General features: G+C 42.6%; 3 protein-coding genes across 10 annotated transcripts; 1 reads left to right on the top strand and 2 right to left on the bottom strand.

The window, feature by feature from the left end:
* Nucleotides 1-534: 534 nt before the first annotated feature.
* Nucleotides 535-28,163, bottom strand: MPHOSPH9 (M-phase phosphoprotein 9). Of its 2 annotated transcripts, none has more exons than XM_086474040.1 (23): nucleotides 28,036-28,163; nucleotides 26,968-27,133; nucleotides 25,634-25,723; nucleotides 22,189-22,709; nucleotides 20,751-20,874; nucleotides 18,398-18,488; nucleotides 16,970-17,076; nucleotides 16,434-16,559; nucleotides 15,179-15,615; nucleotides 14,083-14,241; nucleotides 12,873-12,960; nucleotides 11,852-12,067; nucleotides 10,995-11,042; nucleotides 10,560-10,624; nucleotides 8,663-8,764; nucleotides 6,887-7,024; nucleotides 5,996-6,171; nucleotides 5,051-5,215; nucleotides 4,599-4,719; nucleotides 3,686-3,789; nucleotides 2,649-2,860; nucleotides 2,035-2,103; nucleotides 535-841 (listed from the first exon to the last, which is right to left on the bottom strand). In XM_086474040.1, the coding sequence occupies exons 1-23, from the start codon at nucleotides 28,140-28,142 to the stop codon at nucleotides 740-742; spliced, it is 3,534 nt and encodes a 1,177-aa protein (XP_086330166.1). In that variant the 5' UTR covers nucleotides 28,143-28,163; the 3' UTR covers nucleotides 535-739. The 2 variants fall into 2 exon arrangements, with proteins under 2 accessions (XP_086330166.1, XP_086330165.1); XM_086474039.1 differs by having other exon boundaries at nucleotides 26,983-27,133.
* A 2,995-nt stretch (nucleotides 28,164-31,158) lies between these two features.
* MTRFR (mitochondrial translation release factor in rescue) lies at nucleotides 31,159-36,035 on the top strand. Of its 6 annotated transcripts, none has more exons than XR_015183918.1 (4): nucleotides 31,159-31,193; nucleotides 33,537-33,847; nucleotides 34,562-35,296; nucleotides 35,767-36,035. XR_015183918.1 is itself a non-coding variant. In XM_086473945.1 (4 exons), the coding sequence occupies exons 2-3, from the start codon at nucleotides 33,572-33,574 to the stop codon at nucleotides 34,772-34,774; spliced, it is 489 nt and encodes a 162-aa protein (XP_086330071.1). In that variant the 5' UTR covers nucleotides 31,159-31,193; nucleotides 33,537-33,571; the 3' UTR covers nucleotides 34,775-34,807; nucleotides 35,767-36,035. The 6 variants fall into 6 exon arrangements, 4 of the variants coding, with proteins under 4 accessions (XP_086330071.1, XP_086330070.1, XP_086330069.1 ...); XR_015183917.1 differs by having other exon boundaries at nucleotides 35,754-36,035; XM_086473945.1 differs by having other exon boundaries at nucleotides 34,562-34,807.
* Nucleotides 36,036-36,081: 46 nt separating this feature from the next.
* On the bottom strand, nucleotides 36,082-50,906 carry CDK2AP1 (cyclin dependent kinase 2 associated protein 1). 2 transcript variants are annotated; one of them, XM_086473941.1, is made up of 4 exons: nucleotides 50,699-50,906; nucleotides 40,677-40,783; nucleotides 39,702-39,828; nucleotides 36,082-36,911 (listed from the first exon to the last, which is right to left on the bottom strand). In XM_086473941.1, exons 1-4 carry the CDS (start codon nucleotides 50,904-50,906, stop codon nucleotides 36,844-36,846), a joined length of 510 nt encoding a protein of 169 aa, XP_086330067.1. In that variant the 3' UTR covers nucleotides 36,082-36,843. The 2 variants fall into 2 exon arrangements, with proteins under 2 accessions (XP_086330067.1, XP_086330068.1); XM_086473942.1 differs by lacking the exon at nucleotides 50,699-50,906 and adding an exon at nucleotides 48,228-48,306.
* Nucleotides 50,907-54,862: the final 3,956 nt, after the last annotated feature.

Genomic DNA, 54,862 nt, shown 5'->3' with positions numbered 1-54,862 from the left:
TTCGGTTACAGGGTTACAGTCCTGGAGTCGAGTTGCTCACTGGGAGGCAGGATGGCTGCTGTCAGTCTCCTGAATCCTGGCAGTGGCGGTATCAAACCACTACTCACTGCGACTGTTGGGAGACACCAAATGATTTAGAGCGATGATTTCCTGACACGGGCAGTGGCAACCAAACTAGCCATACACACACCCCAATCCGCAGCCGGCCACGCTGAAAGTAGTGCTCACAGCTTTATCACAACGAAAGATACCCATGTTACAAGGTTTAAATTAAAAGGATTTACCACAGAACAGTAGTTATCTTTAACACAGGTCATTCATGTTGCTTTTTGTATTAAAGTTCAAAATTTCCTATTGGCTAATATTTACATCATACCATAAATATTTATAAAACGGTGAGGAAAACGAAGTGCAAAAGGATAACATCATCATTTTCTGAAAACAAGCTGCCTTTTAGTTTCTTATTCTTATAATAAATTGAATATCACTATTTAAAAATAACATTTCTAAAAATATTACAATACAGGATAAACATCGATTTCTCAAGTGTAACAAAAATATGTTTAAAATATAGGTGGCTGTTTGAAGTACAAAATATTGCTGTTTGTAAAGGGTAACATGGTTGTAAAACTACTATTGAGGGTTTATAAAAATACAAAACAATTTGCATTTACTGAGTGCATAATTCCGTCTTAGTGCAAAAAAAAAAAAAAGCATATTTGCATTCAAGAGAGAATTGTCAAAGATTCGCAGAGGTACGTAAAACGTGGAATCTTTTCAGAGTCATGCGTATTGACCCCAAATCTCTATTAATCCTTTCCAAGCGATCCTCCAGGGCTTCCTGAAAGAAACAGTTAAAGAAAAGAAAGGGGAAAAAAAAAAAATTTAGTCATTTAGTAACATACAACGAAATCCAATGAGCCTTCCAAAATGGAGGAACTGCTATCCTGACGCATTACTAGCATTCTGCTAGCACCCAGAAACTAGAGCCAGACCTACAAACTGCAGTATTTTTATGTATGTGTGTGTATCGGGGGGTTGCTGACTTTCATTTAAAAATTATTTCAGGCATTTTGTTTTTTTCTGTGTGATTTATGAAACTCCACAAGATAAACTCGATGAGAATTAAGACAGGCTGATCATTTGGGAGGCACGTTTAGGGAACAGCTGACCACTGGAAAGCGAGTGGCCGTACTGATTTACTGGAATGCACTTTTACCTTCAAACTGATAAATTGGAGCAAGCCCTGGGATTACAATTCAGGAAACGCTGAAGCTGTGGGCTTCGCAGAGACCTCTAAAACGCAACTTTGAGACACGTGTGTTTATTAAAAGAGTCAGAAGGCGGCACTCTCCTCTATTCCACCTACACTATTTTCACCTTCTTATTTTCTTCTTTATGCTTTCCAGTAGACAAAAACCAACCAACCAAAACTAAACTTGGCACTTTCTTCTACAGCACAACATCCTCTCTAAAGCTTCAGGGACCTATTTCATAGTCACTGTGTTTTCTTGATGTACTGCCTTTATCTACTCTCAGTGTTATCGCAGGAACAGGCTATTCTTACATTTTTCCAATTACATACACTACACAGTATGTACATATATGTACACACACCCCCCCACACACACACCACTTTTTCTTTATATGCATATACATACACACACTCGCACAAAAGAAAAGTTGTCTGTGGCAGCAGGGGATGGAAATCAAATGTTTGCAGGGGTAATTATTCTTTTCTGAAGCACTTGCATACAAATTGTCCAGACTTACACCTTTTGCATGGCAAGTCAGAGTGTGTTTACAATTAACTTGCAGTAACTTCCTGATTATCTTCTAATGCAGTGAAGTCTAGAGAACAGACACTTTCACACAGATTCAAAATTCAGCCATATTCAGGAACAGTTCTCAGTGGTACAGAAAGATTCCCACAGTCCTCGCACTTACTCTACAGCGGAGCCGTCACCTACACTGCACATTCTCAAATTGCAGAAGAGCAACTGAAAGAACAGTCATATGTAGAAGCTTTTTCACCTGATTTAATCTTGCTTGCAAGGTCATTCTTCCACCAGAACAAGGTATTCGACTCAATGCAGCCTCAATCTAGTAACAGAAAACACTTCAGCTGTAAATTACAGTTTCAAGAGCCGACATAAGCCTCCCTAACTCAGCTTACAGAAAGAGAGGTGAGCTGTATAGATTACAGATACACATCCAGTCTTGTTCTTAAACACTAACTGGGGTTACCACAATGCTGTGCCATACAAAAGCAATACAAAAAGTTAACATACATGAGCAGACCCTCTCAGGGATGACACTGAAGACAGCAATCCTGCTCGCCAGAATAACCTTCCTCGTTCGAAAGGCTGATTTAAAGCACTGTCCATGAAGGAAGAAAGTAAATTCACTCCACCCCTTCCATTCACACTGCGTTTATGTCAAAGCGACTCTCCTTTGATGAAGTTAGAGGCAGAAAACAACTGGAGCGCGGGCAGTGGAGCAGGGCATGACAACGGCACATTCCTAGGGTAACGCTAGAAGTGGCGCATGAATTTCAGCCACACATTGCCGAGGTACACGGCTACATCCCTCACCTCTCATGCAACAATTATGTTTTGTCGCAACTTTAAAATAAAAATAATCTTTGCCTGTTGCTTTTCTTGAGTCAGCTCGTCAAAAAGTCTCTCTGTTTCAGCCAGAGTCTGGATCCTTGCTGTGTATTTGAAGTCTCCCTCGCAAGGTGACAGCACTGGCTCATGTTTTTGTGCTACGCTCCTCTCGTCCCAAGCTGTCGCTTTCTTCATTCCGGTACTGACGGATTCAGCACGAGCGCTGTGTCTGACCCCTGAACGCTGCCTTCCTATCAACAAAACAGGGGTTGTTTTATTTGGTTTGTAATTGTCTGTGAAATTATTACAGAAAAAGAACCTCGTAACAAGAAAAGCAGTGTGACGTTGGGAGCATACAAGCTGAGGATAACGATGGGCAAAGCCTTATTAGTTTGCCTTAAGCAAACTTTCCAGAAGAATGCAAAACATTTGTATGGGTCATCTTTCAAGTGATCTTTATAATACAGCATATTTTTTGGTTAACAAACAGATTACTGTGTTGTGCCAATTAGGAATTACTTCTACTGGTAGAACATTTCTAAGTATCACTAAGCAGACTAGTTGTCATGAAAACACTAGTCTAAATAAATGCATTAATAAAAACAAAAGCAGAACATTGTGACAAGAATTACAAAAGTGAGAAGAGATTTGGTTCAATCAATCATTTAAAAAAATCGGAAGTAACTGGCTTTATTATAGTTACTCTTTGCTGTCCATAATGCAGTGTTTAGCAATAGAATTTTATTAGCGTGACAAGAGTACGTACATCTTAGAGACCCTACCAAGTTATGCACTGTATAACCGAGTTAAGCACAGGAAAACCTATCGCCCTTCTTTCTCAATTTAATTATTTTTGTTGTTCCATTCTGTTTGTGCACACACACATATACATAAAAATAAAATACTGTATGAATGGTATTTCTCTGTCTATAGGAATAGGACAAGATCTAGAGGATTTTTTTTAAAGTTGGACTTCACAGAGTAAAGCATCAGCTTTCTATTTTCATAGCTGCTACCAATGTGGAAGAAATGGTAAAAAAAATAAAGAACGGTTTTCCCCCACTTTGACAGATTACCTTCTACATCATCTAGTGAGAGAAACTGGAGCCTTTTTCTTGGATTATTGTGCTGTAAAGTAGATGTAGGACCAGTTTCCAGGTCATCTAGAAGTATATCAAATCTACAGAGCAGGAAGCATACAACAGTTACTTGCTAGAAATCACGTATCAAGCAATACAGTATTTTCTACTTTTTCACCTTTTGGTTAAATAAACACATTTTTTATAAAAAAATTTCTATCCCACAGGCATTGCAAGTCTTCTGACTACTGCTGATAGTACCGTACCCCAATATACTCCTCTTCACACACACCGAAATACCTCTTTCACGTGACTTTCTTTCAGAAGCAGGCCTAGCTGTTGCTCCTGAACATACTGAGCTCCCATGCTGTCATCCTCAAGAACCATCAAAGGCGTGTTGGACGTTTCTTCTCCCTCATACACCTGTCCTACACTTCAATCTCGCAGCTAAGTAAGTTCTCGACTCTACAAGCCTTGCCAAGCAAAGATCTCTATAGGAGCCATTGTACCTAGTACAGTTCGCAGAAAATTAAGTTTCTGTATTTTCTAATGTGCTTCAGGTGCCATGACAGGTAGGGAGATACTACTTTCAACTTTTATTTACATCTCCTGATAAGCGGCATGTAGATCTGGACGTACTGAACAATTCTTCTGTAACTTCTTTGTCACTGATCAATCTTGTGTCAATAGCAAACCCAACACGTCATCTCAGTGAATGCTGAAGACGGGAAATTGTTCTAAATTTTTCTTTCCAGATTTTAGAAAGTAAGACTTAGCTTTATATTCAGAAATCTTCACATGACTCATTTTCTAGAACTTTAAGCAAACAAGAAACAGCAGCATTAAGCCTGCATAAACACACTGCTGCTGTAATAATGATCAGACACAACTGCATTCACAAGACTCGTACCTTGTCACTGTGTTTTCATTTTTACTAAGCAAATGGCTAAATCCAGGAGAGAGGTTTTCTTTTGGAGATCGTTTTGGGCTGTATGTCACAGACACCGGTGCCAACATTATCTCTCTTCTCGCTGCAAAAGACAAAGTATATTTAACTACCTAAAACTTCTCCCAGCGCAGTACTTCCCACTCCCATGATCTGAAAAGATCATGAAAAACATCTTAAAAGAAAGCTTTTCAAAGCTGTCAACGTGTCTAAGTTAGATTAAAAGTGCATCACAAGATAGAAAAGTGAAAATAAACTTGGAACTCTCATGTTTTCTATGATTATAGACAAGCTTTATTTTCAGACTGTTAGAACAACGCAGAAATCCTATCTTTATCTTTCTTTCTTCCAGAGCAGCCTTTCATTATTTGCTTCTACTTTGAGAAACACAAACCAAATTTCAGAAAAGTGCCTACTTGGAGTATTTGGTTTCCTGTTTGAAGGAGGAAGGGACGATGACCTCTGGCCAGAAGGGGAGCTGTACCGTTTCGGTCTGTGTTGGTCTCTACCTTTCTCTGGGGATCGGTTAGCAACGAAAGAAGTTTCAACAAACCCAACAGTTTGACGTCGATTTGATGTTTCTAATTAAAAGGGAAAAGGTACTATATTAATCCACCTTTTTCAATATAAGAACTCACAAATATTCTCCTACTTAGCTTTTACTGTACAAAGACTGCACTTAGTCTGCCTCACGCCAACATATTTGCGCTGTTTTGCTCAAGTCTCGCTTCCTGCTCGTCATATTCCTGAAACAGTTTAACTGATGAAAAGGATGGTTTGCAGCATGTGTGAAAGAAATGATGCTGAACAACACCGATTTAATAAAGAGACAGTGGAAAGCAGGACAAAAGCATCTTTTGGGAAAGAGGGCTGGAGCACCTGCCTGAACCAAGAACATAAGCATTTAAGAAAGACTCAATGGCTTCTAGTTACAAGGCTTCCTAAATCAATCTTGTTAGAACAGCTCAGTGCAGAGCTACAGTACCCATGCCGGCTTTCTTAGCAACGTTCTGATACACCACCCTGAGAACAAAACTAAAATGGACGTACAGCCAGCCAGAGCTCTGTTAGGCCTCCATTAACTGTTTATAAATACTGAGATATTCTTAGAAAAAGGACGTTAACTACTCTCTAGCTTGAGATCTAACAGCAACTTTGCATTCCCTCTATTTTAAACAAGTCACTTAGCTATATCATTTTGAATTTTCTTAGGAAAACTCTAGAAGTTTGCATGCTAAAACTGTTTTTATCCCATCACTCGAGCCTGATGGACTTCAATGCTGAGAAGAACAAAACCAAAAGACATGCAAACAAAGAAAAGCCAGTAAAGACAAGTTCAGGAATATAAAAATAAAAGTTACTGGCTGATGTGTCTTCTTTTTCTGTCTGTGTACCCCAATCTTTAAATGCTTTTCCTTCTTCAAGTTCTTTAAAGGCTTTTATAATCGGTGCTTCTGACATCTCACATTCTTTCTTTTCTATTGTGTTTGTTGAAGAGTCTTCTTGTGAGGAGTCTTTTTCAGGAGGAGAGTGGTGCCTTAAAGAATGTGAGGCGGTGGGGGGAAAAAAAAGGATCAAGTTTTTTTTACTTTCTTTTATATATCCAAATAATAGCTGAATAAACAAAAACCTGGAGAAATTTAGTTGAAAATTTACCATCAAAACAAAAATTTTAAGGGTGCCTTTTCATTTCAGCCAAGAACCTCAAGAGGATTGGGTTATAACACATTCAAAAATCTGAAGCTGAACAGCACGAGTTAAATTTGGTGACTTGACATGTTCTTAGAACTAAACACGTCCTGACCAGAGGCTTTAGAGGCTTCTGAGGAAGGCGGCAAACCAGTGAGGAATTACACCCTGAACCACATCCGGAGCTTCACACTAGAGGAAAGCTGCAGCCAACTGCTACAGCTCACGTCCAACAGCACAGAGCAGTGTCCAGACTCAGAGCAGAACTGGACACAAACACGGAGAACGTAGAGACAGCGGCGCAAGATGCAACTGAAGCTTTCTGATATTTCAAGGAAGGTACTGAAGGCTGCTGCTGCTTGCTGCATAGCAGGTTAGTGAAAAAGAAAGCTGTTTTGTTTTTAAAGGATTGTACAGCATCTGCCAACACTGAGATATTTTATTAGAACTTTATCTAACAAGTACAAAAATCTAAAAATATGAATCTAGTCAATTCTGGATAAAACTATTTTTAGAAGTGTTCCACTTCACATCATAGTGGAGACTGAAGGAAACCAACTCACCTAGAAGGAATATAGGTTGCTTCTAATCTGTTATCTTTGGGGCCTTCCTGGACTTCCAAAGGCTGGCCAGTGAAGATCGAATACTCCGCTCCTGGTATCAACCACTTTCGCCGGCTGACATCAGGAGTTGACAACTTGCTGTGGGAGCAAAAAACTTCATAGTTATGAAAGGCTTTGGAATTTTTATTTTTTTTTTTTAATTTAAGAAAATCCAGCTATTTATTCTAGTTAGACAGAAACAATAACAAATATACAATAAACTTGTAAATATTGGGGGAAAATCACTGCTTTTTAAAACATGTTTATAAAGTAAAAATAAAATATTTATATATATGTTGAGGTTTTGGTCTAAATTACACCATCTGTTCAGAATGCAGAACTCTACAAAGATCACAAAAATCACAGAATGTCAGAGGTTGGAAGGGACTTCGAAAGATCATCTAGTCCAACCCCCCTGCCAGAGCAGGACCACCTGCTTACAAGATCTTCTTGTAAATTAATGCTGCTTACTCAGACAGAGGTTTGGGTAACAAGTAATTAAACAAAACCACTTCAGTGCAGATTACTCCAACAATTCAGAGCATCTGGCCCCAGCTTTCCTTTTGACATCACTTGTTAGAAAAATAAAGAATAAAGAACAAAAACCCAAACAAGAAAAGTCACTGTTGATGAACTGAAAGTGATAAATATTGACTAATAAGCATCAATGAGTATATTATTATCTTGAAATACTAGAAGAAAAATGTGATTTTTATACACAGGAAAGTAGATGATAATTAGGAAAAAAGGGTTCTTGTTTACTCAAGCCAGGAACCATAACCACCATTCTGTAAATCTATCCTGCTGTGCAGTCAATTGGAATGAGGCTTTCTTTGAGCCTCTGAGATCAGTTAGGGACAGATTAACTTCCAAATCCATATTGGCTCTTACATCCTCCTCCCTGATGAACATGGTCTGCCATGTTCAGGCCTTCCTTTTTTCTGTTCATTGTTGAGGGATGTTGTTCAGGAATATTAAAATAGCTCTAAACAGAAATCTATCCCTGGAATATATCAATACAAAACTTACTTGCATCTTCACAATCATCAAAAATCAGACCCCCCAAAATACTGCTGTTCAATATATACAAATGAACATCCATGAAACACACTGCACTATCATTTTGTGCTTCACAGCATCAGTGCTGAACGGGGGAGAGACACTGAAGAAGCCATAACTAAGTAATAAAAAAAGAGAGGGCCATAAAGCTTTTCAGGACTTATTAAAAAAAAAAACCCAAACCCACCAAAAAGCCCAAAAGAACACAGGCCAACTTTAATTTCCTTAACATAAATTCATAAATTCACAATTCAAACTAGAGTATGCATTCTAAGGGAACTTTCATTCTCCCCTCAGGATACCTGTACCAACTATATTTAGAAACACAAAAAGTAGTCATTCAAGTCCATGATAAAGATACAAAGAAAACCTCCAACGTCTAATTGGACCATTAGAGTTTATTCCCAAGATCTTTGTTGAGCATGGGAATCCCTATCCAGCTGAGCTATCAAATACTCATTTGGGAGGACTAGAGACAGTCTGCCAAGTCAGACATACATTATCCAAAATATTCGTTTTTAGTGATTTCTTGGCATGTGAAGTCTCTGGATTACGTCACATGTTTCATACAGTTTGTCCTATGGACTGAGATCACCTTGATCCGTTTTTAGCCAAAACATGTTAAAAAGTATTTTAAAACACATGACCTGTTTTCACACTGTTGGAACATTCACTCACTTGGCACAAGAGGTTCTTAAATGACTTTCGGTAGCATTGCGGAGTTTCAGCATATTTTCATGTTCTACCTGCTTGAGCTGAGCTTCAAGTTTTGAAATTGTCCTAATGTGGAATTAACAAAGATACATTATAAGATGATTGAAATGACATAAGAGATACATCCTATTTCTTAGAGTTTACTCATTTTTATTCAGATATCCTGGGTGAAGCAGAAAAACAAGAGCAACTACTACATTTTTATCTACCTATCTAATTACATATATAAACATATATTTGAATTCTAAGTTAAATAAGTTAGGTAACCTAGCCAGAAAGACGGGATCAGGAGATAAAACTGTGGATCACAGCATTCACCTCAGAGTGGCTGGGGAAAACAAAACAAGAACATTTTTGCTCCTTGAAATGATGTACTTCCACAAAGGTCTCCCTGACTCTGGATTTAATGAGTGGCTGCTCCTCCGGCGTGTCACTCTGGTAACTCCACCACGCTGCTGCTCAGGCTCTTCACATGATGCTCCTCTCTCCCACATACTGCAGTCCACATCTTCAGTGAACTAGCCCTTGGCCATGCAATACTGTCTCAGGCATTCCCCATTTGGGGAACAGAAATGTAGGTTTTGGAGCAGGATATAAAAATCCTGTTTTCTACTACAGTTGCCCCAGCCTGGAATGGTCCCTAGCTAGCAGCCTGGAGAATCGGGTAGAGAAAAACAGAAGCACCAATAGAAATACTTGACTGAACTGTCCTTCACACTACCTTTATTTCCTCAACAGTCCCAATAAAAATTGAAGGCAGAGTGGGTTTGGCTTCCTTCTACTCCTTTCTTAAATTCTTCCTATTCATTCTTTCTATTCTTGCTCTTGAAAAACCAGGTGATCTGAGCAGCAAAGAAAAGCACTGTGACATGTCCCAAGTATCTCATTTGCTGGTTTTCTGGTTTTGGCTGGAGACCATGCACAGGTTAATGCTTGGTGGCAATGACATTTGGAATGAATTTTGAGGTGAAATGTGTAGCCACATTTCTAGAAGAATCATCAAGAACCACGCATTAAAAGATTTTTTTCTTTTTTTTTTTTTTTTTTAACAGTCTGGGTTTCAGCTGCTCATCTAAAACTGTAAAAGGAAATTATGACAGCACGTACCCACAAAAGAATCTCAAAGGGAGACGAATTACATCACTTCATTACAGTTCTACAGTGTCTGCCTTAGAGCCCTCTCAGACGTTCTCTTCTCCCACCCCTCTAGACCTTCCCACCCAAATGTGCTGTTTAACACCCCTGGCAAGGAGGGGGCTGAGAAATCCCAAACTAGAGGATATGTTTGTAACTAAACTCCTTGATGGTGACATACATCTTGCCTAGGGCCTACCCAGAAAGCAGGATGGATTTCTGTTCTCCCAACCAAAAAACAGATCCAGAGAGCATGAAGGACATCCACAGGAGATACTATTCCTGCTCTACACATGGCACACCTTTCTGTCTTTTATTCATGCCTAGGAGCCATAACCTTGAACAGCAAACTCCTGTCAGCATCCTCACTCCTGAAAAGCAGGACAGAGCCTGGTTAGCCAAAGATGGGGGCTCCTGAGAGGACAGCTGCAGCAGTAAAAGCTTCACCAGCTGACTGGCAGGGCTTGCTGAGTGACAACCGCAATTAATTGCTTCCTTTCTGACATCCCACTGCAAGACACTGTGACTGAGGAAGCAGAACACACACATATACTAGAATAACAACATTTTTACAGTGTGTACAAAGTAACATAAAGCAACATAAAATGCTTCATAAGATGTAATTAAACTTGCAAGATCTACAGCCTTCATGATCTAGGAGTGAATGTTTAGGCCATAGCCTGTATTTCATATTGTCAAAACAGTAATAAGACAGTTTCACATTTACCTTTTCAAATCAGAAATCTGTGTGTTTGCATCAAGCAATTTGTTTTCAGTTGCATTTAATGTATCCTACAAGTATACAAGGAAAAAAGTAAAAAGCCTAGAAGCTACAGAAGCATATTAAAAGAAAAACAAGTAACTCTACATCAGTCTTGAAAACAATACATTAAATATACCTTCCTATTCGAAAGGAAGGTCCATTAAGTTTCCTTGGCTTTAACTCTGCAGTATTTTTGCTGTCTATGACTGGAAAACACCTTCCAAACTCCCTCCTTTTCTCCCCAGGGCTCTGAAGATGTAGTAAGAAGCTAGCAGTTTAAATAAATGTGGACCTTTCCATTTGATCTTTTTCAAAATACTTCAGTTAATTCAGTTCATTCTCACATTATCTCATATTTTGCATGTTGGGTTTTTTTTTAATTAACTAGCATGTACTTACCTTTACTCTCTCATGTTCTTTTCCAAGGGACTCGTATTCTCCTAAAAGCTAAAACAAAAGAGCACACAAACCCACACTGAGACCCTCTGCAATTAACAGTTTTGCTGACTGCTGTGAAATCATCTAAATTGCCTGTCTAACATGTACAGAAGCACTACAGAGGATACAGAGGGTACTTTAATAGTATTTGTTAAGTTCTAGCATCTTCTAATTGAACAAGAAGTTGTAGACAGGTCAAGGGGAGACAGCTACTTACACAACATTTCTAATTTTCAAATTATTTATCTCTAAAGTAACTGAAGGAGCTGAATGAACCAGTAAAATTCCTCACTGACTTTAAAGCCGACTTCGTATTTTGAAATGTTAATTGTAAAAAAGGAGCTAAAGCATGAAGAAGCTTTGCCAGCTAATATCAATTTTGCCAATCCATTTAAACATTCCATCAAGCTATTACTGCAGGATCAGAGGAACAATTCCTTTGATTCAGTCTCAAAATCATACCCAATTAACAGTTTTAGCAAGTTGTGATCACTTCTGAAAAATTCAATCCATTCCCACTAAGCTTAAGGGAGGAAAAAATAACTCTCTAAAATAATTTCCCCTAAAAAAATATTAACTAATAGCACAGAGTAGTAAAATACCCGAGGCAGACTGTGACATTAAGTACACACTTGCTGCCTTAAATAACTGTTTTTAGATGGGTATTAGGTCCATAGTATCACCTAACACCCAGCCTACTAAGCAGTCAGCTGAATAATTTCTGTTCTCTTAGTTGTGCATTAAGACCTTACAATGGTAAACTTTGACTTGCTGAGTCAGTAACAGGCTGTGCAGCTTACGCCCATTTTCTTACTTACGTTTTGAAACATTTTATTTTCTTCCTTCAGCCTTGCATTTTTGTTATCAGATAACTTGTAAGCCTTTTCAAATGCTTCCTCTAGATCTTTAAGCCTTGATTTTAGTCGACTGATAGTGTTATCCTTCTCTTTATTATTTGTGCGCATTTCTTCAAGGCGTTCTTGCAAAACTTTGGAAGTATTACTGACTGCATAAAAGCGTTCTCTCCAGTCTGCCTGTAGGAGAAAAAATATCCATTATAACGCTTACCTAGCAGGTCTTTTATTTCACTACAAAGCATAATCTACAATCATCTAAACAGAAGACAAGGGTACCTCTGTACATGAGCTAAACAAGATTTTTGCTCATTTATGTGATGTATAAAGAATGAAAATGAAGACTAAAAACCCAAAAGATATGTTTATTTTATTGGTCTTAAAATATCTAGAGGTTATGCTTCCAACCTCAGCTGATGGTCTTGCTTCCCAGCACAAAAAAAAAAAAGAAAGTCTAAAAAAAAAAAAAAGTGGAAGGATTTAGTCTCTCCAGGTGTCTAACCTTCATGACAAAGTGTCCTGTTCTTTGACCAATAAATGCAGCTATGCAGCCATAAGCAAACTGGTCTGACCTGGCCAGAAAGACTGTATAAATACACTTAGAGTATTCTTGCCCCAGTGCAGAGGTTTGCTTTTATCACAGGTCTAATAAGAAACCAAAGAGAAAGTAATTAAGCCAAAATAAATTTTAAAAATAATAATCTAAAGAGACATCATAAACACATCACAACATTTCACTCTTAAGCTTCCTGCTAGCCTGGAAAGGCTGTTCATAAGCAAAAGTGATGCTGGTTCAAGTAGGTAGGCTTAAGAAACTCAGCTAGGAAACAGTCACTGGTGTAAGAATGGCTGATGTCATATAGTAAGGAGAAAGGTTGAAAATAAGAAGAGAATGATACAAAAACACAGATCAGCTTAATAATGAACAAGTGCATTCTCCTACCCTTTCAGTTAAAAAGCAACTTGATTTAAAAGCATCACTTACCACTTGCTTTTCTAGCATATTATTCTTATTTTCAAGGGCTTTTATGCGAGCACTTGCTTCATTCAGAGCTGCATCTAACTGGTCACACCTATTCAGAACACACAGATTACAAAAATCTCTTGACATTTTAAAATAACCAATCTACATTTTATAGCCTTCTTTCCTGCCTCGAGCATGCCCATGAGTTTTGGGGCACAGCCTCTGACCTCCTCCCAGAGTCTCTGGCCATTGCAGCGAGCACCCAGTGTCTCTGCTCCGAAGGGCTGTGGTGCCCATGGTGGGCAAGCAGCAAACTGGGCACACGTGCAGAGTGCAGAGGGCTCAGACCGTAGGAGCTGCAGAACCAAAAGCAGCTGAGATGCACCTGAGCAGAAGTCCACTTCAGCTAGTTAATGCCGTGGGATAATTAACGACTGATATCATATTGCAAAAGCTACTTTAACTGAATAATCGACTGCTCAGAAGTCACTTTTAACAGTTAGAAGCCACCAGTGCTGGAAGATACGTACAGAAGAGACCCAACTACCCCCACACTTTTTCAGTTATCCTGAAGGGCATGAATTTTGTGAAGTATTTTAGCTGTCTAAATTTGTAATATGTATTTTGACTGGCAATAATGATATAAAAATCACATTGAACTTCTATAAATAGCAAACATTCAAGCTATATCTAACGGAATACATAGGTGAGGGCCACAGACTCCAGTAGTGGTATCTGGTCAGAGAGCACTGACTGGCAGATTGGCTTTATAAAGCTACCGATGAATTCCAGATTGGTCCTATTCCATCTGTAGTTTTGACAGGAGAGGTAGAGAGATGATGTTCACCAGCGTGACAGGCGAGCACTGTCTTACAACATAGACATTTCCATCACAAATTGCTTAGGACTACCTCTGCCTGCCAGCCTTTCTTGAGCAAAACTTACAGTGGCTTCAGGAAAAAAAAAAAAAAAAAAAATCATCGAACAAGACCTCTGGTCCAAACCTCACACTTACTGCCTAACAATAATTTTAAACTGATCTTACACAGCTGCACTAAATGATACAAAATTTATACCTAATAGGAAAATATTAGTATCACAGATGCATGAAATCTTCAAAACTGAAAAGTGACATAAACTTTTCAAGATATTCTAAACAAGCACGCTCAGTTTTTAAAGTGGAAAGCATACCGTGTACCAGAGGAAGAGGACAAGTAAGGACAAACAGTACCTGTCAGCAAGATTTTGATTGATTTTCTTCAAGTCTTCAGACGAAGCAGTTTTATGGCTTGCCTCTAGCTGCTGTTTTAAGCTATGTATCTCGGAGTCATAGTAGGCTCGTAGATCAGCTATGTGTCGAGCATGTTTTTCCCTCAAGTTCTGCCTAATCCTATTTTCAAAATTAAGAACAAAAAAAAATATTCCAGCTATCCACATGACCATGCACTGCTGTATTCATTCACACATAATGAACTCAGCATATAAATCTCTCTCACAGAACTTTACTGCCCTCAAATTAAAACAAAGCTTTGTCATCTAAGGAAGTGGTGTCAGACACCTAAGGCTTGCATAGAAGGCTCCACACGAACTTGAACAGATATCTGTATTATTATTATTATAATATACAAACACAATACAAGTCTTTACTCTCTCTTCTCTCCTTTGCCATGCGCTAGAAACTACATGTGTAAAATTAAAACCAAAAAGCTCAAAACGCTGAACTACCTTGAAACCATGACCCCGACATAAACCTTCACACATGGAATATGCGCCATGTCTGCCTAGTCATGTGCAAATCATGAGAGCTTCAACAGTGAATGGGGGATATTTATTTTTCCTAAATACAGTAATTCTGTGCTTCTCCCACCCTTTGACTCTAAATAGGAAAACATAACCCCCACAGAACTTTGAAATTCTCTGCCTAAATCAACTCCCTCATACAGTCTATGAAGGAAGTTTGTATTTTGATTTTAACATATAAAAAGAAATAACCAAATAAAACATAGAAAATTGTTTTGCCTTCCAGTTAAGGCTTTGACATCCAAGGAAGACAGAGCACAAATATTGTGCCTTAGTCTAAATAGTATTGTCTAAAGAAAGACAATTGTAAGAAGTGGAAAAATTACTGTTCTATTTATACGCCACCTGTACTTCAGGGGAGAAAAAAAAAGAAAAAAAGAAAAAAGTAGCAGCATCCAGCTATGTTCTAAGCAAACAAAACTCACCTATTTTGTTTGTTTTACTGGTATTGTTAAGTTTCATTTATTTCATGAAAGTACCAACTCTATGACTTTTAAAAGAAAAAAAAACAAAAGGAAATTACTTACTTTGACATTATCACAGGATCTTCAACAGATGTCCCTGAAAGACTATATTCTGGCAAACTGTTGTCAGCACACTGAGTAACAGAAGACGGAGTTAGAGTCAGTGTTTCTTCCTCCTCAGTGTTGACTGAATTATCTTTATTAGCATCCATATATGCCATAGGAAAGGGACAGCTGGTCTTGTTTTCACTTTGGAATGGGTGATTTCTCCAGAGGTCCAAATGCCCAGCTCTGCTGCTGGCAGGATATTTTGGAGAATCATCTAACTGAGATGAATTACTTGTCTGTGAAAAAGAGTCTGTGTCACAATGACTTGAAAATCCGGGCTCTGCCATAGAGTCTGGAGAGAAAGGAGCAGTCTCTTCAGGAATACCGAAAAAACAGCGTCCTGGGTTCTGCTGACCTGGTTTCATATGCAGGGTTGGGTCCAATGTCAAGATCTAGGAAACAAGTCACAACGCTAAAAAAAAAATTGTGATTTAACTTTTGCTCTTGTAAATGGAGTTTATCTGAAGACATTAGTAATCCATAGAATATATTGCAGGAATTACATTGAATACTACTACAAACATTTGGTAGTGACCAGCAAGATGAAGGGACCAGCAACAGCTTAGATAATGATGATACATATTCCCAACGCTCGCAACTTGAGTTTCGAAGTTTCCGTTAAAAATAAAAGACACATCTAACATCTGTAGCTGTCTAGAAAAACCTTTGCAATTTCAGTTATGTAAATAGAAAGTCAATGATGTCTGCTTGTAGGCTGAAACAATAACTTTGTACAGTTAAGAAAATCACTTCATGAATTACACAAACAGGACAGTCACATAGTAGCCATCATTACTGGATTTTGTACAAGACTGCAAGCTGTATAAAGAAACAGATATAACAGAATATTTCCACAACCTGTGCCTCTTCTGTTTCACGGGTGGAAAGAACTTGTCTTGTGGGAAGTAGCACGAAAACCCTGCTTCTGTGACTGCAGTTCCACAAGCATTTCATCAGCTGCAGCCTCAGCGCGAGCAGACTCGTCCCTGCGCCATCCTCAAGGTTGTGCAGCAAAGGTGCTGGTTTACCCAGGGTGTTCTTAGAGGTTCTTTTCAGCTGGATCCCTTCCCGATCTGATTTGTCACGCGGCTGCACACATTGCTGTTCCAGCAGAACACTGGAGGTGGCAGCAGTGGCCAATTAATGTGAAACCAGCCTGTAACCGATCATATCTTCGAACTGAGATGTGAAGTAAAGAAATTAATGTTACCTCTGGTGGGTGACTTGACTGGGAAGAAGGCATGAAATTCTGGTCTGGCAGCTGCCTGTTCTCCCTTTGTCTTTTATGATAAATATCCTTCAATGACGACAGCTTCGTTTCATCAGCAGAAGACAACTTCAACAGGAAAAATCGCTACATCAGTTTGTCGGAACACAATCCTCCAACCCCAGGATAGACAAGCAAGTTGTGGGGTGAGCTTAGCTAATAAATCAGGTCAGAGCAGAAGACAACTTTATTCAATGCCCCCAGTTTAAAAAAAGGTCTTTAATGAGGCACATACCAGTTAAGTCTCTTTTTACCTCCTACATACAAAATTTCTTTTAAGTGACAAGCAAAGGTCAGTAAATTCCAAGTGACTTTAGCGGGGGTAAATGAGCAATGAAGGAACAGAATATGAGATACTGAGCTAACAAGAGAGTTCTCACAGAAAAGTTCACTTCTGGAGGGCTGATTCTTTCCGTCGTAGAAAAAAGCAAAGATGACAAGCAACTACAAGACACTTTTAAAACACGTACAAAGTTTACCTGATCTGGTGATACTTTTGTGGAGAAACCATCAGCAAATTCACTTCTGAAATTCTCTGGTAAAGAGTGATACATGTCCTTTTCATCTAATTTCCAGTATGAAAGTCCTGGTAAGACGAAACAATGAAAGAAAAAAAAAATATTACAAGTGTCAAGCTATAGAACAGGAATCACAAAATCCATTAGTAAGATGTTACTTTGTCAGCTAACAAGAATGCTGTATTAGTTACTTGCATCTATTGTTAAAGGATCTTACTAAAGCATTTGTTACCAGAAGTTACAAAAATCTCAGTGCAAGCACAAGCAACATAATCAGTATTACACCACGTAGCATCAGTAAGAAAAGCTCTAAGTCAGTGAAAACATACAGATTTACTCTTTAGTGTTCAAGGAACAAATCCTCATTTACCACAAACTTTTATATTTCTACTGATTCCAGTATGGCATTGAAAACTTGTATTACCCAAGGAATAATCATAGACAGCCACTTGATACTATAAACTCTTTGGTTTGGCACTTAACAGCACTCTGCAGCATGCAAAAAGACAGACTACCAGGACTAAGAGAGATGGCACAAGAGGAACAGATACAGTCTCAATCCCACTTCCATTGCTTGTGTGTGTCCCTTTCTCAATGGGTTGTGAAGAAGCAAGAACTATACACAGTTTACAGGGCTGTATCTCTGTGCCCCTGTTACTGAAATTAATCCATCCTGTTGCAATCAAAATATGTGAGTCAGTTGTTTGGCTTTCACAAAAAAACAAAACAAAACACACACACACCCCAACAAAACAAACACCAAAACAAAAACACCCCCACAAAAAACCCCACCAACACAAAACCAAAAAAACCGCACAAACCAACTGCAACCAAACCCCCAAAACCAAAAAAGCCACCACCAATCACCCCTCACAAACAACAAAAGCAAAACCATACCAAAACACAAAAAAGCACACACACAAATTAAAGAACCCTCACATTACACACTGCCTTATTTTGTTCCTGTCTATTTGCACAGTTACTGAATCATGCCCTTGGCTTACAGGAATTCTGCCTCTATTACCACGCACTCCTGCGATGGCCAACGATGATAATATTTGAAAGATTGTTTGATACCCTACCATGATTTTAATAGTAATTCCATTATGAAACAGCTTTAAACATAAAGTTCAGCTTTGAAATGTTGAGAAATTTGAAGAAAAAATTGCTGCATGTCCTACACCTGCCGGCAGGGATACACAGGAGGTGCCATCAGTTTGAAACGCAAGAGCAAGAAAAGCAGAATTATGCTATATCAAAGTTTAATACCTTGGCAGAGCTCAAACTCTCCTCAGCTCCCCACAGTTATTGAGGATGCATTCTAGTAAGAGTTTTTAAAAATGAGAATTCAAAAGAAAAGGAAATTCAAGTACAAGAAATTAACTATACCTGAAGCTTCAGACACTAAGGAATTCGGACTTTCATTCGGTAGATTGAGGTAAAAAGTGTAAGGTGGCAAAGCAGCATCAGTAAGGTTTGTCTAAAATTACAAAGGAAAAACAAATTTATAAGGAAAATTGCAAGGCAAGATAAAAAAAAAATCAAAGGTGCAATTTTAAAAAACTGCATGTAGATGTTATTAGTTTTTTCAAGCAAAGAGATTATAATTATACAGCATGAGCCAAACTTATACAATTTATATTCAGGGCAATCACAGTCAAAAGGGGAACTAAGCTAAGCCACAGAATTAAAAGACAGTGATATTTTCTAAGTCATGTGCCCATCTGCTTGTGGAGCATTTTTGAGAGTAACCATTACAAAAATACACATTTTGGACAGTCATCTAAACCTTCTTGCTCCTTAAGAGGCGCAAGGATATTGAGGGATGACTTACCAAAAAAGTGTTATTCTTTCCTCATTCTATGATTGGAATCTCTTATATTCAGCTGTTATGACTCCACCTACCACAAATCCGGGGGTAAACACTACCATCTCAGATGGACAAGGCACTACATATCCTCCTTCTCATTGCTCCAAGCTTTCTAAGCAACGTCTCCAGCTAATTACAGAAACAACTCTGAAAAGGGTGGGCCAAACACATGGAAAAAAAAAAATCCACATAATTTAAGATTTGCTACAACTCCCCTCTTCCTCAATCAAAGCAAGAAATGTCATTGATATAACACAGCAACAGAAGAGCCACGGAGTAAGGGCAGCTGGCTTTAAAATGGTCATCTCGCATTGCTCTTTTCTACCATACTTGTGGCTTTTTGTTCCATCACAGCAGCTTAACAGTCATGCTGCTTGGCAAATTCATACAGCTCATACAACTGAGGACTACAACAGAATAGTAACTGCTGAGATAACAAAGGTAAGAAAAACAATTTAGAACTAAAGCTTTTGAAGTTTTTGCATGAAGTACCATCTCACCTCAAGGCTATTTTGTCCCTCTTAATGTTTTTATTTAGGTATTCTCCTTTGCCTAAGGAGGGAGAAAGGAAAAGGAAGGGGTTTCAACTGAATTCTTACAAAGGAATAGAAAGATAAAGGTATTTTCAAAAGCTGAGAGACAGAAAAATGACAATCCACAGCACATAAACTTGACTCCTGGTTTGAAATACCCCTTAGACTAACATCTTGTTTCCATTGACAACAGAAGACTAAAGTGAGCAAGTCCAAGCAGCTACTCTTACCCCTTCTGGATCACCCTCAAAGTGACCATAGGAAAGAAACAGACCCTGCTTTCAATCAAGTGATCCACATTTGCTAGTTCTCCCGTTCTCTTGTAGGTGGAGTCATTCACAGTTTCAGGAATTATTTACTTAAAAATAGCATAAGCAGAGAAGCTTGTGACAATTAATAGACTGAAAGTAATTCTAAAACTTCATGATGACATGTATGATGATTACTCATACAATCATGTTGCATAACGCCCTTTTGGATCAGAAGTATTATACGTGATTAAACCTCCCTCCCCAAAACAATCAGATTTGTGGACATACACAATTACTAACTCAAGAATATGGCGCGGGGGGTGCGACGACACCAACCAAATTCTTCTCAAAAGCAGTATTTTGAGCTGATTCAGCAGTTGCAGCAATAAGCATTACTAGAAATGGTTCCAAAGAGCCATTTAGATTTCCTAAATGCCTACTGTGGGGGTTGGTTACTTTTCATAACTAGTGCTGTAACTGTGCTTGCAGTAATTCAATTTACCTGATCACAGTCATACACAGGAATAAAAGAATGTGTTATCCTTATATAAGCAGTACAAAGAAAAAAAAAAAAAAAAGCCAAACATGTTTGGATTTTAGCATAGAAGACCGCTAAGAACACTAAAAAGGTCCAAACAAAACTAAACCAGAAAAATCCCAGCAACTTAAAACCCCGTCTGTCCTGAACAAAGCGGCTAAGGCCTCCACCTGCAGAGTTCGGTGTTCTAAAAGAGACGTTACCAGCTGAAATCAAAGATTCTTCCAAAAATTATAAGGCACAATAAACTACCATGACCTGAAGCTTCAATTGAGAGTGTAACTATTATCTTTATAAGGACATATCATGGTAAATTAAGACAAAAATTAGACAAGGAATAAAATAAGCCAAAATAGCTATGTGAGTAAGTATAGAATGATCCAAGAAGTGAACTCTGCCCACATGAACTTTAAACATATGAATTTCAACACCACTATTCAAATGCTTAAAGTATGAAAGCACATGTTGAATCAGAACATACTACAACACTGAAAAAATATCAGTGACAAGAATTCAATTAGAAAATCATCTTAAAGACAGACAGACTTACATTCTCAAGTGGCAATTTCTTTGCTTGCTCATTTTCTTGCATAGAATTCACACACACTTCTTCAGCATTTATTCTTTTTGGTTGGTTTTGTTTCAACTTTTGTGCCCACGACGTTAAAGACTTACTAGATGGTAAGAAACAGATACATATACCATATAAGTACATATGCCCTTATCAGTGGGGACATGAAATCAGTTGCTTCTTTGAAGTGAAATGCAGGCACTGAAACTCTACTGCCTTTGTGCATTTTTGAGAAACAACATGAAGCAATGTATGCTGAAATGTGGGTTTTTTTAAAAAAAAAAAACACAACAAAAAAACCCACAAACAAACATCACTGAAAGGAGAGGTGCTGATCAACTGCACCCATCATCAAAATGGCTTTCCTACTACAAAAAAAAAAAAAAAAGTAACAAAGAGCTCCACATTTTTAGCCAGGCAACTATTTGGTCTGTTCAAGCAGATACTGCTCAAAGCCACAAAATTAAGCCGGAATGTAAATGCAGTCTTTTTTCTTACTGTGTTATCAGTCTGGTTGTAAAGATGTCAGCTAAGACACAAAGGATGCCTTCCAACTCAAGAGAATGTTCAAAGGATAAGAAAGATTGAAACAAGATATAGAAGCAAACAGAAGAAAAAAGATGACGACCCGAAATAGAGGCATCCTGAAACTCTGCTTTATTACATACTAGCAAAATGCAAGTTCATTTTCACAATTCTCTGTTTTTCCAATAGAGAGAAAGTTTTTATCTCTGCAAACTATCAGGGACTCTCACAGGCAACGTGCTGCCCACAAGACCTCTGATACTGCTCATGGCCATCTGAGGCCACTGCCATTATGGTCCGGGCTGACAGCGAGCGTAGAGTACATTGTTCAAATCCTGGGCAACTACAGCAGTGCTTGGTCAGTATTCTTCTCAAATTAGCCAGCCAGCCTTTCAAAAAAAAAAAACCTTGGTACATCCACCCACCTACTGAATAGAGCAAAACAAATAAAGATCAACCAAAAAACCAACAGAAAAACCCAAACATGTTTGGCTGTTGACTGATACAATTTATTACTGTAATGCAGGCATATAAGCTGGCAAAGAGACTGGCTGAGCACGACAGCAAACTATCAGTCATGTAACATCGGTAATCAGCACCTGCAATTCCGGTGCACAGATAAACACTATGTGCAAACTCTATCTTAGCTCATATTTGCAGAAGAAAGTAGATTTTCATATTTTTCCCCAACATACCTACAACAGACAAATTCTGCAGATGTAAATATGCATCACAAAAAACATTAGGCTAAACAAACAACTCCACCTACCAAGCAGTGTAGTATTTTTTACAACCAAGAGGTTCCACTCAATTCTTATGTTTCCAGTTACCAACAGCTGTTTACTGAATGGCGACTGTCTACAATAAAACATTCAGAAAGTTTATCACTTACCTGGGTTTTTTTCCACATTGGGCTTCATCAACTTTATGTTCAACTTCAGCAGGAAAAACTAAAGTATCATTCCTTCCTGATGAAAGATTTGCCTCTATTTGTTTTGGTAAAAGTTCTCTTTTATTTTGAACACTGGCCGCAGCCACATCACTCTGCAATCCTGCTGCATCACCCTGTCCTTGTGAAGTTTCCTCCATGTAGTCTGGGCACTTGCTAACGTCGTTCCATTTGCCGGGGTTCAGTTCAGAGGCAGAAAGCGTCCCATACCCGCTAGTCATCGAAGCATCATTTGCAAAACACTCCTGATGCAGATCAGCTGCATTTGGCTGACTTTCTGCTTCATTAGATCTTAGTTGATTGACAATGCACTCATTTTCTTCAAAGATTTCAGAACGCATCCCCATTTGACTTTCTGGTGATGAGAACGTGTCTGGAAGCTTGGCAGGCAAACTTCTGCTCTTGCCAGCACCCCAACTGCCAGTCTGCAGTTCCACTAACTGCCTTATCTCATCCTGAATCAGCTACAGAAAAAGAAAAGGCAAAATTCCTATGTGACCGTGCCCCAAATCACATTTATATTTTGAGGCATCTTCTACTCACGTTATTAGTGAGAGAATTAGAGCACTTATTTCAAATAACTCAAACATTTCCGATGTGTTGACATCTCATGCATAAAGTAGATATGTGAAACTGGGCAGAGCAGTAAAGTGTCCACGGTAACAATCCTTCATTCCATGCAGTGAATTACAGGTCTTAGGAGCCATTCATTAATGTAACTAACCATGCACGCATGTATTCACTACATGCCTCCAGAACTACAGCTACCTACCAGCCAGCTACAGAAACACAAACTATCTCGGTCTGCCATTAGAAGTGGACAGAAGTCTTTTGCTAAATTTAGGTCTAAAACAATTTATGACTTGGATATACATTTTTAAAGATTGCAAAGACACTTTAATGGAAGTATAACCCATTACTCTATTACCACAATAGGAATAATGTACCTCTGTAAGATTATTGGCATAAAACTGGACTTTAAAATATCTGATTTAGATAATATGTTATTAGGCGGTTCATACAATGCAAACCTCCTCATTTTTATTATTTTGGTACCTCATGGAGTGAGCAAACCTGTAACTAGACTTAACAGGTTACTTACTCTTTAGTCTACAATGTCTGCAAGGACTTATTTCAGTGTATTAGATAAATAATTACTCTTTTTTTAACATTGTACAGTTGTGCACTGGCATACTGAAGCAGCTCTGAGAAACACCTAATGCTTTTGTCAAGGGCTATGAGAAGACTCATGCTCGTGCCCACGGCTGCGTCCTTTGGCCAGCAATCACCACTTCTGCAGAGTTATACTGAGATTACCGAACTCTGCACGAGCACACAACTCTTACTACACATGACAAGGCCAGGGTATATAGTTGTTTTCAAGAACACATTTCAAACCAACTCCCTACATCCCTCGGGGGAAAAAACCAAACCAAACCAAACCCAAAACCACTTGCAATAAATTTAAGCAAGTGGAAATTGTTCTCTGAAAGTAAGAAATGAAAAATATGACTTAATTTCAGAGGAACCTACATGTAACACTAGTCAGAACCAAGCCTTGGCTGTTTTATTAACTTGCAATAGAATTAACAATTGAATTTCAGCTTAGCCTTTCTATGAAAAAAAAAAATAAAAACAGGATGAAGTTTTCTGCCATAACAGAGTAGTTTGTTGTGCTAATGATGTCAATCATGACTGCAGCAATCCTTCCTGTTTGAATTCTGTGATTCAACTCTGTCGAGGAAGGTAGGGAAGGGAGAACAAAAGGGAAGAAACAATTTTCTCTGCTGGCATTTAGTCTTTGTCATTAATATTTGTGCAGGAAAGTAAAAGGCCATTATTCCAATTAAACAGCTCTTCTACTTCTCTTTACATAGTCTCAAATAATTCCAAGAGAACAAAAGGCCTGGTAAAAATAAGACATTTCTATAGAGTTTTGGGATTGTAGGTAACTTTTTTTTTTTTAAATCCTCTTCAGTAAAGTCTGATCTTGGGATGATCCACCAGTGGTGACCGTTTGTCACTAGCACGCTTGTCTGCTAGCGTATCAATGAGAGAAGCCAAGGACCGACCCCACTGATTCCACAATGAACTCAAGGTCTTTTGATCCGTATTTTCACATGGATGAAGATGTATTTTTACAAGCACAGTTGGTCTTAAGGCTTGCACTATGCTGTGTTTCATCTCAGAGTCCTGTCAATGCTAATGCAGTATCTTGCTTTTCTACCCCAAGCAGTAGATTATTATTTTTGTCTTTTTGTAACTCTTATTAGAATGTGTCGAGTTGCCCGTACTTCACTGTTTTCACCAGGTCACTGGCATAGCAGTGTAAGTTTGGAATAGCTCCATCTATTTTATCTAAAGCACTCCTACAACAGAGACTAAGTTATCACTGTTGGGTTTATATCTAGTGTGGCAGTTCGTGCAGTCAGTAAGGCCCTGCCGATACCCCAAACTCCACTCTTCCAGAGGTAGCCTTTCCTATTCAGAACAACAAAAACCAGCAAAGCCAACACAATGGATTAGTCGAGACTATGATCAGCAACAAGTGAATCAAACCACTACAGTAAAAGGAAGGAAATACAAGGGTCAGGAGACACTGGCAGGACAAAAATCATGAAATGGCGGGGGGGGGGGGGGGGGGGGGGGGCAGAAACAGGAGATAGGATAAAAGGACAGTACCTCTTGTTAATTCAGTTCAGGAACTGTTGATTACTACTAGTGTAGAGGGCATCAGGAAAGGGAAGGGAAAAACAGCAACCAAAATGATGAAGATATTAAGTATTATATATTCATAGAATTACTGTCTCTTATACATACATATACATTCCTTCTGGTTTAATGGACAAATATGGTCAGCAAAAACGTGAACCTTCACGTGAGTAATTTTTCATTCTTGGAAAGCAGACTGTTCAACCGAAGTGTCAAACAAGTGTTCAGCTTTCACAGAGAATGATTTTCTATGATACACACTGTCTAGGTGAGGGACTGACAAGTTGCATAATAACATTTTCTACTGAAGAGAAAACTACATCTCAAAATTAGAAATGGTACAGTCTAACAGTTAATAAAAAACAGCTTGTACCTACAAAATCCAATTATTGTGTGGGCATTCTGAACCAAATGTTTGTGAAAACAAAATAATTGAGTCTTTACTTCTGAAATGGTTCCTAACAGCTACTTTGTTAATTAGCCAAGGCTGTCTCAAATATGCACCCTGTAAATCAGCATTCCAGCCACCCACTCCCATTAACTGCTTGTCTGAATATACTTACAGAAAAAGAGAGGAGTGCCAGAGACCATATTGTATTGGTTTTGGGGCAGCGGGTTATGGGGGAGAAAAGAAACATTCAGCCTAACCTACCTACATGAACAAATCATTACTTACTTGGATTTGATGGTGGAACTGCTCTTGCTGGGCAACTATTTGTTCCTGACATTGTTTTTCTACCAGTCTCAATAACTGTAGCCACCTTGTCTATTAAATCACAAAGTAAAATAATTAAAGAACAGTCATATTGCATCTCTTACCTTTTACTCCAGCTACAAAATAGTTTTGCAATCTTATACTTAGGTGTTGACATAATACGCAGTTCAATAAGGGCCCTGTGGTTGTCCACCCCACCATACTTGCAGGCCCCAGTCATGTCAATCAATGGAAACAATTCACCAGGGACACATTCACTTAAAAAAACGTCCTTCTAGACAGCAAGAAACACATCTCTACATCAAACGACTTAAAAGTAGAAACAGCTGGCAGGAAAATACAGTCAAATTTTGGAAAGGTTGATTCCAGTTCAATAAACTACAGGCAATTTTAAAATTGATAATTAAACATGCCTGTGTCCAGTGAACCATTCACTTCAATAAGAAACTCTTCCCTTCAACAATCCAGCTAAAGGCCATGATTTCTTTAGTGAAAACAAAAAGAGAATTTAAAAAAAAAAAAAAAAAAAATCAAATTACAGGGTTGCTAAAATGTGGTGAAATCTGAATCTGAAAAACTATTTTATGCTAATGTTTATGGAGCCTGATGCTCAAAGCATGGGACACAGAACGCACGTGCCTAGACACAGACATCTATATTCTTGGAGCTGTTAAAGAGCGCCCAAATTAAGCATCTGTCAACAGACAGTTCGATGGACCACAGCCAGAAAGCTCAAAAATTTTGCAGGAACAAGCCCATGGCATGGAAACCTGATGTTCCTCACTGAGACTAAAATTTAACATCAAAAAGGACAAAAAACAACATTACAAAAAGGGTTTGAGAGAATTAGCTCACTGAGCCTACATCACGGTTTTTGTGTTGCTTTAAATCTGGAAACAAACTAATCATCTACACATCTTTACAAATGGAATAAATAAATCATTCAGCTAAAACAGAGCCATTTTTAGAAAGAAAATTTCTAGGACCACTTTAGACCAGTTTGAAGTGCAACAATTTTAAAGGTTTAAATTTTTCAGTTCAAAAACTTGTAATCTTTAAGTATTGTAACTCTGGAACAGCAACAAAAAAAAAGTCTACATCTGTATTGTAAGATAAAAATCGCAATAAAATCCATCCAGGTGATTAGTTCATACATTGTAAAAGGATTTGTCCCATCATGAGGAACAAACACACATGTATACAGATCTTACTGCTAAACCGTATCATCATTAGATCAGTCTTCCAAAATGCAAAGCTGATACATTAACATAATTTAGGATTTTTTTTAAATAAACCTTAACATCAAATACCTCACAGTTCTTCACAATTTCTGAGTTGGCATTTCCAATGTTCTGGATATCTTGTATAAAGGAGGAAAACAGCTCAACAGAACCAGGCATTAATGAGGACCTGGTATTCCCTGAGTAACCAGAAACTCCATTGGGATTGGATGAGGGACTTCTAGTGAAACATGAGGAAAAATATTTCAATTATTTATTGTGCCAGTTGTCCAACACAGTGGCCAAAATAATACACTACATATGCTACGCAGCCGTAAAGGAATTATACACTTAATTTACATTGTGACCCTCGTCAAGCTGAAAAACAAACAGCTTGACAAGAATGAGGAATTTTTTCAAGAAAACGTCAAAGAATCCACAGCATGCTTCATCCTTATCTTACATACTGTTAAAACACAGTAGCGTTCCAAGAACAGAGACAGCATAATCAGGACAGATATTACTGCTCACTAGTGCAAACATCAATAAATACAGCTTTTCATCAAGCCTATGTGCTTCTTCACAGATTCTGAGGTCAGCAGCTTACAGATACAAGCTTCTGCGTAACAATGATTTATGAAATCCAAGACTACTGCCTCCCTTTGAGAAGGTACACATGCAGGAAGCAACTTGTAATTTGCATCTGATAGGTCAGTCAAGAAGAACCTCTTCTAATCTGTCACTTAGGCCATTGGTCCGTATTCGCCCTTCTTATTCCCCAGGAGTAACTCGGGCATCGAACAGAAAAACAATTCCGTTTTTATAAGCCGCTGTTCTCTGCAAATGACTTTGCATAATCCATGATCTTTCCAAAGAACGATCTTTTACAGTTTGTCCAGGTTTCCCCCCACTATTCTAAGAGACACAAGGCAATGCAAGTTACTAAGTTTTTAAGGAGGGCTTAACACTTCTTTCAGTAAGGCTTTTCTCATTAAGGATTATACCTGTAAATGTAAAAACCCCCCTAAAACATATTGCAGAGTATCACGTATTATTTCACCTTAGTAACAACGTTACTGTAAGCGCATACTAATGAAGCAAAACCAATAGAAATATTTGTTAGGAATTCCTTCACCACATTACCTGTTACAATTCAAGTCACAGACAGAGCTATGGGTATGTCTGACATCAGAGCCTGCAGAAGCTGAAGGGATTTCTTGTGCAGTATTCACCACGTCACAGTTTTCCATATCTTAGTCCCAAGTATGACGTTAGCCTGCAAAGATAAAGTAGTAAGTGTCACCCTCTTATTTTAAAAAGCCATTTGTCTTTGTTCTTTGAAGGAACAGAATTTGGTTAGAGACAGTGGTTTCAGCCAAACTACCCCCAAAAGCACTCGCGTTCCACAACCAGCCTCTCTTCCTTGTGCTGTGCCATGCTCGCATACAGCTGCTGTCCGGTCAGCCTTGTACTTGCTCGGACTCCTACACATCAAAGAGATCCCTGTGCATCACACATCTGGAAAGGGCTGTAAAGGGTGTCTGAATCCAAAACACTCCGGGTAAAACTGTCATTGGGGTCTGTTTGCTCAGTTTTTTTTAAATCCAAGGGTCCACAGGACAGTTTCAGACTTCCGTGAAAGAGACTGCTATCAATGTATTTAAATCTGCTGAACGGGGATCTGCACCTTCACTGGAAGAAACACACGCACCAAAAAATAAATTTGAGCCCCACTGAGTTAGACTGCAGTTGACCTATTCTGCCATTCCTGTGTGTAACATTTGGATTACTTTTTTCACAGAACGCTTGTTTTATTATTACTATATTGCATTCATTCAAAAAGCTTTGAAATGGTTGAGCTACACTTCTTACTAAATACCAACACCAAAAAAAAAGTAGCCAAACAGGAATCCTCCAACAGGTAAGAACAGCAGCTGGTTAACTGAGAGCATCATAAATAAATAAACACACAACACTTGGCGTGATGGTCTTACAGGACTCAAAGCAGAAGTTCACAAGAACGGCTGTAGAGAGACAATAATATTCTTCCAGTTTTCATCCTTTCATTAAGAAAACACTTGAAATACATTGATTAATCAGTTCTTCTATACTGCTTATTTCAGCATGTTCCACAGCCTGGTGAATTCATCCTATGTTCTAACACTGACGAAAAACCTTATGATCACTTCACGGATGAAGAACAAAGGGAGACATTAAGAAATATCGTCCTAGTAGTCTGTGTTAATACTAAGAATAAATCCCTGCTGCCTTAAAGCACAACACCTTCAAAGCATGACCGTTCTTCTTTATAGGGCTTACAAGGACACGCTACTGTCTTTCACAAATTTAAGTTTTTGTTATTTGTAAGTACATAGAGATACATCTCTAACAGATTGTTTTGGAAGTATAAAAAAATTCTTTCCACCAGAAGGAAACTGATGGATCAATTTTTCCTTGTTTTACTGGAGCCTGTTTGGCTTTAGCAGAAATGTTCTCCAGGCATTCACTCAAGCTATCTCCTCTGGGTAGGGCTGAGAATGCAAGAATTGGAAGGAAGAGATCAGATACACATATCTCTTTGGCAGAGCTTCTTGGGATAAATGGAAGAAGAAGAAAAATCCTTTCTTCTTTTTCTAGTGGTCAGAAGTCTGGAAAACTTGAAGCTTATCAGGCACCTAACCTGATAAAGGAGAAGCTGTGAGGTCTCTGCAGCAGCTGGAGGGTAATGGTGGGGCTGCATCAGTCACCCCCGTCTCCCCAGGATGAAATCATGGGTGGCCTATCTCAGCAGCACAGCAGATGGGTGGGACTTAGCTGTGACACAGGCCCGTTTCATAACCTCATTAGAAGTCTGCTCACAATAAAAAAAAAAATATTAAGTGAGCTGTAACTGGCCTGAGGAACAGCTAAGCTGTCGTCTATTGTTTCCATAGCACAGAACAGCCAAGTCGCCGCACAAAGGGGTAGGATTAAAAAACAACCAACCAAGCTGCAAGGTATTTTGACTCCTAAGTATCAGTGCTGATTTCGATGCAAACATCTGGGCCAGCTCAGACGCGGGGACCGCGGTTCTGCATCTCTTCCTGAGCGAGATCCGATCGCTTTCGACTCCTCGCAGATCGCCAAGGGGCGACAGGACACCTCGGCCCCCGCCTCCCCAAGGACTTCCCGAGGGACCCCGAGAAGGGACAACGAGCCTCTGGGCTCTAAAGAGCCGGTCCCCTCAGGGAACGCCCCCGCCCCAAAAAGCTAAGCCCCCTCCAGGCACCCCCTCCCCTCACAAGTGACCCCCTCCCCTCACAAGAGACCCCCTCCCGCCACGTCTGCCCCTCAGGGTCGCCTCCCCTCAATTAGGGACCGCCTCACCAACTCTGCCCCCCACCCAAGTCCCCTGCTCTCATAAGCGACCCCCTCCCTCCCAGTCGGCCCCCTCAGGCTCCCCTCCCCTCCCAAGACATCCCTTACCCTCAGCTCTGCCCCCTCACGCTCCCCTCCCCTCACAGGTGACCCCCTCCCCCAGGGACCCCCCACCACCGCCCCCCCTCCGGACAAGTTCCGCCCCCACGCTTCTATTGGACAGCTGCCCCTCGCGCTCCGGGATGTTGACGGCGCCGCCGCCTCGGATTGGCTGGTGGGCCCGCCACTCGTCGGGGAAAGGGGTGGGACGGTGCCGTGGAGGCGGCCTCGCGGCGCTGGGACGCGGCCAAGTGCGGCGGCGCAGCCGGCTCCGGCCCCGCCAGCTGCCCCCGGGGCGCGCCCGGTCCCTACCCGCATTTCCGGGAGCCCGCGAGGAGGCGTCCGCGGCAGCCCGGGAGCTGCCTCCTCCAGCGACCGTTAGGCGATAAACAGGCGCGGCCCACCGCCTCCTTCCCGGCGATTGGCGGCCGAGTTTCGAACGTGGTGGGGTAGAGGGCACTCAAGACAGAGCCGAGTTCGATGATTGGCCATCTTGACCGCGCGCCAGGTCGCGCCTTCGGCTCTGATTCGCTACGTGGAAAAGTACGCGCGCCGCCGCGAAGGGATTGGCTAGTGCAGCTACGCGCCGCACGGTTTCCCAGAATCTGATTGGTAATGGCTGGACGGCGTGCGTAAGCCCGCCCCTTGCGCAGCGATTGGCTTCCCAAGTGCCAATTAGCGTAGCGGTAGCTCCCGCCCTCCACGGGGTGCGCATGCGCAGAAGCCCCTGTCGGGGCGCGAAGGTGTGCGGGACTGCATAGGGTGGCGTACGCGTGCGCGGCGGACCGCGCCTGCGCAGCGCGGGCGCAGGAGGGGGCGGTGGCGTTCGCCCCGAGTCGCCTGAGGTAAGAGGCGGCGGCGGGGCCGGGGCCCGGGGCGGCGGCGCGGGGAGGGCTCAGGGCCCGGGGGGCTGCCCCAGCTCCTCCCGAGGGCCGGGCTGCGGCGCGCCCCGGGCCGTGACCGCCGTCCGGAGGGGAGGCGGCAGGTCTGGGGCCGTGGCGCGCTGCCCGCGAAGCCGCAGGTCGGCCGCTGCCCTTCGTGCCTCCGGGCTCTGCTGGGGGCTCCACCGAAACCCTCTGCTCGCTTTGTTTCCTGGACGTGTGGGACAGCAAGTGCCGTTGTTCGTGCAACTTTGCAGCAAAACAGCTGCCTTAACCCGGGGTTTAACGGACTGTCCGGAGCGCAGGGTGCGTTGTCGCTGCAGCGTCACCGCCGGTGTGGCCGGCTGCCCCCTGTCCGTGCCGGTGAAACGGCCGGTCGCTGCTGGAACCGTGTTTAAAAAATGGGAGCGTCCTTACTGACCCAGCTCTTCTGTAGTGTAGGCTTTAAAATCCCATTAACAAAGTTGTTTTTTTGTTTTGGGTGGGTTTTTTTAGAATTAAAGCATTATTAAGATCCTATTTGCATTGTACGGCACGTGTTTCTTGGAGGCTTTCTAACTGAAATCTCGAGAAACTCGCTAGTATCTTCTAGGATTACTCTTGTTTTATAGCTATAGTGTCAAGTAGCAGAAATAGGCTTACAGTGAACATGGGTTTTTACCTTGACTTACCTGTTAAGATCAGGCTGCTCGAGTTGTCAGGTTTCAAAACAGGAGACTGTAAATGGGCAGTGCCCGAAAGAAACCTGCTGTCGACTGAAGACTCGTTTCAGAACTAGGTAGTAGTTCTGCCTATTTTTTCTGCATGGTTTTTGCAGCAAAAAGGAACCCACGTTACTACCTTCTAGTGCCACCAAGCGGACATCTTTACTTGCCCATAAAAGCTTTCTTAAAGTTATTTTTATTTCAACAATTATGTTCAACTTTCACAGGTGTTTATTGCTAAGTGCCACTTCTTCACATGCTGAATTATTCTGAATCAAATAAAATATTCCAAGCATAACAGCATGTATTGTTTTAGTTGCTTACCTAATGCCTTGCTGAAGAGTGCTGTTTGACAGCAGTAGAGCCTGACCTTCCTCATTATCCATGAGGATAATGCACACTTCCATGTGTTAGTAACTTGACCTGGGAAAAATCAGCATGTGAAGTAGAGCTTGAAAACCTGGTGCTCTGCTTACTCCTTGATTCTTTTTCCTCCATCTGATGGACTAGAAAGTTCCGAGAGCAGAGCAGGACGGACAAGCTTGTTAACAGGATCAACACAGAACAGTATTTCCGATTTGAAGTGGAATTTACCACGTTTGCTGTATTAGACCACTCTCCAAATCCTATGCGTGCTAGAGCCTGACCTCACCTTTTGGAAACCACTGTAAAGGTCAAAAGACAAGTCTAGATCACCTCATCTGTTTAGATAAGAATTACTCTGTTTCCTGCACTATCCTAGCATTCAAAAGGCATCGCAGAACTCAATCATAAATCAGTCTGTGACTGTACGTACACATCCCAGATCCTGCTGTGTACCATTAGTCGGGAGCAGCCCTACATCATCCTTCCAGGTAAAAATCCATCTTTGCATTCTGACTTGTTTAAACTACTCGAGCTCTGGTCTGCCAGATCCGACTTCCAACATCTGTATCCTTGGGACAGACGTGTTCTACATACAGTCTGGCTCTTTTTTTGATTGTTTTCCCTCCACCTCCTCTTTGCAGTCTTCCGTGACTGCACGCCAGCGAACATGAGAAGCCCAGACGTTACTAGGCCAGTTATATTATGTAAATTTGCTGCTGCTTCCTGCAGGTTTCTTTCAGTAGTTCGAGCACTGTTTGAGGCAACCTCAGAGGAGGATTCCTGCAGCCTCCCCTGTCCTCCCTTGATGTAGTTCAAGCGTGTGTCGACATGTAAATCGCAGGTACTGTTGCCAGCAAGACACAGCCTGGGCATGAGTGGAGTGTCCACAGAGGCTTCAGACTGCAAGACAGAAATACCCTCTCCTTCCTCTCTTCATTTTTTTGGTTATCTTTAGTTTTTTCCTAGAGTTGGTAGGAGTACTAACTTACTTACTGGTTTCCAGATCCCTTTTAACAACAAAACAATAATCTTGACTATTTTAAGAAACTAAATTGTAATGAGAACCGAAGTCCCATTTGGAGTGGTAACTATTTCAAGGCAAATGCCTATGAAACCCGTTCAAACATCCTTGGAAATAAACTGGAATATCGAAATATCGCTCAGGATGTGCAGCTAAACTAGATCATCTTAAAACAAGGATTCTCATGGTAAACTCCATTCCCCACTTCTATTTCAGGCTACATCCCAGAGAAACTGTGTCCTCATTTCTGCATGAATGTTCCAAGTTTACTTCCTTTTACATCCTTACTGAGGGGATTGCAAACACCACCATGGCGACCGTGGATTTTAAGGAAGCAGCAATTTTCTCAGCCCAGAGTGCCCTTACTTCAGGCAGCAGGAAAGAAGAACTCTTCCAATCTCCTTGGACTAACTGAGGCAGAATTAAAAGAACAGTTTGTAAGAGGTGATGGCCCAGGGGGTCAAGCCACAAATAAGACAAACAACTGTGTCGTCTTGAAGCATATTCCATCTGGGATTGTCGTGAAGGTAATTATATTTTATTCAAGCCACAGATTGCATCATGTCTTCCAAGTCTGCTTTCATAGTAAAGCATAATCACAGTGCAAGTGTCGTGGAGGAGAAGTTTCCATGTATTGTAAAGGATCTCAGCAAGAAACAGTTTTGGCTATCAGTAGATAAATAAACTTGGGGTCGTGGCTGATCTTCCTGGCTTTGACATGCAGCACTGTTTTGTAGTTTTCAGTATCTTTGTTGTAGCTGCCTTTCAGTGGCAGCTGTCACATTCCTCTCCCTCTTGTGAGTGAGTTAGAATGTCTTCCTTAACAAGCTGATCACACTCACTTTGCAGATTCCTTTTAAGCATTATTCTTTCCTACTTCTTGTGGATTAATGCTTTGAAATTAATCTTTGCTTCCTTATCACAAGGGGAAGACGCAGTTGAGTTTAACTTGGAAGAAGCTTTCCAAGGTAATATGGAAGCATTAAAGATTAATGCAAAAGCCAGTCTGATAAGTTACAGTAGCAAATAATTATTAGGCAACCTAAATAATTATTAGGCAGCCTCTCCAAAATGTATCATCTGGACACAAAAGTGCCAGCAGTTCTGGTAGAAGGACGCTCTTGGCTTGGCGGAGAGGGGAGTTTCTTTACTGTAATGGCAGGAATATGTAGACTGAGATGGACAGCAGAAGAATAAACAGGTTAAAGTTCCAGTAAAAATGTCCTCTTGTATTTCTTTAGTGTCATCAAACAAGATCAGTGGAGCAGAACCGAAAGATAGCCAGAGAAATCCTGCAGGAAAAAGTTGACCTTTTCTACAAAGGTGAAGATAGTGATGTTTTTAAAGAGAAGAAAGCATCAGAGAAGAAGAAACAGGAGAAAAAAAGAAGAGCAAAGGAAAACCTAGAAAGGAAAAAGCACTTCAAAGAGATGCAGCAATTGGATGAGAAATAAACTAAACATGAAATACCGACTTGCCCTTGAAGGGTAAGGGAAACATTTGTCATTATACCTAAACACAGTTTCCAAACTAACAGATGATGTAGGGCTTCACGAGCACAACTGAAATCTGAGCAGTGACCTGCTCTTACTGTAAAACTGAAGTGATAAAAGCAGTCGTGTATTCTTACCTCTGTCGGCCATCATCTCATTAATCACATGTAGCAATCAGTTTTTCTGCCGAGTTCAGAAGATGATAAACCAATCCTTGATAAAAAGGAACTATAAACTTTCCACCATTGTTAATGGAGACAAAAAAAAAATTGAATAGATCTTCCTCTGCTCAGGTGATGCCTTGTGATGCTTCATAGGAGTTCCAGTCCGTAAGAACAGCCCTACAAGGTTGTAACTCTCCGTCCTGACTCAGGCAATGCCTCTGCTCACGTAAACCCTTTATAAACAGGGACCACGTTCGGATACCAGTTCCAATGCCCCATGCTGATAGAAGAGACACCAGTCACCGGTTGCCTCTTTCAGGTCCGTTAGCCCAACCAATGCTTTTGTCCTACTCGGTTCTGCAAGTGAGGGTGGTCAGCCATGTTCTCCCAGTTCAAAGGTAAAACTGGGTCATTGCAGACAAAGAACAGCACGTGTTGGAACTTGCCTCCCAAGGCAAGAGAATCCAGTTCATCCAAGCTGTGAAATAATTAACTTTGACTCCTAATACTGTATTTTCTTCAAGTATCCATAGCTCCGTATCTATTAGGTACCCCATCTTCCTTAGGATGTGTACAGTAGGGAATTGCAGTCATTTATTACGTTTATGCTATGCTGCAGTTAGGCTTGGGCATTTTGGTATCTTCACTCACTTTGTCAGTTCCCATTTTATGCAAATACAGGCAGCTGCTTTTCCTTTGGTACTGTTACTTTGAAGCCTCTAATCAAGTACATTTTCCTGGTTTAATTCTCTTAACTACTCTAATTGCTTAACCAGAACTTTGCCTCAGTTCTGCACAGCACCCTCACCGGCTGCCACCAAGTTCTGGCTTTCAACACTGAAGGAGAGCGCTTCAAGAACCAAAGCCATGGTATGTTGACAGCAGTGGAGACCACTTAACAACTGTACCGCCACCTGGCAGAGATTGACTGCATCCAGACTGTGCCACGGATGGAAAAACTCCCCAGCCATCTCCAGGCCTGTTCCTTTGTCTGTTCCTGAACTGAGCCTCCTGCATGAAGGTTAAATCTTTTTCTGTCGAGAGTTCTTGTTCATGGAGTATGAATCTGATTAAAGGGACTGTACATAGTTTCAATACAAACTGTTAATGAAAATAAGCTTTATTACGTCAAGTAATAAATACATACAAAGATGCAAATAACAGTTTTAGTAATTTATCCAGAATTTTCTTTTTTTGGCAAAATTTAAACTGAAATCTCCAGCCTTAATGTAGAAATTAGCTTTCCAGGACCTTGTTATTATTTAATAGGTTTCCCTGTTTTCCATATAACTCATGCACTTTAAATGGACTTCAAAGCACTAACAGTCATGCAAATGTTTATGCAAAACGAACAAAAAAAGGAAAAATAAGAGAAGGGGAAGGTTACTTCTAAGCAGGGTCTATGCTGTGTGACAAATTGTGACTTAGCAGACTACTAGGTACAGCATGCTATTCTGCATTTATTAAAAAAATCCTTAGAGATTATGTCAAACTTTGAAAGATTGACAGTATGGGGTTAAGTGAGTATAGTCAAAGGAAAAAAAAAAAACCAGAATGGGACTGTGGCTGGATATGAAGAGAACTGAAATATAGCCTGGAAGAGAAGAGCATTCCTCTGCATGCAGTTCAGTTTTCATGTTTTAGAAACATTTTAGGAAGTTTTAACATCTTTACAAAATGCAAACCCTCAGTAAGTTGAAAAACCCTTGTTTTCTCATTCTTAACTATACATTTTTGTAAGGGCAAACCAAGAACGGTAAAACATTCAAAATAAAGGAATTTGTCTGAACGTTTCAAGAGTCAAAAGGAGTAAGTGTTACTTTTTCTTCATTAAGAGATGGAAAACCTTGCAACTGAATTAGTGGGCTAGGATCTTGCATTTCGTTCCGTCTCAGCCAAGCATTCCCGAACTAATCCTCTAGCATGAATAATGCCTGCAAAAGAATTGGACACATTTTACATCGTCTCATTCAGGTCACAATTGCAGTGACAGTCCAGAGAGAGGTTTACGTAGTTCTGTCCCAAGTTGCCAAGGCTACCGCAGCACGCCTCAGAAAAGGGAGAGATCCCTCGCTTCCCAAACATCAGCTGCTGCTAACAAGTTTGCTTTCCCAAACTGCATTTATAAATTGAAAAGGGACTAAACCAGGAATCGGAGCATGATCAGATCTGTAGGTCTGCAGTGACAGGTATATCTTAATGTGCAGCGCAAGCCTGTTTAAAATCAGAGGCTTAACAGAAAGGGAAAAAAAATTATCTTTCCTACCTGTGAGTTATTTTGCTTCAGTGGAGTGAAAAAAAAAAAACCAAACAAGTTATTTGGGGAGTCATTTTAGCAAGCTCTATAAGTCTTAATACCTTGGGATACTTCTCCTCTGAGAGGATGCATCAAAATTCAAGCCTTCATAATACTGCTTAAACACAAGTTGTGTCTCTTCTAAGAAAAAGAAGGGGTTTTTATGGTGTGTGCAAAAAGTTACCTCCTAACACTGGCTCAGCTCCCAGTGTAAATCATCACCACTTTATATGCTGCCGTATCTACTCTCATCTGATAGACATAATGTGGAATTTTCCACTACAAGTCCTGTTGCCTTGGGTTCCAGCAATCTGGACCTTGATTCTTAATCCTGGAACTAAATCTAGATTCATGTTCACAGAACTGCTGAAAGAACAGAGCTTGAGAGAGGTTTTAAAATGAAAGACAGATTTTCCTACAACAAATGACATTATATTTTACTGACAGGACAAGATAGAAGGCGATTTCTCTGCTCAATCATGCTCCTTAACAAGGTGGAGAAAGGACAGTAAGGCAGTAGATGAGGTGTAATCTCTATTTAGAGATAATGGATGCTGTTTCTAGAAGGCTGCTAGCCCCGATCGCAGCAACAGCCTTTACATCCCAGGAGTACTGACCTGGGACTCGACGGGTGCAAGCCTTTGCAGAGGGTTAAACTGACACAGACAAGTAAAGCTGCATCCTGCAGCTGTGGGATGCAGAAACCCAAAGCAGTGCATTGGACCTGGAGCTGGTGGCAGGACGCCCAGTTTATGCAGCAGAACTACCCTGAATTATGTAGAACACTGGGAATTTGGCCAATTTTAGAGGTCAGTAGCCTCTGTGCTTAGGAGCGGGTGGAGCTGGGGACAGGGACTTTATTCAGGAATAACCTCTGCACGGCCACGGAGGCTGCAGTCACGTGGTTACCCTCCATCACTTTTGCTCTCACACTGGCACATGCTCCTTCAGCCATTAGGCTCCCAAAATGGGAAGAGAGGTATGTTTGTGACCAAAAGATGGCAGCAAAAAGTATTTATTTGGGATTCCTTGCAACACTGGCAAGTCACAGCGGCAGCATTGAATCTTAAACCTACCTTAGCCACAAACTAAACGCTCACTGCAAGAAGCAGCAAAACAACTTTTGCTCACCAGAGTGAGGAACCGTTCAGTTCAGAGCACGTCTGCATCTCTCCCGGTCTCTCTCAAGTTGTCCCCATTAGCCTATTGCCATTCATGATCTATTAATACTGACTCAGGCAATGCAATAAAGAGAGACTCCAGCAACATTGATTTTAGCTGGGCCAGATTCCACTTACCACTCATCAGCAGACTTTATTGCATCCTTTCCCAGAACAGCCACTAGTCATTTTATTGCATGTCAGGGCAGATACATTACTCTCCCATAATGGCTGAGCTTTAAATAAAGCTTTGTAGTCCTGGGTAAATGTAAGGGGGATTTGCAAGGTGGTGAAGTTATTCTGTTACAATAATATGCCCGTTCAGGGCTGAATGCGTGAGCCAAACTCAGCACAAGGACCAAGGAAAGGGAGGGAAAGGTAACTACATCGTACTGGCAAAGGACAGAACCGCCAGCACAACTGTTGTCGATGGCCTTTCCGGGTCATTTCAGGAGCTGGAGCAGCGGAATGTCCCACTGCTCCTTCAGAAATATCCCTCGCACGTCTCCTGCAGAGGACAATGTCAAGCTGATGTCAGCAGTGGGGCATGCAGGGGTTTCTTTTACACTGCGAGGGAAGGGCACTTATGACCCCTTTTAGCTGACAAAGCAAAGCTAGAGAGACCTCATCAGCCGGGCCTAAAAGCTTCTGTGTCCCTTACTAGTGGGCTCCCAATGACATCCACTTGACAACAGGTAACGGAGGCCCCACACTCCACAGAGAGGAGGAATGTGTACGTTGGACGTCTCAGTCTGAACAGCCTTCCCTGACCACCTTTTTTATTTTTTTAGCTTTTCTCTCCACCAGCCTCAGTGTGAATTACCCAAGTGTAGTACTGCTTTAGGCAAAATGCACTTTAGTAAAGACACTTGGGTCAAGTAGATGGGTGATAAGTAAACAATGCTTGGCTCCATATTTTGGAGACTGGGGAGAAAAGGGAATTCAAGGGGCAGGTAAATCACCAGGAACCTGAAAGAACATATCCATTAGACACCTTAAGGGTTCTAAAGTAAGGTTTGAATTATTAACTGGAACTCCCCTTGTGCACACGAAATGCATTTTGTCACTGGTTTATCTATCAAATACAGCACGAATAGCGTATCCCAAGGTTTCAGTTGCCTGCTAGTACACCTAATTCAATGATGAGCTCAAGACCGCTGTCTCCTTTCAAAGGAAACAGTTGTCATGAAGCTGTAGACAAGCAGCCAGTGCATCAAGTGTATGGGACATGATTTTTAAATTTTTTTTTTAATAAATTTAAGCATTACCTCTTTTTAGCCTCTCCATCGCACTTTTACTCCCAGCATACGTGGGTCTAATCTCTTTTCCTAATTCTTCTATGATGGCTAGAAGTTCTGCATATTTGCTTTGCGGTACTTGACTGCTGCTGGTACCCTGTAGTTGAAAGTAGATCAATCTCAATCAAATACTGCTAAAAACAAAACAATTACAACAAAGAGCAACTGGAAATTCACAGAGGACCAGAAATAGCCCTGGAAGCCACTTTTCAAAGAAATAAAATTTCAGGTTTATTACATAAACATGATTTTCTTTTTGCGGTTGCTGTTGCAGTTCGACACAATGCTACGTGCCCTTCAAAAATCGTGATCAACTGGGAGGATGCAGCTACAAGACTGGGACCTTAGGTGGAACACAAGTTAAAACAGTCCTGGCAAGAACAGCAAACTGGGAACTGCTTATTTAACTCTGTTTCTGCTTTTTCAATGTTAAGGTGCATATTTTGTGGGGGAATCAGCTCAGCAGGGAGAGGAAGAAGCAGATAAACCAAAACTGCCCGCATAAAGGAAATCCTATAAAGTCAAATACATTTCATGGAAAGTTTACTGCCAGGTACCTGAAGCAGCCTGCAGGACTGTCTGTGACAGACACTTCATGAGACTAAGTTTTAGAGTATTTTCCTGACAAAAATCAGTATAGAAATATTCATTTTTTAACAAATAATTTTAAAGTACATTAGAGCCCTTACTATCAGAACACAAGACATGTTTCACTGTGACTCAGATGGGATGGGACTAAGAGTTAATTAGTAACCAATCTCACTCAGCACTTGCTTAGTCTAATTTGATCCCGAGACATGTGCGATGAATCAGTCTGCCATTTGGGTTTGATTTCAGATCTTGATGGGAGGGAGGAACACCTCAGATTACAGGCCACAATCCATGCTACTATGCAAACGCAGGGTCAGTGATCTGATTAAAGAAAAACAAGCAGCAGAGCTGTACCTGCATCCCTTGTGTATAGCCTAGAGATGGGGGTCCGTAGTCATTTATAAGCTGTCTATATTGCGCAGATGTTGCCATACTTGTGGAGGGAGAGTGAACACTCCCAGCTGCAGAGAGAAAAGAGGGGAAAAAAAAATCTGTTATTATCTAAAGATTAATTAGTCTGTTACATTGGGACACATTTTAATCACTTTTTTCTAAAGCTGTGACTCTCACCTTTGTCTAAGCTCACAAATGACATTTCAGAGTCACACTATTTGCTAGGAAGAGAATGGTTAAATTAATGGTTCTCTAACGTTGCTTACGTACGTTTCAAGGTACATTTGAAAAGAGCACAGCCTGCAACAGTGCAAATTGTTTGCCTAAAAGTGAAGCAGAGTGTAGCATGACAGGTTGTTCTGCCTAGACAAACTGTAAATATTAAGGAGCCCTATTTTTGCATATATACATTCCACATAGATGAGTCTAATGTACTGTGCTATTTTTACTTTTTCAGTGCAAGTTATCTGAAAGTAATTTTGCAACTCAAAGTGTCATCCCATGGTCAATGCAAGTTACCCTCAGTACTGTTTTCAGCCAATGCCAAAACTATTCATAGGGAACAGTCAGTTCAGGTATATCAGATCTGCTGCTCATTGTATGACATCAGAGGCAAGGAGTGCTACCGTTATTCCTCTTTGTGTGATATCAAATGTTTTTAGCCAGACACATTGTGCTATATAAGTAAACGAAAGGAAAAATAACATCACTTTGGGTTATGGTTACTTCTCCTAAACTTGTAAAAGCTTACAGTCAGCTCTGCAGGGGTTTGAGTCAGCTAGGGGTTACAGAAACAGACAACTGATTGTTGATGAACTGCTCCAGAAAAGAACAATCAAAACACTTCTTCCCCCTCGCCCTGCAACACTAAGAATTTGGGTTTAAGAAACAACGTTTAGATTTTTCTTAGAGGGCTTAATTAAGCTGCCCATTCCACACCAGTGCTAGAGGACCTGCTGGTTATGGACTGTACGCTCAGGACTGAGGGAGCATTACACCACTCGACTTGTTCACTCTTGCAGCTGAAGTGCCCCTGCATCCACCGATGCTGCTGCCTTTGCCTGTAGGCACAGACGCAGACTGCCTGCTGTCTGGAAAAATCTTCCCCCTTACAAACTCCTTCGCTGAAAATTCCCAAATGTCTTTTACACGAGGAACAGATCTCATTTACCAGCCTTCATTTAAATCTAAATTAAACTGCTGCTAAAAGTCACTGGGGCTCAGAACTATGTAAATCTCCAGCTTTGTTTTAAAGTTGCAAGTGATTTCATTCATATTTTCCCCTCACTACGAGAAGAGCCAGCACTTACACTGTAAAAAGCTCTGCGGAACGTAGCAGAACAGACTCTAGTCCTCAGTTGCAAAGTCTCTTTCCACTTTAGAATTAATCAAAGGATATCAATGTGGGGTTGTCTTCAATAAGTTTTACTAGTTAACCAGATGTGAAATCCTAAAAAAGGCAAACTGGGCTAGGCACTAGGTCACCTTAAAAAAAGCAAGGTTTCTGTTTAATTAAGCTGCTAAATTTTATGGCATTACAATCTGCATTTCCATCACTAAGGCTTCACATGGAGCTAATTGTCACATTTTGCTAAAGCACAGTAAAACCCCCAAAAACTAAACACACCTATAGAGTACGGCACTGTGAAGGAACACCACAGTTGTCAGGTATTCTCTTAATTAGTCACATTATGAGCTCAAAATACATGCACAATTGTAAGATTTCTGTATGTACAACTCCGTCAGTATTTCAAGTCTAGATGGCTGAATTTCAAGTTATCAAACATGACACAACAGCAAACCACATCTTTCCTCCAAGGACTTCAAAATGCTTCAAAAACATTAATGAGCCCCTTGTGCTGCAAGGTAAGAAGGTTTAATTACCTCAATTAAGCAGAGAAAGACTTAAGCTATTTTTTCTCATGTACAATAAAACAAAAGACCCATCCTGCAAAGACTTGTTCCTAAACTGTTATTGCAAGGAGTCACATGCAAGACCTGTGAGCTCCAAACTGGTTCAGAATTAAAGCAATGACTCCAATGACCAGACTCAGGAATCCTGCTCTACCCACTGAGCAAACCATGACCATCCAGCCCATGCGAAACAATAAGGAACTGATCACCATCATATCAGTTAATGATAAGATAGTACAGATGATTTTGAGATTGTTTCAGATTATGTTGATTTAAGCAAGGACACGTGCTTGGCTTGTATGAAATAACACAGCAGGGTATGGCGAGAGAAGAAAGAAACCCTACTACAAACGTGATGTGCTGAGACCAAGCCGTGAACCCAGGGGCTGACCGAGAAAGTTTCACACATGCGAAAGCCAGCAACGTACGGCGCTGCGGTGGACAGGAGTTGGTCTCAGCACGGGAGCCTGAATCCAGCAGCGACTCAGTCAACACTGAATGCCAAAAACAAACAAGAACTTTCAGCTCCGAGGAAGACCCTGCCGCTGGAGTTGGAGCATCGCTCCCGATCGGAATTAGCAGTCAGATCAGCAGAGTTGCGTCGCTTCGGCAGCCACGGGTTGCTGTATTGTCTCCTGTACCCACGACATATGCAGAGCTGTGCTGCAGACACTAGAGGCCATCGCTGAGTACAGCATGCCCTGCCAAATGACAGATCGTGGTAACCATGGTGAGTTTACCCGTTTCTTTGCAGTCTGCATCAAAAATGTAATAAGACATAATGCCATGCGCCGACCACTTTATCAGCAGCAGCAGGCCCAGAGAACAAAGAAAAGGATTTGACTTGGCCGTGGTACCAGCCTCCACACACCCATGTCAGAAGTTGTGCCAGTCAAACTCAGCTGGAGGGGGAAAAAAAATGAAAAATCCTTGATTTCACCTCAATTTAAGATGATGCAATCATGAAAATGAAATTAATTGTGGGGGTATTAGTATCTCACAGGGTAATGGACCTTGAGCTTTTTGACCTATCCCTTTGTACATTAATCTCAAGGAAAAGCCCTGGGTCTTGGATGACTATTACTCAATTAACACAAAATACATCTGCATGTCTGAACATCCTGTATATCTCAGATTAAAAAAAAAAAAAAAATAAATCGCCAGCTATTGCTATTACAGTTAGCAAAAAAAATTAGGCCAGGAAGTCTCACAGTCAATACCCAGTCAAAAATCAGCGTGATGATTAGGTATTCACCAGAGAGAAAAAAAGGAGGGGGGATCCAAATTGAAGCTTGCTCTCTCACGTTGAAACGACAATGGAGACAAGACAGTTAAGACCTGACAGAATCGAAAAGGGAATGTGCTTGGTACTGAATTTAAGTGACACCCTGTATCACATCCCAAATTGTCTTAGTGCTTGCTGTTTAAAACCTAAATTAATATACACACTTTCCTCCCTCCACTTTCCTAATTAAATGTACACAAAACCTTTTATATACCCATTTATTCTTGTGCCAACAATGTCTTTTATTTCTGTATTCAAATAGAAGACTGCCAGAAGCATTTTCCCCACAAAAATATAGTGATTTTCTTGTTAATCAATATTAACCTTTATTAATTGGGGGTGGTGGTGGGGGTGTCTAACAATACAGCAAACAGAAACGAGATTTTTGTGTCAAAATCTGCTCCGTCCAGCAGTCTCTCTGAGAGAGAGCCCAAATTAACACCCGAGGAGACAAAAGATCTAGAATCAATCTTTGTTTGCCTAAACTCCCACTGACCAGGAATCTTCTCATTAATTTCCGACAGGTTTGCAGGGATCCCTTCAGCTCCTTTGCTACTGTCTCCAAGCCTAAGCAGTGGTACCCACTTGCTGGTCTAAGTTTTAATTCTTAATTCTATTGCTTCTGCTTGCTGGAAAAATAACTGGGAAGGCAGCTTACTGTGCCCCCTGCAATGAAGCAGTGGGAGCAGGAACACTGGGGTACTCTCATCTGATCCACTCCCAGAAGGTGCCATGGCACCTACACAGCCCAACTGCCACCCTGTTTTGCTCTCACAAACAGCAAAGTAAAATCAGGAGCAGTTACTCAACTCACCGAGTTACTCACGTAGAACTGACTTAAGACAAGAGCCAACCCCACTGCATATATGCTACTGTACATTGTAAGGTCCTGTAAAACTGCGTAGGTAAACTCCTGCCATTTCTCAAACTCTTTGCACACATGAACATGACAGTATGTAAGAAGAGATACCTGTAGCCTGGAGTTTATCCAAGGTACACAGTACCGTCTGTGGAATCTCACTGCTTCTACCTCTATTACACAGTCTCCTCAAGCTGAGGTTGTTTGCAACAGAAAGGCCATTTAGATGGCTAGTGGTCACCACCTTGTTATAGAAAGCCTGGTGCTGGAGGTTACCGCCTCTGCCACACAACTGGAGGATGTTCCTCATCTGCTTCAGATGACAGCAGTTTGATTCCTGACGGCATACGGCATGAGACAACCAGGCTGGAGTATTTTAACTGAGAGGATGTAACTTCTTCTGTCCTAAACCAGACAACTTTGCAACAAAACACATGAGAAACCGTCGTGTAAGCTGCTTCTGCCCATGTACGTTGTGAGGCAAGCATCTTCCAGCACAGGGGAGAGGTAACACCTTTAGCTAGCACAGCTATTTCTGCAGCGAGTATTTGAACGCATCCTGAATCACAGTTGTAGTGTTTCAGCTGACTACAAGAATACTTGATTCCTTACTCCTCTACGCACTTTGGTTTAAGTTCAACAAGAACTCCTTGCCATCCATGGGACACCACATGTCTACACAAGCAGATCTACTGCACAGCCAAGCCATGCACTGAACTCTACAGGAGCTGCCAACCCAGAGCGAAAACAGACAGCCCCCATTGCCCCCAACCTTCCAATAAATTTTTTTAATTTAAAATAATGGCCCCCGTTCTCATTTGCACAAAACATTCCTTATACCACTGCCTGTGAAAGTTTTATTTTCACTATTTTCACCCACTATTTCCCCCTTAAACAGCCCTTGTGGTAGAAACAGACCTTTCTTTGAATAAAACTATTTCCTTTTTAAAAAAAAAATCCAGTGCGCACACACATAAATATGTTCTCAAGAACTAGGACATTCTTTATCGTAACAGCCAGAGGCCTTGCTCTTTTGATCTGTCACACTCTGGGCCTTTCCTCTAGCTCTCTCGTTCTAGTTAGTCTTTCCATGTGAATAACGGTCATGTTTTATGTCTCCTCTTCCTACCTCTGCCTTTTTTTTTTTTTTACATCAGAAAAACAAGAGACCATCACCTGGGCTCCCCACCATTCTTCTTTTCCAGCTTAAGACACAGGCTCTTTCTGCACTAGCAAGTTATTTGGCACAAGGAAAGGATGAAAAGATTAAAGCACTTGGTACGTGTACACCACATGTAGCTGGGGTGAGGGGGTATGACTTAAGATTAGATTTTGGCCCAGTCCTCCAGACTAAGCGTCTGTATCGCAGGTATGGTTCAAAGCTGTCCAATCTTTGGTTTGGACCCTTGTGTTTCCATTAAGGGATGGAGAATCAGTGTTGCAGAAGTGGAGCAGAGCCTCTACTTTACACTTATTCAAAAGGAATCAAGTTAATATGAATCAAAACCACTCTGCAACTCAACCAACATGTGATGGGTGGGGACGATGAGGAGATTTGCTGACTGTGAAAACCATACCATTGCTCTGAAGCTGAACACTCAGGCAAAGCCAAAAAAGCCCATTTTCTAAATGTCCAAACAAGTCCACTTGAAAATTGCTGATTCTGAAACATGTTTAGCACGTTTCTTTTCAGATTATTCTCAACTTCACTTGGACTTCAACAGATCAGGGAACCAGCACATTTCAGTTTGAATCAGAGGGGGGAGTATATTTCCTAGAAATGATCCCCTCTGCTAAGGCATGAACGCTTTGCTCTCTGCTCTGCCTACAAACAGTATTCTTTCCAGTACTCCCACTCCAAAGCCAACCTCTCAATATGGACAACAATATCAAACATAAGCTGTCTCTGCAAAGGGTGACAGGCAAGCCATTTGCTCACCAAGTATGCACTGCAGTCTTACTAATGTAAGGAACAGCCTAGTGTGCTTGGTACCATTTCTCAGGACTGAATGAAATTGGTCTCTCCAGTTACAAGCTACATCCCCAGTTAGGGACATGCTTTTCACTTCACTTCTCAGTGAGAATTTGCACTTTTCACCAAGACGCTCTCGATTGCTGCGAGGTGTGGCAGATGCATTGTCAGCCCCGCTAGTCCTCAGCTACAGCAGTACCTGTTGTACCGGTCACCACTGGTTCACGTGGAGCCAAGATGCAGCTCCCTCCCTTGTCACTGTCTGCTGTTTTTCCATGTCCTACGTTCAAGAGTTTTTAAGCTTTATTACAGGAACAGGGTTTTGTCTTGAATCTTGACGTTTCTGCAAGAATTAGAATAAAACCAAAGGAAAATCCCAAGCTGTTCCTGCTGGCTTCTGTATCTTAAAACTACTTTTCTCTGACCTGTGCATACTCTGAACAAAATAGGAATGCTGGTGAATATCCACAGAGCCAGAAAACACAGGGAAACAAGGGGAAGACAAACTACAGACCGGTTCACAGCTGGTGTAAATCTCTCTGGTTCCACTGAAGTCAATGGAGATGCTCTACTTCAGCTCAGCAACCAGCCCTCTTACAGAGAAACAGAGTTAAACACTATGAAACACAACACCGACAAGAAGGAAACTACTTCACGGGATTCAGTATGACAAGCAAAAGCACACCAGGAAATCAAAACATGGCTGTTAGAATGGGTAACAGACGTTTCCCTGGGACGCTGCAGAGTCAGGTGAGGCTGGGAAGGTACAGCGCAGCACTGCAGGTCCCCAGCAAAGCGACCGCCCAGGCAGAGAAGCTGCTCGTGCAGGACATCAAGCAGGGCTCCCCAAGCACAGGCAGTTTAGAACAGACAGCCTGGGGTGCCACGCACAGGGGCCAAATTCCCAGAGCACAAGCCCTCCAAGAAGGTGACTGATCATTCAGACGAAACACTGCAAGCCTGGTTGCAGACACCCTGAACCAAGTGTCCCCACCGACCTCAGCGATGGGGAACAGGAATAGGCACCAAATTCTACTGTGACAACATGATCTCCTTCCCTCAGCCTGGCGTAAAGGCAGAGGAGTCAGCACCCAGATGGTTCCAGCATCCTGAGTCACTTGCGGAGCAGCTGCATTTTCCTCACCCGCAGTCATCCCCAGACCTGCCAAAAACCCACAGAGGCTTCCTCCCCACATTTCCTCCCCCCCAACAGCTCCTCTCTCTCAGAACTTCAGTTTTTTGAGTCCTAAACATGCTCCCATGAAAGAACAGAGCACAGTCACACACCAACCACAACTGCTTCATCTCACTGATCCCCTTACTGAGCGCAGTTTGAACCTGGTTTTGCAGAGTGGCCACTCTCAGCCTAAACTTGAAAGGAGTTAGCTCTGCAGCAAGGACGCAGCTCCGGGAGGTGAGTCGACACCGCCTTTCCAAATACTCCTGCACCAGAAGCCCTGCACTGCAGGGAAGCAGCATTACCTCCCAGAGGAAAATCCCTGTGCGATCCACAGCTGGCCAGAGCCCTCCGTCGGCCGAGACCAAAATATTCAGCATTCATACAGAGAGGCTTCTGCAGGGCTGATTTCAGGCCAAAAGGGACAGATTTCCTGTTTTCCTCTCCTCTGCAGGACAGGGCGGGGGGGTGTCCTTCACCCCAGGTTTGGAAGCAAACCTAGGATTTAGCCTCCTGGCTGGGGGGGGGGGGGCATTTAATTTGAGCACAATAGAGAAGCAATCTCCTTCAACTCAGAATTAAGCTCCAGAAAGGAGGGGGCCATTTGCAGTCATATCACTCTGAATGCGATATGTGCAACTGCAAGGACTGCTTTGTCTAACTCCCTTGGCCTTAGGCCACGGTGCTGGCAATACCACTAGCTAGAGGAAGAGCTGGTGCGTGAGGATAATGGCAGAAGACACGGAGGGAAGAGAGAGCCCATTTTGGATTCAGAGGAGGACGTTCTTTCATTGAAAAGATTCTGGGGGTGTTGAGGATGATCCGAACTCGGAAGAGAGGACAACTTAGCCAGGAATAGTTCTAGCATGACAGCAAACTGCTACTAACTTGCCATTACGAGGAAAAAAAAAAGGGGGGGGGGGGAGAGATAAAACTGCATAAAAGAATCTAACCCCCTGTTCGCAGCCAGAGCGTTAGAAAGCACACAGACACGGCAGCAAGAGGACTGGAGACAGAAACTTCACCACTCAAGCTCGCATTGTGAGCGGCATGCCTGACCCGGGATTTCGCAGTCCTCACTCGCAGAGCAGCCAGGCTCGGATCCCCCCCACAGCATGACCTAATCCCCACCCCTCACCCACCATCGCAAAATACCACCTTTGTTTTCCCTGCGATTTTACGGCTGTTCCGGAGAGCAAGGCACAGGTTCTCGTGGGAGCCGACAGGAGAACGGTTTCCCTTGCTGGGCTTTGTTTTGTTTCATTTTTTTTTTTTTTTTTTTTTTTTTTTCCCCTCCTCCGGTGACACTTCTGCTTTTTGTCAGAAAATCCTTAGCACATCCCCTGCTTCCTGAGCCCTTTGCAGAGCAGCGCTGGGGCCCGCGGTGCTCCCCACGCACGACCTAGCCCCACCGAGCTCAGCTCCACGCAGGATCGAAGTGTCTGAGGCACAGGGGACCTCGGTTCATCACCAGCTGGTGACGATTCCTTGCAGTAAAATAAGATTGCCGCTCTCCTGGTACAGCTAGAATAGAGGTGCATCTTGTTGATCCCTTTCGTTCATCAATCTCCCGGGATTACAACCGCAAACGGCGCTGTAAAAATCACCCAGGCAGATTTCCCTCCCTCCTAAACCTAACTGCACAAACTTTCCCTTCTCAAAAGAAAAAAAAAAAAAAAAGAAAAATCAGCCTGATTTCTGGCTGCGGATGGTCTGATGCCAACCCTGCAGGCTGGGGCTGCGGGGCAGGGAGACGGGAATATTATTTCTAAGTCAGAACCAACTTCTCCATTTTGGTTCTGTTTAATACCAGCCGGAGCGCACAGATCAGCGAGATCCCCTCCAAATATCCCACAGCGAAGCAATTGCTGCTGCGGCTTTGTTCAGGCTGCACCGATTTACACACACTCCCCGCCACGGAGACCCGCTTTTGCAGCAAACACCTCAGCAGGAGAAAAAGCCACTCGCCTGCTGTTACCTTCGGAAATTAGGGAGGGGAAAAAAAAAGGGAGAATGTAGTTTTCGGAAAAAAAAAAAAAAAAAAAAAAGTTAATACCGTCAAGGAAACTTTTTAGAGAGGAAAGTTGGAAAGACTCCTGTACAGACCCAGGGAAAAGGAACAATTTTTTTAAAGGGATTTTGTAAGAAATAAAGAGCAACTGCTGCCCCCCCCTTCCAAAAGATCCCCAGCCACCCGAGAGGGCTCGTCCGCCCGGGCTGCTCCGCGGAGCCGCAAGACTCCTAGGGGGGGAGCGGGGACCGAGGCTCCCCCGCGGCGCTGGCGGTGCCCCCCGCGGCGGCGGAGGGCGCGGAGCCGGGGTCCCGGGCGGCCCCTCCGCCTGAGGAGAGCGGCTCGGCGGCGGCGTGCGTGAGGCGAGGCGAGGCGCGGCGCGGGCGGCACTTGCGGCGTCCCGCCAGCAGCGGTCCTCGCTGAGGCGCCGGCGGAATATTCCTGATCCAGATCAATCAGCCGCCCCGGGGAGCCGAGCATGGAGGAAACCCGGCGGCCGGAGCCCCGGAGCGGCGGCGGCGGCGCGGGGCCGGCCCCGGCGGGCGCGGCGCCCCCGCGGAGGGGCGGCGCGGTGCGGGCTAACGGCGCCGGCCGGCGGGCGGGCGCTGGTAATGGCGGCGCAGAGCCGGCGCGGAGCCGTTGCCCCGCCATACCGGACTGGGCAAAAACTCGAGTCCGGGGCTTCCCCCCAGGTGCCGGTGCGGCACCGCGGCGCCCCGCCGCACGCCGCCCAAACTTGCCACCCAGTTGCCGCCGTGGACTTACCCGGGTTGAGGGGAGTCCCGGGGATGTGGGCGTTCAAGTTGGGCTTGTAAGACATTCCCAGAGACATGGCCAGCGGGAGGAGGAGAAGCGTCCTGAAATTCACTGAAGCGTCTCCGTGTCTCCCAGACACTTTGGGTTGTTTACAGCAGTAGCAGCACCGGCAAATATGGCCGTCAGTTATATTGACACCCACAATGCAATATATCATCCATACATCATGAGGAGACGCGGATCCAAAAACTTTGGGGGAGACGAGGCAGCCACCCGCCGCGGCGGCCCGGCGCCCCGCGCACCTCGGCGCTGAGGGGGCGCGGAGGGGGCGCGGCGGCGGGGGGTGCCGCGGCCATCCCCTCACAGACAATGGAGCTCCCCTCAGGGACGCCGCCGCGAGAGGAGCCGGGCGGGGAGGGGAGGGGAAGGAGGGCGGGCGGTGGGGAGCCCGGCGACGGCGAGAGTGGGGGGGAGGAGGAGGAGGGGGGGGGGTGGTGTTTTAATTAACTTCGGAAAGTTTTGGCACAACTTCTCGTTTAAATTGGCTCTGCCTGCGCCGTGCGGCGGGGGGGCTGCGGCCGAGAGCCCCTGTCAGAGGAGAAGGGCTGGCGCGTCCCTCGGGGCGGCCCAGCTGTCGCTGCCTTCCCGCCTCCCCCCCCCCCCCCCCAAATCAGGCGGTCACCTCCCCCGTCTCCCCCCGCTAATCTCGATGGAAAATACCTGTTGATAATTTTAGAATAAAAGATTTAATTGATTTTTTTTTCCTAAATCCCGCCAAGGGGAAAAAAAAATAAATCTGCCTTTCCTTTTTTTTTTTTCTTTTCTTTAAAACCACTATTTCTCTCCACTTGAAGGTTAATGTGAATTGCAGCTTCTGAGGGATTAAAAAATAAATGTGAATCTCGTTGATAATTGACTCATTTGCTGCTTGCAAGCAGTAGTAAAACTTCGCTCCTCAAAAAAAAAAAAAAAAAGAAATTTGCAGGTTAAATTATGAAGCTTTCCAGACTGTGTCTGCCACACTAGAACTCATCCTTTTCACTGTAAGATGCTCCGGTTTGTTTCTTATCTCAATCTCAAGCACACCTCTATAATCATTAAATTACTCCAGATCTATACCGATATATCTGCTGGGACCTGGACAACCTCTCCTTCGACACACAGCTCAGCCAGAGACCCACAGGACCCGCACGTGTATCTTACCAGAAGCCACTCTGAGGTCGGGAGGTAGTTGGTAGTTTTATCGGTTTTATCGCACACGCTAATTAAAGCCTATCCAAGGCGATATACTGCTCTGAATGCCGGTGACAGCAACTACAGAGAGCCCGATCCCGCTCCTTGGAAGTCAGGGGCAAATTCCTTTTAAGTGACGCCAACTTAGGCCCATCCTATCCGTTGCTGTGGACTGCTCTGCAAAGGGAGGCAGGTGGCATCTCCATTGCAGAGACACGGAAATAGTCACGGAGCAATTAGATGATTTCCTCCGCATAAAGGAGAATTGAGGCAGAGGGGGAAACGCAAGCCGGGCTTTGAACACCCCTTCCTCCAGCTCATGCTCTAGCCACTGCACACTGCAGGAAAGAAACATCTAAAAATTGTGACTGGTACCAGATGAAATACACAATCTTGTTATGATTTTGTATTTTATCTCCAGCCCAAGTGCGTGACTCCAGCTACCACGGCGAAGCCTGGAGTGGCACAGATTGTCCTTAGAACAACTGATCCACTCTCCGGTCTGTTAAGAGAGGGGACCTGAGAGCCCCAGGCATAGAATTACACGCTCAGTGGCACTATTTTCACACTGGTGCTTGCGGCTTTAACTGTGTAATTCTTCTCAGAGACCTGAAAGATTGCCCTGGTAAACCCTCACATCCAGCACTGCGTGAGTGAGAACTTTGCATCCCTAAAGCTCCGCTTCCAGATTTGTAAATAGCTGCCTTTCTGTTGATCCCTGGAAGGCCAGAGAAGTCCTGCAGGCGAGGGCCATGCCGCTCTGGGATTTTCCATTGCTGTGCGGTTGTTTACAGTCAGACCAAGTGAGTGCGAAAGGGGAGTGTTCCGAGCCTGCCCTGTTTTTCACGGCTTTACACCAACTCTACAAAACTGCACTGAGCCGCAATGTGAAGAACAAGATCCCTTGTGTTTTGCTTGGGTTTTATGATGACAGCTTCAAAATAGATGATACTCTAGGAGGTGGGGGGATAAGGAAACGGTCCTGTATAGATTGTCCTTTCTTCAGTACAAGACACTACAAGATTCGGAGCAAACTGTAAGGGTCAGGCTTGATAAGATGGTCAGGCTTGTAGGGCCAGATTATTTGTCCTGTAAGCAGGAACCCAGCAGTACTTACCTCAGTATTTTATGCCTGCTCTGCAGTTCTCTGGGCACAGGTAGCGCTGGTGGCACAAGACACAAGACTCTGGTGAATGACAACCTTACTGCTTGGCCTCAGACGCTACGTTAACTGCAACTGCCTTTACCGACTGCCTCTCAGGCTTTTTTGCAGACACTGCTGAAGTTGGCTCGGGTAGGAAGTACCTGCAAGTTCTTCCTATCTGCCATGTGCTCTGCAGAGTCACTTCAGTTGTTTTGCACCAGGTGTGGCCACAAGAATAAAACCACCATCGCGCTTGGGCCCGGGGCTGACTGTTTAGCGGGGTGACCACAGATTCGAGTTGCCTCCCAGGGGCTGCCTGCAGCTTCAACTTGTCTCATGTCTCAGCAGCGTGCACTGCTGGGGGTTGTGTTCTGCACGTGCAAACCCTGCATCAAGTGTAACAGCTCCAGTCCCAGCAGTGTGCACGCTCCAGGCTGTTTGCAGCGAGCCGCAGGTCCCTGCGCTGCAGACTGATGGCACAGGCTTGTTTACTGACAGTAAAAGCAGCTCTTAATCACCAAGTGGCCAAGTCATAGAGCAGGAAATACAGCAGAGCCATTTTATCACACACGTGACATTTTCAAGCCTTCTCCACACTAAGATGTAACTTGAAAATAAATGTGTGTGCTTAGGTTTTTCGGTCTGCTCACTCATCTGCAAGCACAGACCATATGTTTTCCAGGTACGGCTCTTTTCTCAGTTGTGTAAGGTCTGCAACATTCACCCTGTCCCCCTCCTCTTTTTCTTTTCTTTGTATTTTCTCTGCTCCCTCTCCTGGTTTGACTTTCTCACCTCTGCTCCTCCCAAACCACTGGGAATACTCAGCAGCCAGCGTTTCCACAGAGGAAGCCTTCCAGCCCCTGCTTAGCCAAGCTCTGACTGATCTCGAGGAGGTTTTCTCTCCCCAAAGCTCTGCGAGGTTGGATGCCGTACCCCTCTGGTGAGGGCGTAGGGAATACACATGCAAAGTGCGATGTTGGAAGGCTCTGGCAGCTGGTTGTGAGGTAGAGCGAGGGGCCTTGGGCCACGCTTTAAGACAAACTTGTTTGTCCCCTTGTATCTGGGAATAAAGCTAAAGAGCCATCGGTGTCTGCAGAGCTGTGCTGCAACGCTCCTGAAGACCTGCAAATGGGGAGCGCACATTAGGCTTGTTTCTTATCATCTTGGATTAAATCCACAACGAGAAGAATTAAAGATGGCACGGCAAGACCCTGTTTTTTCCCTGCCTTGTCTTTGACATGTGTAAAACATTACGTTTGCGCATTAATTTCAATGTAATTAGTTGCTGTCAGGCTTAACGAATTGAGTGACGTGGGGATGTTCAAACTGTTCTTTGCCCACCACAGAGACCCGTGTAGCAGCAAGGGGAAAGAGATGGGAAGTTTCTTCCTTTTTCTGGGGTGAGTTTGTGTTTAAATACTCATCCCTGCATTTCTAGCATCGTACGTAAAATAATCATAGCAGCACCCACAAGTTTCTGAGCACTGATTTAATCTGCAAGTCTCCAAACTGCTCTCGTGTGCTAAAACTAAGATGATCATCCAAAACAAAGTGAAAAGTCTCTGATAGGCCTAGGCTGAAAATTAAGCTTTTCAAGTCTGGCTTGAAGGCAGCCTTAACCTCTTTGAAGAGCACGGTCGGTACAGGCAAGTGTCAGCTCTAACAAACAGCATTCTAAAAGGTACTTTACAGAGCTGAGTACCTTTCTTACTGGGATCATAATGAGCCAGCACCTCCTGGTGCAGAACACCTCCTTCCCCAGGGACACCTCGTGTGCTCCTGGGGCTGACTGGGAC

Source organism: Leptosomus discolor, chromosome 16, assembly GCF_034619465.1.
Source record: "Leptosomus discolor isolate bLepDis1 chromosome 16, bLepDis1.hap2, whole genome shotgun sequence".
NCBI lineage: Eukaryota > Metazoa > Chordata > Aves > Leptosomiformes > Leptosomidae > Leptosomus > Leptosomus discolor.
This window is presented reverse-complemented; position numbering and strand designations above follow the sequence as displayed.

Coding starts and splice junctions, on each gene's coding strand:
- CDK2AP1 (XM_086473941.1), bottom strand. CDS start 50,906: ATGATATATTGCATTGTGGGTGTCAATATAACTGACGGCCATATTTGC. Junction 39,829..40,676: donor GCTATACACAAGGGATGCAG/GTACAGCTCTGC, acceptor TTTCAACTACAG/GGTACCAGCAGCAGTCAAGT. Junction 36,912..39,701: donor GATGGAGAGGCTAAAAAGAG/GTAATGCTTAAA, acceptor ATTCTTTTGCAG/GCATTATTCATGCTAGAGGA.
- MPHOSPH9 (XM_086474040.1), bottom strand. CDS start 28,142: ATGGAAAACTGTGACGTGGTGAATACTGCACAAGAAATCCCTTCAGCT. Junction 22,710..25,633: donor AGTTCCACCATCAAATCCAA/GTAAGTAATGAT, acceptor CTTTTTCTGTAG/CTGATTCAGGATGAGATAAG. Junction 17,077..18,397: donor CTTAGTGTCTGAAGCTTCAG/GTATAGTTAATT, acceptor TCGTCTTACCAG/GACTTTCATACTGGAAATTA.
- MTRFR (XM_086473945.1), top strand. CDS start 33,572: ATGAATGTTCCAAGTTTACTTCCTTTTACATCCTTACTGAGGGGATTG. Junction 33,848..34,561: donor CATCTGGGATTGTCGTGAAG/GTAATTATATTT, acceptor GTATTTCTTTAG/TGTCATCAAACAAGATCAGT.